This window comes from Rutidosis leptorrhynchoides, chromosome 1 (assembly GCF_046630445.1).
Source record: "Rutidosis leptorrhynchoides isolate AG116_Rl617_1_P2 chromosome 1, CSIRO_AGI_Rlap_v1, whole genome shotgun sequence".
Classification (NCBI taxonomy): domain Eukaryota; kingdom Viridiplantae; phylum Streptophyta; class Magnoliopsida; order Asterales; family Asteraceae; genus Rutidosis; species Rutidosis leptorrhynchoides.
In genome coordinates, this window is record NC_092333.1 from 629,345,940 (window position 1) to 629,418,028 (window position 72,089).

The 72,089-nt window shown below is 34.8% G+C and overlaps 1 protein-coding gene across 1 annotated transcript; it reads right to left on the bottom strand.

Annotated features, from left to right (window-relative positions):
- Positions 1 to 7,367: 7,367 nt before the first annotated feature.
- LOC139848826 (glutathione S-transferase zeta class-like) lies at positions 7,368 to 15,535 on the bottom strand. Its single transcript, XM_071838518.1, has 11 exons — positions 15,475 to 15,535; positions 14,905 to 15,041; positions 12,925 to 13,021; positions 12,763 to 12,819; positions 11,608 to 11,693; positions 11,431 to 11,502; positions 11,269 to 11,322; positions 11,092 to 11,167; positions 10,133 to 10,194; positions 9,830 to 9,889; positions 7,368 to 7,493 (listed from the first exon to the last, which is right to left on the bottom strand). Exons 1-11 carry the CDS (start codon positions 15,533 to 15,535, stop codon positions 7,368 to 7,370), a joined length of 888 nt encoding a protein of 295 aa, XP_071694619.1.
- Positions 15,536 to 72,089: the final 56,554 nt, after the last annotated feature.

Consider the following 72,089-nt stretch of genomic DNA (forward strand, 5'->3'; position numbering starts at 1 on the left):
TAAAACCCGATAGATCTACCTTTCGGATTCGCGCCTACCAGTTCATAAACCAATAGTTAAAGTTACCAAGCTAGGGGATTTATGATTCAAACTCACGTAGAATTAGTTTTAGTACTTGTGTCCATTTCATAAAACAGATGGGGCTATGAAATTCACCTTAAAGAGTGCACTGAAGATATAACAAGTACATGAATAAAGAAGATCAAAAGTGATCTAGACTCCAACCTAAATAATAAGATAGGTCAGGATATATCTAACTTATGTCAGGTCATTGTATGATAGCCCTAGTGCTTGATGTGAATTTAATAGTACGTGACAATATACTTGAATAAGTAAAAGTATTTTGTATTCTTTCTATTTTTAGTAAGTTTTCATTTTTAGAATATTCTATTTTAGGAAAGTTTCTATTTTTAGAAAGTTTCTTCATTTAGAAGGTTTCTTTATTTAGAAAGTCAACTCAAAAACAATTTTCAAAAGTCAACGGTTAAAGTTGAAAGTCATCAAAACTTACAAACAATCTTTAAATTATACTCATTTCAAAATCATATTATCATAATATTAGTCATGGTAGTTAAATGACTTAGAAAAATTACAAACTCAAAAATATTGTAAAAATGACTAAACTGTCTTCTTTGAGAATTTTTATAAAAATCAGTGGAACCTCACTTGAAAATCGGCCAATGCCAAGTGTTACTTTTTACCACAAAGAGACTACACAAAAATTTTCAGGATCCAACTCAATTTGAGTAACTCGTGGCAACCGACGCCGTTTTGACATTTTCAATGATTTTATTTCAGCTTTTCAGGAAAATGTACAAGTGCCCTCATGTGACCCACTTTGACAATTTTTAAAACGACGCTCGGGACTCGGTTTGACAAACGAGCATAACCAATAGCTTCTACTTGCTATCAAGATACTACATGATTTATTTGACTATTTTTACTGCATTTAAATGACCATGGTGGTCGACACGATTTTGATGTTTCAAAGAAATTTCTATCAGCTTTTCAGAAAATACCAATATGCGACTAAACAGCCACTTTTGGCGATTTTTAGAAAAATCCTAGAATCTCGGTTTGATAAACGGCCTGGGCCAAACTCTTAACATTACAACAAGGAACTAACATGATTTTTTTTCAAAGCTTGAATCGAAGTTAATCAACGGGAAATTTAGTTCCCGTTTCGATACTTATCAAAATTTCCATCCACACTTCTTATAAAAACTAATATTTTTATAAAACTTCAAAAAATCATATAAAATACAAAAAAAATGCAAACGACATGAATCAAGTGTCCAAACTTATTAATTTTTCGACACGCACGCAACCGTCAACCCAGCTTTCCGAGTTCGGATCACACGCATCCCGAGGCGACTGTTCTGTCCAAATATTTATTAACCGAAACGCAATTTAACAATTTTTAATTCATCCAAACATCACCACAATTAATTTCAAGCACTAGTACATAACATACATAGATAATAACATCATAAATATTAAGAATTGAAAAAGATAGGGTTCCATGACTACCTCAAATCAAGAACAAGAAAGATAGATTCGAAGATCGGATCGAGAGGAGCACGGATACGTAACCAACTTGAATGGAGATGATCAAACAAGGAGATGAAGAAAAAAAATGATGATGATGGTAATATGGTTGGGGTTCGGCCGATGCACACAAGAAAAGAGAGAAATTTGTTTTGTGATTATATTTTATGAGATATTATCTCAAAAATTCAAAATATATACCAAGTAAAATATCAAAAAAAGATTTTTGTTGGGATTTGGTGGGGGTATATGCCGATTTCAATGGGGAAGGGAGTTTTGATTATTATTATTTTTTTTTATCTTAATTTTATCCGTACATAATTTTGATAGAATCTTAAGTAAATTTTAAATAAAAGAATTTAATAAATTTTAAAATAAAAATATTAAAAGTTGTTAAAATGTTAAGGATCACCCCATGTGACCGTCTCATTTTTAATTATTTTGTTTTTTTTTACTTATGAATTTACCCGAACGATTAAACGGAAGGCAAAATACCATTACGCGATTAAATTACGCGAGAAGGATAAAAATTCACGAAATAAAATATATAAATATTTTATTATTTCAATCGACATAGGAATGTCATATAATAGAAATTAAATTTGGAAATCGCGATTATATAATCGTTGGTTTGGAACTTAGACGATTTACCGAAATAAAAACCGTTACACAAAGGAATGTACTAATACGTAGTCACACATTAATTTTAATACTTGTAATATTAACTAAAGTTAATTATATAAATAATATAAACTTTAATTAAGATAATGTATTGTCCACAAATTATTTAGTCAACGTTTAAGTATAGTAATAACTTAATAATTACTATATTAAATAAGCATGCAGAAACCCTAAGGGTAAAATAGTCATTTCAAGTATGAAAAAGTGAGGGTTGTCACACTAGAAGTCTTCCGCTGTTTGCTTATATGTTAGACAAGCTATGTGCATGGAGTCATACATGACATATTTTTCAAGAAAACGTTGCATTCACCAAATCATCACCATGTATCTTATTTTGACTGCATTGTCAACGGAAGTACTATTGTAAACTATTATATTACGGTGATTGTCTATATGTAAGAAATCATCAGATGTCGAAAACCTTTGATTTAAATATTCATTTATGGTGTGCCTTTTCAAAAAGAATGCAATGTTTACAAAACGTATCATATAGAGGTCAAATACCTCGCAATGAAATCGATGAATGACGTGTTCGTCCATATGGATTTGGAGCGATCGTCACAACATGGGTCGATATGATATGTTAAAACATTTGCATACGTGTCTATGGTATAACAAGATTACATAATATATTAGAATACATGTATAATACAATATAAGTTAGCTAGGATATGATTAATATAGATTTGTTACCAATTTTCACGTAGCTACAACAAGCAAAAATAACCAATCTTGTTTTACTCATAACTTCTTCGTTTTAAATCCGTTTTGAGTGAATCCAATTGCTATGGTTTCATATTGAACTTAAGTTTATGAATCTATACAGAAAAAGTATAAGTTTATAGTCGGAATTACAGGTTACAAGTCGTTTTTGTAAAGGTAGTCGTTTCAGTCGAAAGAACGACGTCTAGATGACCATTTTGGAAAACATACTTCCACTTTGAGTTTAACCATGATTTTTGGATATAATTTCATGTTCATAAGAAAAATCATTTTTTCAGAAGAACAACTTTTAAATCAAAGTTTATCATAGTTTTTAATTAACTAACCCAAAACAGCCCGCGGTGTTACTACAACGGCGTATATCCGGTTTTACGGTGTTTTTCGTGTTTTTCGGTTTAAATCATTAAGTTAGCATATAATATAGATATAGAACATGTGTTTAGTTGATTTTAAAAGTCAAGTTAGAAGGATTAACTTTTGTTTGCGAACAAGTTTAGAATTAACTAAACTATGTTCTAGTAATTTCAAGTTTAAACCTTCGAATAAGGTAGTTTTATATATATGAATCGAATGATGTTATGAACATAATTACTACCTCAGGTTTTGTGGATAAACCTACTGGAAATGAGAAAAAATAGATCTAACTTCAAAGGATCCTTGGATGGCTTGAAAGTTCTTGAAGCAGAATCATGACACGAAAACAAGTTCAAGTAAGATTTCCACTCGAAATAAGATTATTATAGTAATAGAAATTGAATCAAAGTTTGAATATGAGTATTACCTTTTATTAGAAAGATATCTTACTGTAAATAAGAAAGATTTCTTGAAGTTGGATGATCACTTTACAAGATTGGAAGTAAGCTAGCAAACTTGGAAGTATTCTTGATTTTATGAAACTAGAACTTATAGAATTTATGAAGAACACTTAGAACTTGAAGATAGAACTTGAGAGATCACTTAGATGAATATAATTGAAGAATGAAAGTGTTTGTAGGTGTTTTTGGTCGTTGGTGTATGGATTAGATATAAAGGATATGTAATTTTGTTTTCATGTAAATAAGTCATGAATGATTACTCATATTTTTGTAATTTTATGAGATATTTAATGCTAGTTGGCAAATGATGGTTCCCACATGTGTTAGGTGACTCACATGGGCTGCTAAGAGCTGATCATTGGAGTGTATATACCAATAGTACATACATCTAAAAGTTGTGTATTGTACGAGTACGAATACGGGTGCATACGAGTAGAATTGTTGATGAAACTGAACGAGGATGTAATTGTAAGCATTTTTGTTAAGTAGAAGTATTTTGATAAGTGTCTTGAAGTCTTTCAAAAGTGTATGAATACGTATTAAAACAATACATGTAAATACATTTTAACTGAGTCGTTAAGTCATCGTTAGTCGTTACATGTATATGTTGTTTTGAAACCTTTAGGTTAACGGTCTTGTTAAATGTTATTAACCCATTGTTTATTATATCTAAAGAGATGTTAAGTTGTTACATTATCATGATATTATGATATATAATATATCTTAGTATGATATATATACAGTTAAATGTCGTTACAACGATAATCGTTACATATATGTCTCGTTTCGAAATCATTAAGTTAGTAGTCTTATTTTTACATATGTAGTTCATTGTTAATACACTTAATGAAATATTTACTTATCATTTAACATAATTAACCAAGTGTAACAATATCTTAATATGATTCATATGTATTTAGTAAGACGTTGTTATAACGATAATCGTTATATATATCGTTTTTGTGTTTCTTAACTTAATAGTCTCATTTTTATGTATATAACTCATTGTTAAAATACCTAATGAGATACTTAATTATCATAAAATCATGTTAACTATATATATAACCATATATATGTCATCATATAGTTTTTTACAAGTTTTAACGTTCGTGAATCGCCGGTCGACTTGGGTGGTCAATTGTTTATATGAAACCTATTTCAATTAATCAAGTCTTAACAAGTTTGATTGCTTAACATGTTGAAAACACTTAATAATGTAAATATCAATTTCATTTAATATAAATAAACATGGAAAATTTCGGGTCACTACACACGAGAGGTTTGACGGCTAAACATTAATTAGAAATATGGATCCCTCCGGATCACCCAGTGAAAACCCCCTCAATATTATTCAATACTCATACATATTTATAGTACATAGAAACCCTAATAAATCTAAGTCCACAATCGGGTTGGGCCGCTAATCTATCATCTAACAGTATAAAGTACGAGTATGACCCCTTGTGAGGCCCGAGGTTTAAAAAAAAGTGTAGTATTATCTAAACAATATTCAGTAAAATATTTGAAGGAACACGGATATCTTAAACGAATATTCATTTGAATCCATAAATTAAGTTGAGATTCAAGAGATCAATAAGAGCGCAATATGTGGCGCGAAAATCACATGTGATTGGAAAAAAAAAAATTTAATTTTTTTCGATAAAAAAAATTTAATTTTTTTTCGATAAACAAAAAATTCCAAATTTTTTTTTTACAATCACATGTGATTTACCTGCACAATCACAAGTGATTGAATTGTATAATCACATGTGATTGAATTTGACATGCATAATCACATGTGATTGACATGTAGAATCACATGTGATTGTAAAAAAAAAATTCGAAAAAAACAAAATTTAAAAAAAAAATTTAGAAACTTTTTTTTCCGAAAAAAAATTTTTAAATTTTTTTTTCAATCACATGTGATTTTCGCGCCACATGTCGCGCCCTCATTGGTCCCTTGAATTTCAAGCAAATTTATGGGTGCAAGAGATTACAACTCGATATCTTATAAGTATTATATTACCGAGTATTATCTAAACATATAAATATAATTTTACTTTACAAATTAGTTGATCATGTAGGGGTTTCCATTTTAACATTTATATTTTTCCATTAAATTTGAAATCTTTTTATAGTATGGAATTTTCTAAATATAATTTAACTTAACGTTATCTTTTAACATATTAAGTCATCCATTATTTATTTGTAACTTGTAAATAAACACCTCTAGTAACCATTTTACTAAGTTTAGTGTACTATCATTTATAGAGGCAAAGTTATAATATCAAATATCGAGTCTCAAATATTTAACTAACCAACGATAATTCACAAATTTTCGTTGTAATGCTTAAGAGTTTGGGACATAAAATTAAGAATTAACAATAAATTAAAATGATAAACTCCAAAATTACAAAAATCTACTTTCTTAAAGTATGATTTATTAATCAATTATCATGTTATATAATATACCTACAAAAATATGAACAATATAACTAGTCGTTGATCTAGAAATAATATATACCGGTATTACTCGTCAAAAATCCAAAAAATCTTCTTCTAGTTAGTTTACTTTAATGGTGTAACTCAGAAAAATTACACTATTTACTAACATCACTAGTTAAAAACACAAAAAAAATAAAATAAATAAATAAATAATAAAAAATCTATAGATTGCGTATTTTACCACTAGCATGTGCTACTGGTGACGAAACTATAGGTCCGCCCCCGAATATAACAACCATAGGGGCATAGGGCACATTCTATAACATTACTAAACATTCCGATTTCTAAAGTGGTAGAAATAATATACTCCATTGTTTTGTTTTGTTTTGTTTAGGTAGTAAAAGTTATCAAATTTCAATACCAGATTTTATAAAAAGAAATTACAAAGCTAGTATGCCTTGCAAACTCTATATTACCAATAGCATTAAACTTAAAGTTAATAATCGTATGATAAAAATATCAGATAGTCTATATAATGATATATAAGAAATTTTGGAATTATTAATATGCAAACTTGAGAGATTAAAATTGATAAGCATAAAACTTTGAAAGGCGCATCGAAAATTTAAGATTGTTGATAAAAAAAATGAAATATAAAAGTCAAAATCAAAAACCACCGAGCGTTTGTTAATATATAATAGACAAAATTACACCGGTCGTCCTCAACTTGCACCTAAATTCCGCACGTCCTCCTTAATCTTTATCGATCCATTTTTAAGTTGATGGACGACCGGCCTAACTTGTCTATATTATATTGAATTGATGGCTTCTAGTTAATATCTCGACTTGGACATGGGCTAGTGTTACCTTGGGCTGGTTTCATTTTTAAAATCTGAAAATTTACATGGATGCTGGGTTACACATCGAGAATCTAACGAATTGAATATATGTTGGGAGTAATCAGTCTCGTATAACAAAACAATCAATACATTACAAATTTTTTTAACGTCAATCAATACAATACATGATAATGTAAACATATGAAATTTCAAATCTTGATATAAATTTATTAAAATCATACCTCAATTTTCAATGATTAGTTGAAAACCGAGTACTATGTAGGATAGGATAGTTGGTGCATAATACATAGAGTGTTCAATTGCTAACATCCATATAATAAAAACTTCGATCGAAATCGATCTGCTTCTCCGGTATAGCCCCTTGAATAGCTTCTATTTTCAAATATTCTTCACCCAACCTCGATAGAAGTGGAAATTCAGTCTACCACAAACAATCACTATAACAATTAGTACTTCATTATCTTACAAGTACAATATAAATAAATAAGGACTCATTATGTATGTTTTACAAAGCTGGAGGCTTAAATATGTAAATATTTTATATAAATCAATACGGAGGAATAATCTTGGAGCCGGCCACGTAAATGTCTAGTGTATATATATGTTGCAACCATTACTTGGTCGAATGATCTCTCACTTGTATAAAATTACAAACATAATGCATTAATTAGTTTATAATTTTTTTTATTGTTACTTGATAGAGTTATACTTAAAAAATATATATTTCAAGCTTTAATGGACGTACATTAAAAGTTGTGAGGTAACTATGTGATGTACGAGTAGTTTTTAATTATGTATAATTAATTTATGCATGTTTTAAACTTTTAAACAAATCCTAAGGAGAGTAAGAACTATGTTTAGAATAATCTATCAGTTTATAGAAATTGGAAATACTGTATAAGAAGAGAGTCACTACTGGAAAAACCCCAATTGGGGACAACAAAATTTTGTTTTTAGGGACGACATGTCGTCCTCAATAATCTTGCGGGACGACATGTCGTCCCCATAAAGTCGTCCCCAGTGTTCTGTCGCGAAAAGTTTTTCGGGACGACTGATTTTTTTTTAGGGACGACGGTGGGACCCACTTTGACTTTTCAATTGTTAATCTTGTCCATTTTTTGGGGACGACTTTTAGGGACGGCATGTCGTCCCTAAAGAAATAATATTAAAAAAATCATTTTTCCAACGAATTAATAATTATAATATTTTTAATCTAATTGGGACGACTCTTTAGGGACGACATGTCGTCTCTAAAAAAATAATATTAAAATATCCTATTTTCATTCTAAATAATAAAATAATAATAATATTAAAATGTAATTGGGGACGACAAAAGGGTACAACATGTCGTCCCCAATAAGCTGTTATCGTTTTTGGGCCGATTAAAAACTGCTTTTCCAGCCGTAAAAACGGCACATTTAAACCAAATCAAAACCTGTTGCACAAAACACAATATATTTCACAAACACAAGCTCAACATTAATTAAAACATGTCCGAAACATTATCCAACCGTTACAAACTTAATCCGAATACTAAAAGATTACAATCCGACACAAAGTTTACAACCTTAAAACATTATCCAAAGTTTACAAACTTAAACCAAATCCGAATAGCAAACAAACTTACAAACTTACCTTGCTTCATCTTCATTTTCTTCATCACTTTCGCTTTGAGACGCACCACTTTCTTCCATGTCTTCATCGTCATCACCTTCGTCTTCACCTTCGGTTTCTTGAGTTTGATTGGGGGTTGGGAAAAAAGATTGCCATTGGGGCGGGATTGCCATATTGTTAAAGGCAAAAGTATCGTATACCGCTTCCTTTAGCAATGGGTTTTCGGAACCCGGTGGTGGTGGTCGTCTTGTTTGACAAGTTGATGATGAAGATGATGTACTAGCCGATCCGGGTAACGTTTTACCCACTCCGCGACGGTACCCGCGACGTTTGCCTAAAACTTCCAACATAATGACTTCATCACTCCTTTCCGGATATTTTTCTTTTAATTTCAACATTTTTTCCTACATAGTTAACAAATATTATTATTAGTATTATCATATAACAATACGACAACCCATATTCACCATTTGACCCATATACACATATACATATACTTATATTGACCCATATTGACTAAATGACTCAATTGGGGACGATTTTAATCCACATTGACCCCAATTGACCATTTGACCCATATTGACCATTTGACGGATCGTTAATAAAAAAATAAATAAAAATGGACAACCATATAGTATGATAGTGTGTGACGCAATACTTATACTAGAAAATAATATTACTAGTTGAATTCAACCTTTTTTCGTTTGACCTTTAGTGGCGCTGGTGCGCCACAAAAGGCGCCACAAATGTCATCCCCAAAAGTTTTTAGAGACGACGTGTCGTCCCCAAAAAATAGCACGAAATTTTCCCACCTTTGGAGCCAAATATTTCTGCGCCAAAAAAACAATTAAATATAATTCTTTTTTTGGGGACGACATTTAGGGACGACATGTCGTCCCCAAAAGTTTGGCGGGATTTTTTTTGCTTTTTGGAGCCAGTTTTTTACCAAAAAAATAAATGAAAAATGGTAATTTCTTTGGGGACGACATGTCGTCCCTAAATGTCGTCCCCAAAAAACTGGTCAAACGTCTCAGAAAAAGCTGGCCCATTTTTTGTCGTTTTCCTTATTTTTGGGGACGACATTATGTCGTCCCGAAAAAGGTCGTCCCCAATTTATACTTTTCTAGTAGTGAGTGTACTTACCATATCGAAGTTGTATTTCTCTGGGTATCCAATAACATATGGAGCTAGAAAAACATCAGCCTACATATTTTAAAACAATTTCAAAGAGTATTTTTTTTTTATAATAATAATAGATAATAGATAATAGATGCTATATTGGAATATATACTTCATCTTGAACACAAAACCTCATAGTTAGAAGCTCAAGTCTATATCACTCCAGGTCAATGACCTTGTGGTATTCATGATCTTTTAGCAGTAAATAATTAATTAATTAAGACATACAAATGCAAACGAAAAAAAAAAAAAAAAAAAAAAAAGTACCAAAAACAATTCATCTCCTGTTGCGTACTTTCCAGCATGATCTTTTAGTAGTTCCTCCAGAGCTACATATACGAGTTTATAGAAATCAAGCAAGCAATTTTTATAATAAAAGTCAACGTACAACAGTGGTTACATGACTTTAAGTTAATCTAAGTACTAAAGTAATTCTTAATATGATAAGTAAAATATTATTCTGGATGTATAGTTGAATAGACCAAGTGTTGAAGTCTTGAATACTCGTCCCAACCTATAACCACTTCTTTACTTCTTCCTCCTTCTCACAATACCTCTACCTACTCACCTTTATGTTTAATAAACTCCATTTTTAAATTCAATCTTATCAAAATAATACAACAAAAAAAGAAAAAGGAAAAAAAAGATCTCGTCCTGCAAAATTCTATTCAAAGAAAGAAGATATCGTGAAGCTAGCGAGGGCGACCGAGGGCATGCCACTGCCATCAATGCCCTCGAGGGCGGAGCTGAGTACGAGGTTAGGGCGGAGCTCGTTAGAAATGGTCTTATGGAGCGTAACAAGTATTCAAATTGAATATTTGATTTTGATTCTATCTTTAATAAACACATGCATCAATGTAATTATTGAAATCGAGAGATTTGACGCGAGAAAGGAAGAGATCAAACATAGAATTATGATATTACACTAATTATAATCCAAGTTGACCTAAATATTGTAGTGTAAATAGTACTAGTAGAAGCTATTCACTTAGAATGTTGCATGTGCTATTAAACTTATTGTTTGTAATTGTGGATTTAAAGTATATGGAATATTAATTACGAGTACATCTTACAATTAAGTGGAAACTTCCGGTTTGTTCAACCTTATTATTCTGGGTACAATTTTATTGTTCAAACATTGTTACATTGCTATTAATCAATAATTAGAGTAATTCTTTGAATTGAAAATCAAATTCTGATCGGCCTATTATATGGAATATATATACCTGTAAAGCATTTTTCAAGATGCTTATGAATCCATGAAATCTGTTGTTCATGACCAACATGTTCTTTGATGTACATCTGCAAGTCATGTTGGTTAACGAAAATAAGAATACAATTGCAATTAATTGCATTATAGAGAGGTTTACTATACAAAATAAGTAGAAACTTTCGCTACTCACCAAAATAGGTACCCTTAATATAGGTTGTAAGCTTGAAGAAACAACATGAGAAGCCTACATAATAAATTTAAATTGTTGAAGATCACTTATAAAATGGTAAATATAACCAAGTTATACGTAAAGTATAAGATTTATCATCATATATATTGTACATGATTATACCTGATAATTTATCGCCTTTTTCTTGAAGTCGCTAGGTAACAAAGGATGTTGAGGATACTTCTCGTCAAGGTACTGAGTCATTATATACAGATCCAAACTTTAAGCATTTGTGTAATTAACAATTAATTAACGTAGAATTAAACAATATATTTGATGAGGCACTGATCATATACTGACCCACATAATTGCAGAAGAATCAGCTAGTATTATATCACCATCGACAATTGCGGGCACATACCCCATTGGATTGATCTTTAAGTACTCTACACTTACAAAAAAAAAGTAGAGCAGTGTGAAATACAATATACAAGTGATATAAGTTGTTAGCAGCTTGCTGAATCGCATTTATATATTCAATTGATTTTTGTTGTTGTTCTGTTTCTATATATGTTCATTTGATTTTTTTTTTTTTTTTTGAAGGCAAGCAGATTTTATTATTAAGAGTAAAACAATACACGAAAAAAGACTAGCAAGGAGCTAGACAATTACACGAACCAACACACAACCGCATAAAAAGGACGCACACACACAAAGGCACGAAACTAAAGAAGACACACAATCACGAGGACACGACACGACAACTAAAAAACTATGCTTCCGAGTCCGATGACGCGCAAGAAGAGCAACACGAACAACAACCAATATCCTCTTCAGAGTCATTCATCACATTCTCGATAAAATATCTATCGTGCCACCGAAAATTATCTCGACGTCGGTTACACTTCATATTATTCCTACCCCACACATGTTTAATAAAATGACTTTTGATCAAAGGAGGAGCTTTTTTCTTTTTAAAACGAAACCGAGCTACCGCGGTAAAAGCAGGACAGAGGGGTACGTCCTGCAACTCGGCATGAACATTTCCTATTGGGCTAGGGTCACCCACGTCAAGTTCATCTAAGCCTAGGTCCAGCCCGTTTATGGCCTGATTATCCATAGCAAATTCACTTGAAGAGTCTGGCCCAACATGAGGAACTGGCCCAGTATGAGGAACTGGCCCAGTTTGATGTTGATTTTGGGAACTGCACGAATGGGGAATCGGATAAACAGGCACACGCGTGCCCTTGCTTTCCTCGAACACAGCACCATCAACATTGGAAATTGCATCAGAAGAACAAATTTGATAGCTTGTTTTTGTATCTATTTCAGAAACAAATTTGTGGTGTTGTATGCTCAAGTTTATCATTTATGATGTGCAGTGCATCATCGTATCAAAGCAGGGCTGGATATTGGGGCGTGCGGCCACACAATAAGCTAATAAATGTTTAAAAAGGTTGATTTATGTAACATAAGTTTATTCGCACAATAACCATAGTGAAAGTTCAATATTACCTGGTTGGAACTGCTCTCCTTTAAAGAGATAAACTGGTTTGCACTCATAATCAACCCCTGTTAAAGATCAACAGCAAACAAATATTCAAAATTAATTATTGATCAGTATTAATTAATTACATGAAATAGTTAATTAACTAAAAAATTGTTAAGTAACAAAACCTTTTAAGTTGAGAGCAATTCGAACACTGAAGGAGGGAGGGCTTATGAACGACGAAAAGAGTTGCAACTTGCTTGCCGATTCGTGACCATTGATCGTCTACAAAACAGAAATATAAAAAGTCGTTATTGAATGTATGTGATTGTAACTATGTATTTTTCAACGCTTTGTTGAAGAGAGGTAGAGAAACGAACCATATTGATGAAAACGTGAATTGTATGTCAAATGCTAATAGTTGATACGAGAAACTAAACCCCATTCTATTGAATATTTATAAGCCAGTCTAGATCATATAAGATCTCATCTCAATTAACATTGAATTGCCAACTTTATATTATAATGTCACTAGACGTTGAATTGGCGAGTTTGAGTACAACAGTTAATAATAGAGATCGGCCTCGCTGTCGCTGGATACATATATTATCCACCCATTTATTTATTTTTTTAACAACAACCAGTAGTTATTGACAAGTTCAAACACGATGTCGAAACTCACTCACCCGATTATTTCCTTGGTCATACTGTTACAGTCATACCACCCCTCTCAAGTATGAAACCCCCCACTACGAATCCATACGGAGATCGCGTGTGGTAAAACTATCGGAGTGCGAATTCGAGTTAAACAAGCAGATTTGGGTGCAACTAGAAACTTGCGACCGCGACTTTAGAGGGTAGGGTCGCGAGAAGCAAGTCAGAGAAACAAGTTTGCTGAGATGATAACTTCACGACCGCGAGGATTTCTATCTGGTCGCGAGAATGGCGCTGACAGGAATGAATTGGTTTCGACTTAGGACTCCTCGTTGTGTCGCGATTCTAATTCGTTTTTCAACTATAAATACCCCTATATGTATAACCTTCAATGTATAACTACGATATTTATAATAAAGAATACTCTTTGGTTTGCTGAGGATTAAAATAATCACTTTAATTACATATACCATCGTTATATTCTCGTGTTTTTACGTTTTTACTATCGTTCTTCGTGTTCATCACATATAATTTGTTTATTGTCAGTCGGTTTAGTAACTTGAGCCTATCAAGTTTTGTTAGGGCTCACTAATCGTTCCTAACAAGTGGCATTAGAGCTGAGGCTCGCATGTTTGCGCGAACAATGGCGGATAAGAGTGATGTGAACCAGTGGCGAAGCTAGAAAATTTGACTAGTGGTGTCATAAATTAACAGGCAATTTTTCGTTACGACTTTTATATATACAGCAGCAACAACAATAATACTCAATCCCCATATGCGAAGTATGAGATGACTTTTATATAAAGTTTTATATTCATTTACACTGAAAATTCTAATAATCTATCTATTTACAAATTAATAAGACGGATTTGATATGGTATATATAAGAAGCATAACACAAATGTAATAGTCTACAGTTAATTCATACATATGACCTAGCAAAGTTAATAAAAAAGAAATAAAATAATGTTTTATATTTGTGTTGATTTTATATCCGACCAAAGTTGATAAGATCACTCCCAACCATGACATACTTTTTAAAAAAGACTGACTGCCACATCATCGCCATATCAACAGTTCTTTTAAAAGACTGAAAAAGATTGAGTGCTGTCAACCATAACATACTTCTAAAATCCACTTATTATTATTTAATTAAAATAAACTTTTTAAAATAATATATAATTGTTTGAAACGGTAAATTGAATGGAGGCTATAAAAGGATGGCCCACCCAATACCTATATCCATCGTCTTTTTTGTTTTATAGAAAGACCAAGTCTTTTTTTTTCTAGAAAATGACGAGAAAGACATGGCAGTACCTATGTTGTCTTTTTTGATTTAAAAATGACATCCTCAAATGACTAACCATTGGGTGTAGTCTAATGAGTTACCTGTTACAAAGACGAGGGACCTAAGTGTAATTCTTTCAAGGTTTTGCAACTATGTATCTATTTTGCTCAAGTGTGCAGAGATTAATAAAAGGAAATAATACTCCGTATCCTATATCTGTGTATACATGTAGAATAACCGACCAAAGTTCACTGGGATCAATTGACCCCATAAACCACAACGTGGCTCCACCACTGACGTGAACATCGATCGGTTTGATGGAACCGATTTTAGCTTTTGGAGGATGAAAATTGAAAACCTTCTCTATTAAAAGAAGCATTATGTATCGTTAACAGGTGTTAAATCGGAAGATATGGGGCAAGGCGAGTGGGACTTATTGGATAGGCAAGCCCTAGGGGTTGTTCGATAACTCTGGTCAAGAACGTTGCTTACAACATTATGGTGTAACCAACTGCAGTGCCGATTGCGGCGTTATCCAATATGTGTGAAAAGTCATCCGCTTTGAACAAAGTTTTGAATGACGCTCATAAAATACGCTAAAATATCGCGCAAGTTTATGATCACATAGCCTCGCTTGATCATCCTCAAAGGCCAATAGCGCACAATGTTTGGCGCGATTCAGCTATATAGCTACACGCATAGAGCATCGCGCTATCAATGGAATGCACGGTTGACGGGGATTGAATAAGACACAAAACAGTACAAGGTACTAAGAACGAAATCTCAGTAGCCGTACGAATGGCAGGACGTGGCGAAATAGCACGATATGGAGGGGACCACGTGAGTGCACGATCCATGCGACAAATAGTACTACTCTGTACTATTTTGTCCCCTCCTTCTTTTCTTGTCGCCTACGTGGCAGAGAAAAGGACATCCACTCTTGCCTATAAATACTCACGTCCAACTCCACATTATGGACATTCAAGATAGAGGGAGAAAAAGCTCATCTTTTACAACAACATTCTATCTGCGCAATTGTAATAACGGTTCTCAGGTAACGTTTCTTGAACAATAAGTCCTAACACCGTCAACCTTGCCATTGTTTTCGGTCAACCTGAATAATGGTGGGTTACGTTTAACCACCCTTTCTGAGATCATCATCTCGTTTGAAGGTTATTCACGGTACTCCATACCGGAAAGTTAAACTCAAAAAACCCTTAAATCCCCCTTTATCGTTGATCTTGCATGAACCGAACCCTTTGTACCATTCTATACTTGATCAAATGGCGCCATCCCTAGGACAAGAAAGTTAATAGGTTTAAATATATCTTTTTCCTTTATTGTTCTTAACATTCTCATTTTTTCTTCTCAGCTCTCGATGCGCTGTCCATAATTTAGCTCAAAGAAGAAAGGCATATGCAAGTATGACCACTATATCTTCGCGCAAAGATGGAAAGCGCAAAGCTGACCAGATAGGTGGAGAGATTACGAGAATCTTTTTTCCTGCTATCCGGTTGCATAATAGCTCGTGCGCACCTATCATGGTTCAAGGTTACTTGCCTGAATCCGGATACAGGATAAGGTGTCTACACATGGATACTAGTAGCAGCGTGGACATAATGTACGAACAATGTTTCCGACGATTGCCAGAGTCTGTGAAGCAAGGCATCCTGCCTTCAACTATGGCTCTCTCTGTGGTCTCAGGGGAATCGGCATGGCCTATAGGCACCCCAGACCTAAAACTAGAATTAAGGGACGATAATGATAAATCTAAGGCGCGCACTGAAAATGTGCAGTTCTGTGTAATGCGTGCACGCTCCAGATATAACGCCATACTAGGCAGAATATCCATTCAAAGGTTTGGAGCAATACCATCCATGGTTCATGGGTTGGTAAAATTTTCGACGAAGCAAGGAATTGCTACCCTCGAATCAAATCCACTTCAGGCACTATGCACTTCAGTCGCGGTGAAAGAGGATGAGAAATCAGCGAACGAGACATCGTTAGGGTGTTACATCATGATAAACTCCACTTACCCGGATAAGAAGGTATAAAGAGGGGCAGGCTTGATAAAAGAAACAAAATCCAAGCTGCGCAACATCCTTATGACCAACTTGGACGTATTCTGCTGGCTATTCGACGAATCCTGTATAAGCCAGAAACATCGGGGTGATTAATGAAATGGCGATCGAGTTGGGAGAACACGAAATCAACTTGTGCGCTAGAAGCGCCGTCAAAGGGCAGATACTAGCAGATTACCTCGCAGAAACTACGTATGACATGCCAATTGCGCCTGAGGGTGTGTTTGATTGCATCTGAATGGGACCATTCAGCACTGAGTGCTGAATCGGTCAGCATTCAAAGCGTTTGATTTGGGTCACTGAATGGATGGTGACATTGAACCAGGCTCTGAACCGTTCATATCTAATAACCTCTTTATACCATTCAGTGGCTACATATTTTGTAACAACCCGACTTTTTCCGTTTACTATCGTTAATTGTCCGTTAAGTATTTAACGGTGGTTACTTAGATTTGTGTGTTTAATAGAATTAAATACATATTTATTAGAGAAATGTTTGAATTAATATGCTATATTAATTTACGAACTTATTTCGGTTAGCGAAATAACTAGAAAACGTTACGATAAAGTTTATCGTCTAGAAAGCTTTTCATTTTACGGAACTCAGAAAAACGACACAATAATTATTTTCGATAATTTTTGACTTTATGAAAATTATTTTTAATTTATTATTTATTTAATGAATTAAACTCGGTGATTGCGTTTCAACGACTAGTTAACGTTCCGGAGACCCGGTACGGTTAACGGCACTCGGCCGAACCCCCCTAGTGGGCCCCTTGTGTTTGTATTTTGGACATTTACTTGCTAACGATGGACTCTAATTAGGCCCTAATGTATTTAAGGGAGAAACTAGACTAGAAACCCTCATAATACACACACATACAATCGACATTCTCTCCCTCTCCCTCCATCCTTTGGCCGTCGGCCTCCACACACACACACACATTCAAAACTCAAAATTTGAAGAAGGTTTGTACACGAACGTTGTTCCTTGTGTCGTTCTCTACGCGTTAGTGTGCTCAATTTAATCGTTTGAGGTATAACAAGTAATCCTAATTTCATTAATTCAGTTTTTTGTTCAATTACATAGTGTAATCAAGTCTAGTGCTCAATTAATGGTGATTGATGTTGTTAATTGTTGATTGATTGCGTAATTAACGTTGTATGTTTGAAAAATGAATTTGTTTCTTGTTGATCTGATTAAACTGGTATGATATCTGAACTTGTAATGTGTTTAAATAGAAAGATATCAAAAAGTTATTAATTTTAGACTCCGATTTTGCTTGATTTCGTTATCGTATGCTTAAGATGTGATTAATCGAAGATTTCACTATGTTTTATGCGTAATTCGAATTTTCTGTGTTGCATGCTTTGTGTTTTAGCTTATTAAAAATATGCTACTGTATTCCTTGTGAAAAGTTATGCAACTTGGACTAAAGATTTGCGTCGAAAGGTTATGTAATGCTCCCGATATGATAAAACGAAGATTTGATTAGTAAAGTATGCTGAATCAGTTTTTAAGTTCACATAAAAATTTCTAGAATGAACTAGGAATTGATTTAGACTTTTATTTTCTGGAATATGTTAGTCTAGGTGTTCCTTGACATGTTTGATTTGTATGCGAACTTGCGAGAATGTGAATTGCCATGAGATATATGCTCGTCTTTGTGATGTGTCCGATTGATGGTCAAAAACTGATGAGTCTGTAATATTTTGAGAAACTGTACAAATTGGCTAAAGAAATTCTTCTGATTATTTTATCACTAAAACTATGAGATGTTTTGAGATGACACCAATTGGCCGTTCATCAAAATCTATTTTCTATATTTTTTTAAAAATGTTTAAAAACTGACGCGCGAGCAGAAATTTCTGTAATGAACTCAGACTTGATCCTTTCTGATATTGGACTTTTAATTATCGTATGAGGCTTTGGCCGGACTTTTTGGAATTTATTTTAAGTTTAGTTATGATCTGGAGTTTTTCATGATTTAATGATTTATGTGCTATGAGCTATAGTTGGATCTTTCTACGACGTACGAATTTCTAAGGCATGCTTTAAGGTGCAAAAGTGCAATATGCTTAACTATGACTTGTAAAGTGATACTTGACCTAGGTTTGACTGGTTGACCATGTTTGCATGACCTGCTGAGATGTTTAACTTTAGTTGACCACTTTGACTGAGTTGACTTTTGGTTTGACTTTGGTTGACTTGCTTGGATTAGTTGACTTTATTTGTTCGTTGAGTCAGTCTGAGCACTAGGACTTTGCGTACACTATGGGTTGACAAATTTGACCTATTAGTGTATACTTAAGATGATTTACTTGATTAGGTTGCGTTGTTCAGTCGAGAGTTTCGACAACAGTACGATTTGCTAAGATCTTTACGAGTGCTTTTGCTAAGGTGAGTCTACAGTCCCTACTATGTTTTTACAGGGATGAGATGCATGCTTTTTACAAATGTTTTACGTGTTTGGCACAAGTAACTTATTAAGAATATACATATGAGTTCAGATCAAAAATCCCTTAGCTTGATTATATTAGTTACTTTGTAAGCTCGACTTATAGGGACGGTACCGTTAGGTTTGACAAACCTCACCGCAACATAAACATGTGCTTATGTAGTTGTTACTCGTACACTTGATCGGTGTATCGCCAGGATAGGGTAAACTAAGACGTGTGCTCGGCTCACACAAAGGTTAAAGCTTTGTAATCAAGTGCTCATGATAATGTATACTTTTCCTATGATGTTTTCTAAGAAAAATCTTGTGGCCTAACTTAAGAAATGATTTACTAAACCTGTAGATTCACTCAACATTTTTCGTTGACGTTTTGCATGTTTCATCTCAGGTACATAGAGCTAGTGCTTTCGCTTAATTGAAGTTATATGCTGTATGCTGCTAGAACTGGACGGCGTCCAGCATGTTTATCATGTTCATTTCAAGAATAAATATTCGCATTTAAACAGTTTTCTTTTAAGATGTTTGCATTCATTTACATTAGTCATTGACGTCAAATGTTTCCAGTTACATTTTCTTTAATAAATGACTTTGTTTTAATGATTAATGCGAATATTTTTCGGAAACGTCTCATATAGAGGGCGTGACCGCTAAACTATGGGACCAGGAGTTAATACTCCATTAGTGGATTCTGACGGGGTATTACATTTGGTATCAGAGCAGATTGGTTACCTAGGACTAGGCTGCATTAGAGAGTCGAACGTTAGGACAACTAGTGCGTCTAGACTGTAACCTTAGACTTGTTAAGTTACATGAACCCTAGTTAAATAAATTACTATGTTACTTGGTATCTGTAACAACCCGAGTTTTTCTGTTAAAACTTCCGTTAAATACTTGACGATCGTTAGTTAAATCATACAATTTTCATACGCCAATTTTTTTTCCAGAATAGTTAACAGTGGCTACGTGAAACTTTTTTGTATTTAAAGTAATTAAATGCGTACTTAATCCTTAGTGAATTACTTGAATTAATATGTTATATTAATTAGTGAACTTAATTCGGTTGACGAATTAAACTAGAAACGATACGATTAAAGTTAATCGCCTAGAAAACTTTTCAGTTAACGGAACTCAGAAAAACGATAGAATAATTATTCTTAATAATTATTGAACTTATGAAAGAAATTTAATTTATTATTTACTTAATGAATTAAACACGGTGATTTTGTTTCAACGACTAGTTAACGTTCCGGATATTCGGTACGGTTAATGGCACTCGAAACGAACCACGCGCGAACGAGCTTTTACACAAAACGAGCCCGAGACCCGAGCCCGAGGACACATGGACATGACCTCATACCTCATCATCCTTGGTCCCATGAGTGGCCAATGCATGTTGACTATTAGTTTAGGCCCATGTTTGTTGACTTTTGGTTGTTTAGGACACTAACTATATTCTCTTAATTTCTAAGTAACAAGAGAACATGTCCCATTCTTTTTCCTATCATTCTTGCTCCATGATTGCAGCCCCATACACACCAAATAATCCCATACCTTTATCCCTACAATTCTCCATCAAGTTTTGATCTCTTGTTTTTGCTTCTTTGATCAATGTTGTTGCTTGCATCGGTCTCTACGCGTTTGTATAAACGATTTTGTGATCAAAGGTATAAACACATAAACTCTAATCTCTAAAATTAGATTGTTATTAAGGTTTCATGGATTAGGTTGTCTATTGCTCAAGTCTTGATGTTTGATGAATACTAGATGCGATAAATTGCTCGTCTTGATTGTTTTATGCGAAAACCGAATTTGTATTTGATGTGTACAGTAATTTTAATTTTTCAATTGTATAATATTATATTATAATTAGATTCCTTGCGAAAAACTATTGATTTTAGGCTTTGGATTCGCTGGATTTCATTTCCGGATGATCAAGTTATGGCCAATTGAAATTAACGTTGTGTTTTTGTGATTGATCAGAAATATGGGTTTGATAGACCACGAATTGGATTTTGAAATTTATACCATTGGATAGGTAATTTAAAAACACTCAGTTTACACTAGGATATCATGTCGTTTGCTTATGTAAAACCCGAGATATGCTTGAATTAGTGTAAAAGTAGTTTTATACAGCACTTGCATGAAAACGACCTTGTATGATAAAATGTGTTAGCTTCTGTGATTAAAGATTTGCATATTAGAAATCTACACAAAAAGTACTTCATCTTTCATGTAGATATCATAGGCTAATTGTATCTATATCTTCGGCTAATCGCGTGCGAATGTGACTAGCGAAACTAGAATCGAATCTGTAATTTGCTCTCTGTTTTATACTCTGTGGATTGTGTTTATTGAATGAGAATGTAAGCTTCTGGAATATGAATTTTAACCTGATATGTGACTTATTGTTAGTTTATATTAATCTCTGAAACCTTATACATTGGGTACAATAGGGCCATACTTTATGTAAATTCTGATTTGAGCTGAAAAACTGAATGTTCAATTTGCATGAATAAAATGTACAAATTGGCTAAACCAAAATTGTTCGATTTTTGATATGTGTTAGTTTAACTTGTTTGTGAACTATGGACACTGGTCTTGTATCGATTTCATATTCCTAACTCCGGTTATAGCTAAAACCAAATCAGTGCGCGGTCAGAAACTGACTTGGTGAACCCCAAATGTACCCCTTCTGATTCCTGACTTTTAATTATTGTATGAGACCCTGGCCGGACTTTTTGGAATATATTTTGAGTATAATTATGATCTGGAGTTTTCCATGTTTACTTGAATTTTGTACTATGAGATAATATGCTAAGTTTGCTACATGTACATGAACTTTGTGCACAACGATAAACTGAAATTGTGAAATTGACCAATTATGATCTAAAACGTGTTGTTTGACTTAGGTTTGATATGTTGACCAACATTTGACATGAACCTACTGATGTTGACTTTAGTTGACAACTTTGACCAATTTTGACTTTCGGTTTGACTTCGATTGACTTTGTTTGACTTGCATGAATTAGTTGACTGTATGTTGACTTCTACTTTGAAACGCGTCGATTCGAGCAATAAGACAACTTATACTATGAAACCACACTTGTTTAAGATATATTTATTGACCAACATAAATACATATACTTAGGTTGCATTACTCGGCTATAAACCGTACAAGTAAATTGTCCACTTTTCAATCCGAGCTTTATTCAAAGGTGAGTCTACAGTCCCGCTTTTTACATATTTTCAGGGATGAGAATACACGCTGTTATACTTATATTATCAAATGATTTTTGTATTGACACGAGTACTATATCTGCATATTGAGTTTGTACACAAAGCCTCTAGCTTGAATACTTTAAATACCATCGGTGTAGGCACAATTTAGATGGACGGATCCATTAGGTTGACAACCTCACCCGCTATAAAAACTGTGGTGCATTTACTTTGAACGTAATACATTCGTACAAGTGTATAACATTTTTATGAGGTAAAGGCAGGTATAGTGTATTCTATACTTGGGTCATTGCTAGTATTCAGGTGCTCATAGATTATGCAAACGTTTCGCAACTTGGAGTTGTACTTGTAAAATCTCGTGGTCAAGGAAACTAAACTATATTTCTGATAACTGTTTTTCAGATACTATACAACATTATTTAAAACTGTGGTTTAAGAACAAATGAAATAAAACTTGACATGGTATTGTCTACGAATATTTGAAACTTGACATGGTATTGTCTACAAATGATTGAAACTTGACATGGTAGTGTCAACAAACTTTTGAAATGGGACACGGAGTTGTCTAACTTTTAACATTGAACCTTGGTGGTCTTTCACTAATAACCGTTTTTGAAATGTATTTCTTAAACATACTGTATTGTTTACCTAAAACTTGTAGATTCACTCAACATTGTTGTTGATCTTTTTTGCGTGTTTTATTCTCAGGTATTAATTGCTCCCGCTGTAGAATATTGCTGTTACGTAGAAGTCAAGCCAAGCACTGGGACCAGAGTTAACATTCCGTTAAAGGGATTTTTGACGGGGTGTTAAAGTATCTATTATGGCATGATTACTAAGTGACTAACTTTGTGTTTTTCTTTGAGTGCTAGATGACTTCTTCTAATCCTATCATTCTTACCGACTCTGACACGAAATTCGAGAAAATCGTGCAAGCGCAAGGGAATACGATACTCTAGTTTGTGGATGATGCTGAATCGGAACCCGAGATGGAAACCGAGCATGAGAATGAGCCTAAAGGAAAGGAACCGGCAGAGGATTCCGAGGAAGAATCGGAACCCGAATCCGAATCCGAACCTGATATACCCGATTCACCCCAATCGCCTTTTGTTAAACCCGATTATGTTAACCCCTACGGACCGAGAGGCCACCGTAGGATACCAAAAGGACCTGCTCGACTCAATAACCCCTTTTGTAAGAGTTTTCGCTATGATAACCAGTCACTTGAGATGTGTCGCTGTTTTCATCCCTATGACGCTTCTACGTCTACTTCTAAACCTAGTACCTCCACTGCTGCTGCTAATGACAACAACCCTAGTGACCTCACGTTGCGAGTCGAAAATTTGGAGAAAATGGTCGAGTACTTGTTGAAGGAACTCCAGAAACGCAAATAGAGATCGCTCGACTAGACTTGTTCCACGCTATTAAACATTATTTGATTATTATTGTTTATTATATGATGTTCGCACATACATTGTTAGATGTGGCTTTACTTATGTGGTTTTACTTATGACATGAGGAATATGTTACTTTCGTTGGTTATGCATGATTATTGAACGAAAAGCTTATTTCTTTAAGTGTTGGTTTATTAATGACGATTTATGCTTGGTGTTGCTACTACTATTGCTAATTAGTGATGATGTTACTAGTGTACATTGTTCTTACTACTGCTACTACTAAACGCTATGTATCGCTATTACATATCACTAGTGCTACTAAAATCTCTATGATTTAATATTAGTTACTATGCATCGTTCCGTTGCTAGTATATTTTATATGTCGATTTAATTGACACTAACCGAATGTGTTATCTTGACCAGAAAGATAATGCCGCCCAAGCTAATTTCCCAAGCTGATGTTTGTCGGTGGATTTCCGAAGGATTAACCGAGGCTGTGGCAGAACTCCGAAACGGAACCAATAGTAACAATGTGAACGCTACGAATCAGCGAAACCAAGATGCGACTAATACTCAAAACAAAGGACAAGTAGGGTGTACGTACAAGACTTTCTTGAGTTGTGAACCACACTCGTTTAATGGCACCGAAGGTCCAGTTGGTTTGACTCGTTGGTTTGAGAAGCTTGAGTCAGTTTTCCATATCAGTGGTTGTAGAGATGCGGATAGAACAAAGTTTGCATCTTGTAAGTTATCTGATGGTGCTTTGACATGTTGGAATACCTATGCCAAATCAGTAGGTATGGATCAAGCATTTGAGACTCCATGAGAGGATTTGAAATGACGGATGATCGGAGAGTATTGTCCATACACTGAAACTGTTAAGATGGAGCGAGAACTCCAAAACTTGAAGCTAGTGGGTACTGATTTGACTAGCTACAACAAGAGATTCTTTGAGTTGGCTCTCATGTGTCCGCATATGGTTACTCCCGAACGCCGCAAGATCGCTCTGTATGCGAAAGGTTTGACCGAGAATATTCAAAGTGGTGTAACTACTTCGAAGCTGAGAACTATACAAGAAGTTGTCAAGATGGCTAGTGAGCTAATCGATCAAGTTGAACAGCGAGGAAAAGCTCCTGCCTCAATTGAGTCAAAAACTCATGATAATAAGAGGAAATGGAACAATAACAATAACTCAGGGAAGAATTACAGTCAGCAGCCCTTTAAGAAACAAGATACTACTAAAAGTAATGCTGCAACCTCAAATGCTAAATCTGGTTATAAGGGAAAGTTACCGTTGTGTGCTAAGTGTAATAGGCATCATCCGGGGGATTGTTTGTGTGATGACCCGGGAATTTCCGACTAAATTTAAACTTAATTTTATTATGATTTCGACACGATAAGCAAAGTCTGTAATGTTAAAATCTCAAAAACTGTGAACTGTGTTTATGTATTCATTTGACCTTTGACTACTCCCGATGATTCACGAACAATTAATTGTAGATATATATATATATATATATATATATATATATATATATATATATATATATATATATATATAATTATATGTATATATATATTAATTGGAAATATTGATATACCACTTATTTGTTAGAATTAATAATGTAAAATAAAATAATATATAATAATTATTATTTGAAACATAACTATATATATATATATATATATATATATATATATATATATATATATATATATATATATATATATATATATATATATATAAAGTATATTGAATGTATATATATATTGGTTTCGAATTCATCTAATAATCGATTGCAACGCTTGATGGTTATTTAAACAAGTCAAGATACAGTTATTATACTAATATTACCTCGGTATAATTAATATTAATCTTAATATCAGTATTATTAGTATTACCAAATGTAATGTATATAGATATGAAAGTTTATACATTTAAGTTGCTATAATATTATTGTTACTAAAAATTATTGTTATCATCATATATATCATTATTATTATACTTAGTAATAAAATTATGATTTAGTCATTATCATAATAATTATTATTTTCAAAATTATTATTACCAAAAATCATTATAGTTATCATTATTATTATAAATAGAATAAAATATTTTTTATTATCATAAATAATATTATTATTATTATCATATTTATAACAATTATTATCTATATTATTATTTGTTATTATTATTATTATTATTATTAATAGTAATAGTATTACTATTATAGTTATATTTATTAAACAATGAGATTAATCATATACACAAATAATATACATATAAATATATGAATCTGTTTTCTTTCAAACATTGATTTTTTTTTATTTGATTGTGTCTCTAAAATTGGTTACAAGAATCAATTCAATTTCAATTAAAAATCCAAATTCCATTACACATCTTTATCTATTTTGATTTTTTTTCTTTCCTGTCACTGATTGAGCTTATTGTCAATCACTAGCCTAAGACAAACATGTTGATCAATTATATAATATTAAATTTATGCTTTACGTGATTAACATCTATAACAAGACCACATACATTTCCTTTAGTAGGTGAATTAGAATATTATTGTGGCTGTACTATTTTGTTTACCAAACAATTAAATCAACTCTCTATATTAAATATCCATACACAATTACATATTTGAGAAATCAATTGTATTTATCACTTCAAGGAAAAACATTCTTCATCACGTAAATCACCATCGGCTAGCCATCTTCATTGATCACCAATCACCACTATCTGAGAACCATAACAACCCCATTTATTCCTTCCTTCTACTATCCGATCACCATAAATCACATATCCCTCCTACAACCCATTAACCACCGGTTATCAACCATTGACCATCACCTCAAACCATTAAACACCACCACTTCGATCATCATCTTCCTCATGCTGCTGCTACTAGTCTCCCGTTCGAAACCACCACCAAAACAACCACTTGTTTCTGTGTAAACTGTCGTAAACTATCATCACTACTACACTACTACTGCAACTGCAGTCCTTCTTTCTGTTTCTATTCTATTCGAACCCCACACACTACCTATAATTACTTAACATTATCTTCACTTTGTATCTACGGCTGCTATTTATTATTGTCAATCGAGAACAAACTCAGGATAATTAACACTATCGTCTCTTTTATAAACCTATTATCAAAACCACACTTAAACATATTATATTCTGCTGCAAATCAATTTATTGCTATACTTCTTACTCAAACAATACCAAAACCAAAACCAACTCAGTTGACTGTTTATTACCTGCTACTGCCGTTATCATTTACGCTTCTGTGTAACCTGCAAACATAACTGAAACCATTTCAAACGATTGGGGTACGTATTCTGTTTATAATTAGAACAAAACATCAAGCCATTCTTAAACACCATCATCTATATTTATCATTATTAACAAGAACTATAACAAAAATCCATACCTGATCAATATTCTGTTTCGATTTTCAACTAAAACTGATCACCATTCCTAATTGAAGCAAGTCACCACCTATGTTGATACCTACTGATGCTTCTGTTTTCTTTAGACCAAAACAAACATCATCATAATCAAACCTCACAAATACTAATCGTGGTAAACCAAATTGAAATTGCTCGATACATGTATCACTTCCAGTTACATGTTGAAGCAAAGAACCAAACTATAACAGTCATCTCCAAAAATTGTAATTAATTGTTGCTGTTTGTCCTTGCTTCTGAACGAATGAGGAGCAAATGAGATCATTATTGTTGTTACACTAAATCAACAACCACCAAGAACACCATGTATTACTATTTAGGTTTGATCCAAATAAAAAAAAAGAAAAAAAAATACAGATATATATATATATATATATATATATATATATAGAGAGAGAGAGAGATGAAGGATTTAAGAGAATGTCAATGAACTGAATTACTTACTCGATTAATTGATGAATTGATTTCTTAATCGATTGAGGATGATGACGATTAACGGATTAGGGCAGATGAGAATGATTGAACGATGATGGTGATGAATAGAAGATCTGTTATACTCCGATGATTAATCGATTGATCGATTGAAGAACCGAAAACCCTGAACCATGATTCTTTCTGCGTTGTTACTCTTGCCATCTCGATCTGTTTCTGGGAGATACAAAAAAAACGTGTGATCTTGTATATATTAGGTATAATTATAAGTATTATTAATAATAATAATAATAATAATAATTATTATTATTATTATTATTATTATTATTTAATATTATTATTGTCATTATTATTATTATTGTTATTATTAATTATTATTATAGTTATTATCAAAATTTACATATAAAAATTTTACAAAATACATTACATATTATTATATTTCAATATGTTAATATTATATAAATGTATAAATAATATTATCAATATTATGTATATAAATATTTATATAATACATAAATACGTTTATATAAGATATATTATAAATACATTATAAAACATTGATATAATATTAATTAAAGTATATTATAAATATTAATACATATATAACATTAAAATATTTTTATAAAAGATATATTTGTTATATATAAATTATTTATCAAAATATTCTAATAAGCAATTACTATATCATAATATTAAAAACTTATTATGATAAGTTAATAATAAATATTAATTATTTAAAATATATAATATAACTACATTATTAATATAATCTATAATTAATATAACAATTATATCACTACTAAAAATACATATATTTATTCGACTACTATTATAATGTGTTAATATATATACATGATATAGGTTCGTGAATCCGAGGTCAACCCTACACTTGTTCAATGTCGTCATATGTATTTTTACTACAAAAATACAGTAAGATGAGTTTCATTTGCTCCCCTTTTAAATGATTTTGCAATATATATTTTTGGGACTGAGAATACATGCGCTGCTTTTATAAATGTTTTACAAAATAGACACAAGTACATGAAACTACATTCTATGGTTGAATTATCGAAATCGAATATGCCCATTTTTATTAAGTCTGGTAATCTAAGAATTAGGGAACAGACACCCTAATTGATGCGAACTCTAAAGATAGATCTATCGGGCCCAACAAGCCCCATCCAAAGTACCGGATGCTTTAGTACTTCGAAATTTATATCATGTCCGAAGGAGGATCCCGGAATGATGGGGATATTCTTATATGCATATTGTGAATGTCGGTTACCAGGTGTTCAATCCATATGAATGATATTTTTGTCTCTATGCATGGGACGTATGTTTATGAGAAATGGAAATATGAAAATCTTGTGCTCTATTAAAATAATGGAAATGATTATTTTTGTTAAACTAATGAACTCACCAACCTTTTGGTTGACACTTTAAAGCATGTTTATTCTCAGGTACGAAAGAAATCTTCCGCTGTGCATTTGCTCGTTTTAGGAATGTTACTTGGAGTCATTCATGGCATATTTCAAAAGACGTTGCATTCGAGTCATTGAGTTCATGAAGATTATCATTAAGTCATTTATAGTTAGACATATTATGAAATGGTATGCATGCCGTCAACTTTCGATGTAATGAAAGATTGTCTTTTCAAAAAACGAATGCAATATTTGTAAAATGTATCATATAGAGGTCAAGTACCTCGCGATGTAATCAACTGTTGTGAATCGTTTATAATCGATATGGACTTCGTCCGGATGGATTAGGACGGGTCTTCACAGTTTGAAAAGGTGTGATAAGTGCAATAAGAGTGGACATTTGGCTACCGAGTGTAAATCTGGTACGAATGTGTGCTATGAGTGTGGAAAAGAAGGTCATTTCCGGAAGGATTGCCCAACTGCTAGTAAGACTAATGAACCTGCAAGAGGAAGGGCTTTCAACATTAACTCCAGCGAAGCTTGTGATGATCCTAAGCTAGTCACGGGTATGTTTCTTCTCAGTAATCAACATGTTTATGTACTTTTCGATTCCGGAGCTGATAGAAGCTTTGTGTCTAGAGTTTTTTGCCATAATCTTAAGAATGCTGTATCGTCATTAGAAAACTTATATTCTATAGAGCTAGGAAATGGTAATCTAATGAGTGCTGATAAGGTTTACCGTGATTGTACTTTGACTTTGGCTGGAATGTCGTTTAAGATAGATGTGATACCGATTAAACTAGGAAGTTTTGACCTTGTGGTTGGAATGGACTGGTTAGCCGAGAATAGAGCCGACATTGTTTGTCATCAGAAAGCGATTCGTATTCCTGTTATTGAAGGTGAACCTTTAATGGTGTATGGGGAGCGAAGAAATACGCCGTTACATTTCATCAACTGTTTGAAGATGCAGAAATACGTGAGAAAGGGTTGTCTTGCTATGATGGTTTACGTAACCAAAACTGAATCTGAAGGCAAGAAACTCGAAGATGTGCCCATTGTTAGAGAATTTCCAGATGTGTTTCCAGATGAGTTACCCAGATTACCTGCGCCTAGAGATGTAGAGTTCCAGATTGATTTAGTTCCTGGAGCGGCACCAGTAGTGCGTGCACCGTATAGACTTGCACCACCCGAACTACAAGAGTTATCTAGTCAACTGCAAGAGCTTTTAGATAAAGGATTCATTCGACTGAGCTCGTCACCATGGGGAGCTCCAGTACTGTTTGTGAAGAAGAAGGATGGATCTATGAGACTCTGTATTGATTATAAGGAGTTGAATAAGTTGACTATCAAGAATAGATATCCGTTGCCGAGGATTGATGACTTGTTTGATCAATTGCAAGGATCGGCATGCTATTCTAAGATCGATCTAAGGTCAGGTTATCATCAAATGAGAGTGAAGGAAGCATATATATCGAAGACAGCGTTCAGGACACGCTATCGTCATCATGAATTTCTCGTAATGCCGTTTGGATTGACGAACGCACTGGCTGTGTTCATGGATCTCATGAACCGTGTGTGTAAGCCATATCTGAACAAGTTTCTTATAGTATTTATCAATGATATATTGGTATATTCTAAAAATGAGAAAGAACATGAGCAACATCTCTGTTTGTTACTAGAGATGCTCAAGAAAGAGCAGTTGCACGCGAAATTTTTGAAATGTGACTTTTGGTTGCGAGAAGTGCAATTTTTGGGTCATATCGTAAGAGTCAATGGTATCCAAGTTGATCCTGCAAAGATAGAGACACTAAAGAAATGGGAGACTCCTAAGTCGCCAATGCAGATACGACAATTTTTAGGTCTTGCTGGTTACTATAGAAGATTCATTGAGGGATTTTCTACTATTGCCCGACCGTTAACAGCATTGACTTACAAGGGTAAGAAGTATGAATGGACAGAGTTGCATGAAGCTGCATTTCAGTTGTTAAAAGAGAAGTTAATGACTGCACTGATTTTGTCTTTAACCTAAGGAACCGAGGATTTCATAGTTTACTGCGATGCTTCACGGCAAGGTTTTGATTGCGTGTTGATACAACGTAAGAAAGTGATTGCATATGCATCCCGACAATTGAAGATACATGAGTTGAACTATACGACTCACGATCTAGAACTTGATGTTGTAGTTTTTGCACTGAAGATGTAGAGACACTATTTGTATGGTACTAAGTTCACTATATTCACTGATCACAAGAGTTTGCAGCATATTTTCGATCAGAAACAGCTTAATATGAGACAGAAACGTTGGATCGAATTATTGAACGATTACGATTGCGACATTAGCTACCATCCCGGTAAGGCTAATGTAGTGGCAGATGCTTTGAGTAGGAAGGAGAGAGTTAAGCCTATTCGAGTTAGAGCATTGAACTTGAATATTCAAAGGAACCTTACTTCTCAGATATGTGACACACAGCTAGAGGCATTGAAAGAAGAGAACGTTGCTACCAAATCACTTCGAGGAATTGATAAGAAGTTTGTTACTCGAGACGATGGAACCCGGTATTTTATCGACAGAATATGGGTACCGAAGTTTGGCGGATTAAGGGAACTAGTGCTAGAAGAGGCACACAAGACAAGATATTCTATTAACCCTGGATCCGACAAGATGTACCAAGATCTTAAGGCACTGTATTGGTGGCCTAATATGAAAGCTGAAATCGCTACCTATGTTGGTAAGTGCTTGACTTGTGCTAAAGTTAAGGCAGAGCATCAGAAACCGTCAGGTTTGTTGACACAACCAGAGATTCCCCAATGGAAGTGGGAGAATATTACAATGGATTTTATCACTAAGTTGCCTAAAACGGTAGGAGGTTATGATACGATTTGGGTTATCGTTGATCGTCTTATGAAGTCTGCTCATTTTCTACCGATTAAAGAAACGGATAAGATGGAGAGGTTGGCACAGATCTACATAAAGGAAGTAGTTTCACGACATGGAGTGCCGCTATGTATTATTTCTGACAGAGATAGTAGATTTACATCTAGATTTTGGCAAGCTTTGCAAGATGCCATGGGAACTCGTTTAGACATGAGTACAGCCTATTATCCACAGACTGATGGGCAAAGTGAGAGGATGATTCAGACACTAGAAGACATGTTAAGAGCGTGTGTGATTGATTTTGGAATTGGATGGGATAGACATCTACCGTTAGTAGAGTTTTCCTATAACAATAGTTACCACGTGAGTATAAAGGCAGCGCCTTTTGAAGCACTGTATGGCAGAAAGTACAGATCACCTATATGTTGGACTGAGTTAGGAGATAGTCAGTTAACTGGTCCTGAGATTGTACATGAAACGACTGAGAAAATCGTGCAGATTCGAGAAAGAATGAAAATAGCACGAGATCGTCAAAAGAGCTATGCAGATCTTAAAAGGAAAGATTTGGAATTTCAGGTTGGAGACAAGGTTATGCTCAAAGTGTCACCCTGGAAGGGTGTAGTGCGCTTTGGTAAGAGAGGAAAGTTAAGTCCGAGGTATATTGGACCGTTTGAGATTACCGAACGAATTGGACCGGTAGAGTATAGATTGAAATTACCGCAGGAACTTAGCGAGATTCACGATACTTTTCATGTTTCCAATTTGAAGAGGTGCTTATCAGATGAAAGTTTGGTGATTCCTTTAGACGAAGTGCAAGTTGATCCTAAGCTTAATTTCATTGAATAGCCTGCTGAGATTATGGGTCACGAAGTTAAGCAACTAAAGCAAAGCAGAATTCCACTGGTTAAGGTTAGATGGAATGCCCGTAGAGGACCAGAATTCACGTGGGAGCGTGAAGATCAGATGAGACTTAAGTATCCACAACTGTTTTTCGAGGAGACAACTACGGCGGATGACCACTAAAATTTTGGGACGAAATTTTTCATAACAGGTTGGTAATGTAACAACCCGACTTTTTCCGTTTACTATCATTAATTGTCCGTTAAGTATTTAACGGTGGTTACTTAGATTTGTGTGTTTAATAGAATTAAATACATACTTATTAGAGAAATGTTTGAATTAATATGCTATATTAATTTACGAACTTATTTAGGTTAGCAAAATAACTAGAAAACGTTACGATTAAGTTTATCTTCTAGAAAGCTTTTCAGTTTACGGAACTCAGAAAAACGACACAATAATTATTTTCGATAATTATTGACTTTAAGAAAATTATTTTTAATTTATTATTTATTTAATGAATTAAACTCGGTGATTGCGTTTCAACGACTAGTTAACGTTCCGAAGACCCGGTACGGTTAACGGCACTCGAAACGGACCATGCGCGTACGAGTAATGAAGCAAAATTGAGCCCGAGCCCCCATAAGAAGGCCAATCAGCCGAACCCCCCCTAGTGGGCCCCTTGTGTTTGTATTTTGGACCTTTACTTGCTAATGATGGACTCTAATTAGGCCCTAATGTATTTAAGGGAGAAACTAGACTAGAAACCCTCATAATACACACACATACAATCGGCATTCTCTCCCTCTCCCTCCCTCCTTTAGCCGTCAGCCTCCACACACACACACACACACACATTCAAAACTCAAAATTTGAAGAAGGTTTGAACACGAACGTTGTTACTTGTGTCGTTCTCTACGCGTTAGTGTGCTCAATTTAATCGTTTGAGGTATAACTAGTAACCCTTATTTCATTAATTCAGTTTTTTGTTCAATTACATAGTGTAATCAATGCTCAATTAATGGTGATTGATGTAGTTAATTGTTGATTGATTGCGTAATTAACGTTGTATGTTCGAAAAACGAATTTGTTTCTTGTTGATATAATTAAATTAGTATGAGATCTGATATTGTAATGTGTTTAAATAGAAAGATATCGAAAAGTTATTAATTTTAGACTCCGATTTTGCTTGATTTCGTTATCGTATGCTTAAGATGTGATTAATCGAAGATTTCACTATGTTTTATGCGTAATCCGAATTTTATGAGTTGCATGCTTTGTGTTTTAGCTTATGAAAAGTATGCTACTGTATTCCTTGTGAAAATTTATGCAATTTGGACTAAAGATTTGCGTCAAAAGGTTATGTAATGCTCCCGATATGATAAAACGAAGATTTGATTAGTAAAGTATGCTGAATCAGTTCTTAAGTTCACATAAAAATTTCTAGAATGAACTAGGAATTGATTTAGACTTTGATCTTCTGGAATATGTTATTCTAGGAGTTCCTTGACATATTTCATTTGTATACGAACTTACGAGAACGTGAATTGCCATGAGATATATGCTCGTCTTTGTGATGTGTCCGATTGATGGTCAAAAACTGATGAGTCTGTAATGTTTTGAGAAACTGTAAAAATTGGCTAAAGCAATACTTCTGATTATTTTATCACTAAAACTTTGGGATGTTTTAAGATGACACCAATTTTCCGTTCGTAAAAATCTATTTTCTATATTTTTTGAAAAATGTTTAAAAATTGACGCGCGAGCAGAAATTTCTGTAATGAACTCACACTTGATCCTTTCTGATATTGGACTTTTAATTATCGTATGAGGCTTTGGCCGGACTTTTTGGAATCGATTTTAAGTGTAGTTATGATCTGGAGTTGTTCATGATTTAATTATTTATGTGCTATGAGCTATAGTTGGATCTTTCTACGACGTACGAATTTCTAAGGCTTGCTTTAAGGTGCAAAAGTGCAATATGCTTAACTATGACTTGTAAAGTGATACTTGACCTAGGTTTGACTTGTTGACCATGTTTTCATGACCTACTGAGATGTTTGACTTTAGTTGATGACTTTGACTGAGTTGACTTTTGGTTTGACTTTGGTTGACTTTGGTTGACTTGCTTATTAGTTGACTTTTACTTGTTCGTTGAGTCAGTCTGAGCACTAGGACTTTGCGTACACTATGGGTTGATGAAGTTTGAACTATTAGTGTATACTTAAGATGATTTACTTGATTAGGTTGCGTTGTTCAGTCGAGAGTTTCGACAACAGTACGATTTGCTAAGATCTTTACGAGTGCTTTTGCTAAGGTGAGTCTACAGTCCCTACTATGTTTTTACAGGGATGAGATGCATGCTTTTTACAAATGTTTTACATGTTTGGCACAAGTAACTTATTAAGAATATACATTTGAGTTCAGATCAAAAATCTCTTAGCTTGATTATATTAGTTACTTTGTAAGCTCGACTTATAGGGAAGGTACCGTTAGGTTTGACAAACCTTATCGCAACATAAACAGGTGCTTATGTAGTTGTTACTCGTACACTTGATCGGTGTATCGCCAGGATAGGGTAAACTAAGACGTGTGCTCAGCTCACGCAAAGGTTAAAGCTTTATAATCAAGTGCTCATGATAATGTATACTTTTCCTATGATGTTTTCTAAGAAAAATCTTGTGGCCTAACTTAAGAAATGATTTACTAAACCTGTAGATTCACTCAACATTTTTCGTTGACGTTTTGCATGTTTCATCTCAGGTACATAGAGCTAGTGCTTCCGCGTAATTGAAGTTATATGTTGTATGCTGCTAGAACTGGACGGCGTCCAGCATGTTTATCATGTTCATTTCAAGAATAAATATTCGCATTTAAACAGTTTTTTATTTTAAGATGTTTGGGTTCATTTACATTAGTCATTGACTTCAAATGTTTCCAGTTACATTTTCTTTAATAAATGACTTTGTTTTAATGATTAATGCGAATACTTTTCGGAAACGTCTCATATAGATGGCGTGACCGCTAAACTGTGGGACCAGGAGTTAATACTCCGTTAGTGGATTCTGACGGGGTATTACATATTTCCCTCACTACCCTTTTATTTTTCATTGTCTTCCCACCTCTTCAACCATCTGCAGCTCTATTCCACCAGGTAATATCATCTTTATCATCAATAAACTTCAACTTTAAAATCCTTTTTTTATCATCTTCCTCACCAATAAAACTTCAACCACGTTTGATTTTTTTTTTTATATTATAAAATCCTTGTTTATCTTCATTATCAATATATCTTGTTTCTACCAAAATTAACCAAACGTAAACATACCAACAATCCATACAAAGCTATATCTTTATTACATGATTTTAGGGATTTCTTATAACAATAAAATTTACGGTTTAAACTCTGTTCTTATGTCTTTTTTATTTATAATTATAATTCCAGCGACTTCAAATAGGGCTCTCCAGAGTATTTTATTTCCTGTTTGCCTAACTAGTTACAGCAAGATTGCAATTTGGTGGAGATTTGATGTTAAAGTGCTTTAATTTTAATTTTTGGTTGATAGCAAAGTGTTCACTAATGAACCTACTCTTCAAGCTCATATAAAATTACACATAAATTATAAGGTAATTAAAGTTTTGGAAATTTTAATGGGTATTGCTGTTGTTTTTTTTTTACTAGTGTGTTATGAATGTTTAGATATTATTGTTGTTTAAGGAGTATTGCCTTATGTTTTCTTTTAATATCATTTTATGAATTACGAATGTATTTATAGATAAGGTTAATGTGGTAATTTTGTGTCATCCAGAGTGTTGATTCAGAACTTTTATCAAATAGTGAATTTTCATTCAGAACGATACTCATTCAGAGCATTTGAATGATTCAGAATTCTGAATTATTCAGTGCTAAATCATTCAGTTTTATCAAACACACTCTGACTTGGAAAACGTTACAACACAAAAGACCGAGCTTTGGGAGTTGTACACTGACGGTGCGAGTGGTTCGGAAGGAGCAGGAGCGGGTTTGTTGCTCACAGGGCCCGACAAGGAGGAACACACTTATGCACTAAGATTTAACTTTAAAGCTACGAACAATGAAGCAGAGTATGAAGCCCTGCTAGCAGGATTTAGATTGGCCAAAGAGATTGGAGTCAACGGATTCCAGACATGCGTTGATTCACAATTAGTTGCCAACCAGATTAATGGCACCTTCGATGTGCACGATGAAGGGATGCGTGCATACTTGGCTTTGGCACGATCATTGGTCAGCGAGTTTGACGAGTTTCATATAAGCCAGATACCTCGAAGCCAAAACAATCAAGCGGATGTGCTAAGTAAACTGGCTGTACTGACATTCAATCATCTTGAGAAGAAAATTTTGGTTGAGAAAATCTTCAAGAAATCCATTGAACCCAATCAACTAGATGCCGTTGTGGAAGAGGATGAGCATTGCTGGATGACCAACATAATTGGATTCCGGAAAACATGTACACTGCCCTAAGATGATAAGGAAGCCAAAAAGATAAGAGTCAAAACGCCAATGTATGAGTTGCACGATGATGTGCTCTACAAGAAATCATACTTTGGACCAAGTTTCCATTGTGTTGGCCCCAAGCAAGCCGAAAGGATCATATATGAAGTTCACTCAGGAGCTTGCGCTTTGCACTCTGGTTTCCGAACGGTGTCAAAGAAAATTAAAAGGTTGGGTTATTACTGGCCTTTCATGTACAACGATGCGGCAGAAAGGATACGGGTATGCCAAGAATGTCAATTGCATGCTCTAATTAGTAAAGCTCCGCGCCACCCAATGATCCCCATAACATCACCATGACCCTTCTGCAAATGGGCTATCGATATAGTGGGACTGTTCCCCGCTGGGTCTGGTAGCGCTGATTACTTAGTTGTTGCAATAGACTTTTTCACTAAGTGGGTCGAAGCAAAGCCACTAAACAAAATCACGATCAAGAAGATAAGAGATTTCTTCTGGGAAAGTATTGTTTGCCAGTTTGGCATCCTAAATGAAATAGTAAGCAATAATGGGACACAATTCGAAGGAGAACCTTTTCGCGGTTGGTGTCGAGGGCTGAACATAAAACAAAGCTTCACGTCGATCACGCACCCGTAAGCCAATGGACAATGCGAAGTCACCAATAGGGATATAGCCCTTGCGATCAAGGCGAGGTTATGAAAGCAACGAAGAGGATGTGTGGATTAACTTCCTAAGGTCCTTTAAGTGCACCGCATGACACCAAAGAATAGCACTGGAGAGACACCATCAGTCTGGTATATGGTTCAAAAGCAGTCTTGCCTGCAGAAATAGCTGTACCCACTCAGCGAACACATAAGACCCGATTATTTGTAGTGTACATAAGTGTAATTAAGATACTTGAAGTGGGGTTTTGTTGTAGATATTCAAAAGGAAAAAGATTCTGATCTGGGGGATCTGCGCGCCACGCAGATATATGGCGCGCCGCGCCATTTGCTGTGACAGCTCACCCTTCTCTTTTTAAATTAGATATTTTGAGGGCTTTTTGGTAATTACACATGGGGGCCCGAATTTAAGGCCCTAGATCAGTAGTGGAGCCTCATTTACTCCATTTTCCATCTACCTTATCTTCTTCCATTAAATCTTAGTAAGAGAAAGGGTTTCTAGTGTGAGAGAGCTCAAAACAAAGAAGAAGGAGGTTGAATCGGGTCTAAGTGTAAGCATTAAAGTTGTTCATCTATCCTCTAGCTACGTTTTGATCATAGTGGTATGCTCTAATCTTGATTTCCTAATTTAATTTTGTGAAAGGGTTAGTGTTAGGGTTAATGGTGAACTTAAAACCCACTTTGTTAGTAAATTGGGTGTTTTGGGTAAAATTGGTCATGTAGACTCAAAGATGACTAACTAGGGTTTTCAAAGTGTTAGTTTGATGTTTATGAACTTAAATTAGTTAGTAAATTGCTAGCACACCTATATATATGTAAGTGGGCGTTGTATGGGTTAGTAGATGACCCGAAATGGGTGTGTTGACCTTAAATTGGTCAAACGGGTCAAAATGGACCTAGGTTAGTTAATGTTTGTGTTTAATGCATAAACCTTGTGTTGAAATATGTTTTTAAACCTATCTTGGCTAATGTTAGGGTTTCGGTGTGAGTTGACCCAATTTTAGGGTTAAGTGTCCAAATGGGTCAAAATGACCTAGTAACGGTGAGTGTTGTGAGTTTGACCAACTTGAACAAATGATTGATTATATATACTTTGTAATAGGTGCGTTACCTTGAAGTTTCAAGCTTGGTTTATTGATTCACCGAAGGCGTAAGGTGAGTGGAATAATTATATGCGTAGATATATAATGTGTTTATTTGTGTAGCGTGAGATGTGAAGTGTCGATGTGCTAAGACACCACGTTCACGTAACGAGTGAAGTGTCGATGTGTTAAGACGCCACTCGGGAGTGAAGCATCGACGTGCTAAGATGCCACTCCATGAGATTAACGGGTGAAGTGCCGTTGTGTTAAGGCGCCACTCGAGGTGAAGTATCGACGTGTTAAGATGCCACCTCAAGTAATGAAGAGTGAAGTGTCGAAGTGTTAAGACACCACTCGGGGTGAAGTGTCGAAGTGTTAAGATGCCACCCAGGGTGAAGTGTCGACGTGTTAAGATGCCACCAGTGGGGTTAGTGTACGAAGTGTTAAGTGCAATAATGGTTGTTGTGAACTCCGACGGTCTTTAAACACCATTCCCTCGTTTGATTGGTTAACCATGGTTATTGTGTTGTAGTGTAAGCATATTATATTTGTTCAAGTTAAAAATGCTATTGTTATGCTAGCTTGGTTATTGGAGGTTATAGCTTGTATTTGTGACGATAAGCTAATTGTGTTTGCTAGCATGGATACGGTATGCGTGTTCGGTTGTGGACAAGGGTAAGGGCATTATCTTGGATTAGAGATCCCGCTTGTTGTTGGGGGACGCTTTTTGGATGGGTTAGCTTTTGGAGTTTGACCGAGGCTTGGGTAGTTTAACCCCAAACACTATGCTCGTAGTGTCGTTTGGTATTTAAACTTAATGTGGTCGAAACTCAAACTTTTGTATGAAACTCGTAAAACGGTCGATGTGGGCCCCGCTTTGTAAAACTTATTTTATGATTGAATCGTGTTAGTTTTACATATTGGAACTTGTTGTTAAAAGCGTTTCGTCTAATTATGTCGGGAAGTGGGCGATCTTTTTCGCAAAAAGGAAAAAGTTGGACAGGCTGATTTGGCGCGCCGCGCAGGCTTATGGCGCGCCGCGCCACTATGCTGTACAAAAATATTTTTTTTAATTATTTCGCTTATTTCGATAGTGTATGGGTTGGGTTGTTACAAGTGGTATCAGAGCATGGTCTAAGGGATTTAGGTGACTTGAGATAGGCGCCTAGACTTAGACTTTTTGTGTGCGCGTTATGTGGGACTTGTAGGACTTTGGGTCGGATCGGGTTTTGGTTAGTGCATAGGTTTATGTGAACTAATCATGCGCTATTATTTTGTGTGGTATTTTAAATCGCCAAGCGAGATAGACGTGGTACTAGTGAGTTAATGCGATGTGCTCGCGTAACAATGATTAGCTACCATTGTTACGGGTTTAAATCGTGTCAAACAAGCGATGTACGACGATTGTTGAGCGAGATGGGGTAGTGTGGTGTATATGTATATACATATGTGTTAAGTCCTTTCGTTTCGTTGCTTATTTTACTTCGTTTTATAGAATGAAGATGAGAAATGGACACGACACCAATGATGGAAGTACGAGTGAGGACGTTGAGTTCACGGCCAAAGTTGAGGCCATCTTTAAACGTCAAAAGGCGGAGTTTCTCGAGGATGTTAAGAAAATGTTTCTAGATACGATTGATGAGCAATTAGTCAATGTAGTCAAGGAGCAAGTGAAGGCCGTTCTTCACGAAGATAATGTGGGAAGACGGGACTTTCTCTATAAGAACTTCAAGGATTCTCAACCTCCCACCTTTGAAGGTGAACGAGACCCTCTAAAGAGTGCCCGTTGGATCTCCGATATGGAGGGGGCCTTCCGTACTTGTGAATGTCCTCCCGATAAGAAGACAAGGTACGGGTGTGGTATGTTGAGGGGTGATGCTAAGTTGTGGTGGGACGCAAAACTCCAAGTTTATGGTGAAGAGCAATGCATGGAATTCACGTAGGATGAATTCAAGTCCGAATTTTTCAAGGAATACCGAACTTCGGCCGATCTTACTAGGCTTAAGGACGAGTTACGTTCCTTGAGGCAAGGGTCGATGGATTTGAACACTCTCAAATCCGTGTTTTTGTCCAAGACCCAATTTTGCCCGGAGTACGTCGGGAATGATAAGATGTTGAAGGAAGACTTTTACCGAACGTTGAATGATTGTTATCAAGATAAGATTAGTGTAACGGTAGTGAAAACTTTTGATGAATTATTTGATATGGCCAAGGGTTTTGATGCGCTCGTGTTGAGGAAGAGCGGCTTTACTTTTGGCAAGAGAAAGAGTGAAGGTTCGAACCATTCGAACTTTTCGAACAAAAAGAACAAAAAGGGTTCCGGTAATGTTGGTGGAGGGAAGAAGGGTGCTTCCGGGGATTTTTCTTATTCGTGCTATAATTGTGGACAAAAGGGCCACATGGCTCGTGAATGTCCGAGTCTATCCTCCGCAAACAAAATCACTTGTTTTAATTGTGGTAAAGAGGGGCACAAAAGGCCGGAATGTCCCGATTTGCGCAATGATAATGTTAAGCGGCTAGAGAGGGCGGTGGGTACGGCTAGGGGTCGCAATTATTTGATGACCAATGAGGAATCCAAGCAATCTAACGAAGTCGTCTCAGGTACTTTCATGGTTAATTCTAATCCGGCAAGGATACTCTTTGATAGTGGTGCTAACTTGTCGTTCGTGTCACCAAAATTTGTTCTGAAACTTAATAAACCGTTAGCTAAGTTGAGTCGTCGGGTAGAAGTTGAAATAGCGGATGGCAAGATGGTGCTAGTGGTGGATGTGTGTAAAAATTGTAATGTTGTGTTTGGTGCCGAAAACTTTAAAATTGATCTCATCCCGATGACTTTGGGTGATTTTGATATCGTTGTTGGTATGGATTGGCTCGATCATAATAGATCCGATATCGCACGCCATGAAAAATTTATTCGTGTGAAGACCCCAAGTGGGGGAGAGTTGATTATTCATGGCGATAAGCGAAGAAGACTCGTGTCGATATGTTCTTTTGCACTGGCACGTCGTTTCCTTGTTAGTGGTGGCATGGCTTTTCTTGCCCATGTTGTTGATACTCGAGATGAGCCACCACCCATCCGTAAAATTCCGGTGGTTAATGAATTCGAAGACGTTTTTCCGAACGAGTTACCGGGTATTTTGGCGGAAAGACAAGTTGAATATCGCATTGAGTTGGTTCCGGGAGCTGCTCCCATTGCTAAAACTCCTTATCGTTTAGCGCCAATGGAAATGCAAGAGTTGTTAAATCAAAACCAAGAGTTACTTGAAAAGGGTTTTATTCGACCGAGTGCTTCGCCATGGGGCGCTCCGGTTTTATTCGTAAAGAAGAAGGATGGTAGCATGCGGATGTGCATCGATTATTGGGAGTTGAATAAAGGGACGATCAAGAATCGTTATCCATTGCCTCGGATTGACGATTTGTTTGACCAACTCCAAGGTGCGACGTATTTCTCAAAGATTGACCTACGGTTCGGCTATCACCAAATGCGGGTCCGTGAGGGAGATATCGAGAAAATGGCTTTTCAAACGCGTTATGGGCATTTTGAATTCGTAGTTATGCCTTTTGGTCTTACGAATGCACCGGCGGCATTCATGGACCTTATGAACCGAGCGTGCCAACCTATGTTGGACAAGTCGGTGATTGTGTTCATTGACGACATATTAGTCTACTCGAAAAGTATGAACGAACATGAACGTCATTTGCGTGAAATATTGAAGACGTTACGAAAGGAGAAGTTGTATGCTAAGTTCTCCAAATGTGAATTTTGGCTAAGGGAGGTTCAATTCCTTGGCCACATTGTGAACAAAAACAGTATTCAAGTAGGTCCAGGGAAGATAGAGACAGTGAAGAGTTGGAGACAACCGACTACGCCTACGGAGGTCCGAAGTTTTCTCGGATTGGCCGGTTATTATCGTCGGTTTATCCAAGACTTTTCTAAGATCGCTTCTTCATTGACGAAATTGACGAGGAAGAACGCAAGATTTAATTGGGAGAACGAACAAGAAATTGCTTTCCAATTGTTAAAAGAGAAGTTGTGTCAAGCTCCGGTGTTAGTGTTGCCGGAAGGAGTGGAAGACATGACGGTTTATTATGATGCTTCGTTAAATGGACTCGGGTGTGTTCTAATGCAAAGAGGTAAAGTCATTGCTTACGCCTCTCGACAATTAAAGGAACACGAAACGAGATATCCGACTCACGATCTTGAGTTGGCGGCGGTGGTACATGCATTGAAAATTTGGCGCCACTACTTGTATGGTGTCAAGAGTACGATTTATTCGGATCATAAGAGTTTGAAACATCTCTTAAACCAACGAGATTTGAATTATCGTCAACGTAGGTGGATGGACATGGTAAAAGACTATGATTGTGAAATACTTTATCATCCGGGCAAGGCAAATGTGGTCGCGGATGCGTTAAGTCGAAAGAGTCATCACCCGGCTTTACGATTGGGATTGTTACGTATGATTATTACTAACGATTTTCTTGAAAGACTTGGTGTGACTCAAATAGAGGCTTATGTTCACAACAAGCATGCGGAACGAATTGTGGGACAATCAGAATTCATTACCATGGGTTCGCATGGTTTGTTGTCTTTTCAAGAAAGGGTGTGGGTGCCTAAGATGGGTGATTACCGGCGGGTGCTACTTGATGAAGCACATAAGTCAAAGTATTCCATTCATCCGGGTGCGACGAAAATGTATCATGATTTGAGAAAGGATTATTCGTGGCCGGGCATGAAACGTGATGTTGTGAAGTAAGTTGAGCAATGCGTCACGTGTTTGCAAGTAAAAGCCGAACACCAAAAGCGGTATGGTAAGTTACAACCGTTAGAAATTCCGAAGTGGAAATGGGAGCACATTACCATGGATTTCATTACAAAGTTGCCTAAAATGGTGAGAACCCAATTTGATTCGATTTGGGTGATAGTTGATAGATTGACGAAAAGTGCTTTGTTTCTTCCCATTAAGGAGGCAATCTCATCGGAGGCCTTGGCTAAGTTGTTCATCAAGGAAGTTGTCATAACCCATCCTAAACCATAAGGACAAATATAATAACATATGATTTCATCGCGAGGTATTGACCTCTATATGCGACATTTTTCAAAGAAAACTGCATTCGTTTTTACAATACAAACCATAACTTTTATTAAAAATACAAAGTTTAAACAACATAATAATGATTATCGTTTAGCGATAATCTTAGCCTTACAAACTTTACATGTGATGATAACAACACGATTTCCAACGTATTTTATATTACAACTTCTCCGATATGCAGTTTTATTTTTGACACAAATATGCATACTCAAGATCTTGCTTAAATTCAAAATGTTGCAGCGGAAGCTTTTAGTTATCACCAGAGAATAAACATGCATAAAACGTCAACATAAAGTTGGTGAGATATAGGTTTAATGCCGGCAGCGTTATAAATATAGACCACAATATTTCATATATAAACGTTTTAATAAAAATATTCTAAGTTGTTGAGCACTTGATAACCATACTTAACATTTAATCAACGTCGCATATTCCCTTTATTATGAAATCTCACTACACCGTACCAAGTGTAGTCACCGAAACGAAGTACTGTGCAACCGTTGAATACTGGTCGTCCAGTCCGGTTGGGGTTGTCAGGCCCGATAGATCTATCAACAGGATTCGCGTTTACAATACCTCATGTAAATAGTAGTTACCAAGTTACAGGGAAGTATGCCAGTGGTACAACTCAACGTAGAATATATATTTTTAATCACTTGTGTCCATAACGTAAATCATAAAATGCATGTATTCTCATCCCGAAATATTTAGAGTTTAAAAGTGGGACTATATACTCACTTTTGCCTTAAAGGTATTTAACTCGACTTGGTCTCCGATAGATATCACGAACCTAACCATATATATAATATATCAACATATTTTCTTTTCAAGTAATCGTTACATATATATATATATACATATATATATATATATATATATATATATATATATATATATATATATATATATATATATATATATATATATATATATATATATATATGTACTTATAATACTTTTAATGTTTTCTTAGTCCGTAGTTAGCAGTCCGATGTTAGTGGTCCACAATTAGTTGCTCAATAAAATAAATAAAGACCCCATCGTATTCGTATTGATCAGAATTAATCTCGACCCATGGTACCATGTTGTCAAATGACGTGTTTGTTAGGACCCCGAAGTTGTATAGTGTTAATGTAAAATAAGCTTAAATGAAGGTTCCTTAGAAGAGGGCTATATAAGGAACCTAAGTAGTCTTAATTAGATAGCCATTGCATTGTAACTGAGTTCTAGAAGCTGTGGAATGTAATTTTACCGATTCTCTCTAATACCGAGTCTCATTCTTACATACCGAATCTATCTTTATCTTATCATTTCTCTCAATCTCAACATGATCTGACCTATCATTTGGTATCAGAGCTTCCAGGAAGTGATTCTACATCACCATATCGATCCAGAGATTGTAGATTACAGAATCTGAATACTCTCAGTATTTTGAATCACATTCGGTATTATCAAATTTGATAATCTGACGTTCAGATTCTTGTGATAAGTTCAGCGAAGGTGCATTAGGTCTTTTAGAAAGAGTTTCGATCATCATTACAGCTTTTTAACTTCAACTATGGAGAATCAAGTTGATTTTTAGAGTTTGTGGCTAAAACTCTCGGTATTGCTTAATTCAAGCTTGATTCTGGATTTTTGTAAAGATTTAAGGATTCAGTTGTGTTTGTGAGGTGTTAAATCACATTTCTGACGGTTCAATTTCTTCAATTCATCAAGTTTTGAAGATTTGATCAACACTCGTTATCGTAACTGTCATACCGAGTCTGCTTCATTACTTAAATTCATCTTAAGTGTTGCAGATTGCGGTGTGATTGTGATTCTATCACATTCGGTTTGATTATACGCAGCTAATTGGTGTGGTTTAAGAAAGGATTCTGTCATATTTCTAAGTTTTAAACTTAGACTCGGTATTGTCAACTGCTACAGTTGACATTCGGTATCCTATACTTTCGGTATCTTTGATATTTTGTGTGATACTAACTTGTTTCCTTGTGCAGTAAGGTTACAGAATCTAATTTAAAAGGACTGAATTGAGTTTGAACTTCAAATTCATACAGAATCTGACTACCGAGTCAGATACAGAATCTGAGTTTCTGTATCACTTAATCCATTGTTTTAAGTGGTTACAGGCTACAATTCTTGTGATTACCGAATCTATACTCAATCTGGGTGTGTCACTTGTATTTCTGATCAGTTTCTTATACAGAATCTGATATACAGAATCTTTACCTAATCTGCTACAGTACCGAATCTGATACAGAATCTGACATTCTGATCAGATTGTTGTGATTTTTCATCTTAGATTTGTGTAATATAGAATCTTTACCGAATCTACCTCATTTTCAAGATGTCTACTCAAGATACTTTGATCATTGGATCAGATTCCCGTCCTCCAGTGTTGTTTGATGGCAAGTACACTCAGTGGCTTCACCGTATCACTCAATACATAGACTATAAGGGTGAGAAAGCAAAGTACATTTGGGCTTCACTGAGAGATGGTCCAGTTGTTGATTATCATCCGGATACTGGTATGCCAATTCCAGTCTATGAACTTTCTGGTGATAAGCGTGAGAGAGCTCAGGGTGACATAGAGGCAAAGAATATTGTTATGCAAGCTATCCCGTATGAATTGTTTGAAAATGTTGATTGCAACACAACAGCAAAAGATATATGGGATGAGATCAAACGACAGCAAGAAGGTTATGACATGTCAGACGTTACTAAATTGAATAAGGCTCTGGGATTCTATGAAGATTTCAAGCAGGAAACTGATGAACCACTCAAGGATACCTATCGTCATTTCAATGGTGTTCTTAATGAGTTGAAAAGGTGCAAGATCATAAAAGTAAATGCTGAAGTCAACATGAAGTTTCTCAAAAAGCTCAATGCTGATTGGTTTCCTTATGGAACCATTGTTCGATCTACTAAAGAGATTGACAAGTTGACTATACATGAGCTTGTTGGAGTTCTTATGCATTACCAACCTGAAGTGTCTAAACTTCAAGAAGGAAGGAAAGAGTCTTCTCGGGCGATCCACTTACCCTAATTACCAAAAAGAGGAGCAAATCGTTTACGTCTTCCAAAAGCTTGTCCAAGAAAATGCTTGTTGAAGAATCAACTGATTCAGAAGATTTGAATCTTTCTGATGTTGATGATTCTCACCTTGAATTAGTCAAGATGGCAGCCATGTTCACAAAAGCCTTGAACAAACACAAGTTTAAAGGCAAATCAAGAAATCAACGCAAAAACTCGTCATCTTCCTCGTACTACAAGAAAGCTGATCAATCTAAACAACAACGTGCTGATGATTCCAAGAAGGAAGATTCAATTTGTTTCAATAGTGGCAAAGCTGGTCATTACTCTCGTGAGTGCAAGATGCCTAAGAAGAAGGACGCAGCTTACTACAAGAAGAAAATGTTGATGGCTAAGATTGTGGAAACTGGGGGAGAGCTAAAACCGGTTGATGATACTTGGTTTAACTGGACTGACGATTCAGATTCAGAGGTGGAACATGCAAATGTTTGCAAGGTGACAAAGCTCATTAAAGTTAAGGAAGCAATGGAGAATTATGACTCAACATCCGATGATGATGAGGTACAATCAACTGAAATCTCACCTGATTTTATAAAAATGCAAAATGACTTGATGAAGAATCTGGTCTCAATGTCAAAAGAAGTCAAAGGCTTAAAATCTGAAAACAAGGTTTTAAAAGATAAAATCAAAATGAATGAGACCAGACCTTCCTCATCCAAATTGCAAATGGATGTGCAATGATTGACTCTCCAGCTCAACTCTACGGAAACTGAGTTGGAAGATCTGAAAAAGACAATTCATCTGATTAAAGTTGAAAGAACTGATTGTCGTTTAAAATCGGAACGACTTGCAGAAAAAGTTCAATTTTTAGAAAAAGATCTTTCTGATTTGAAAAACCAACATGAACCCACACTTTCAAAACTAAATAAGAAAATCGTTCAATTGGAAAACACCATAATTGAAAAGAACACTGAAATTTCTTTATTGTCAAAAGAATCTTTTCAAATGAAAGCACAACTTGCTCGATATGAGGAAAAACTCTATCGAACAGAGCAATCCAAAGCTATCATGGATATGGAACTTTCAAAACAACCGATTTTCATGACTAGACCAAAAACGATTCATGGTGAAAAGTGGGGGTTGGGTTATGAAGATCCGAAAATTTTGGAAGATGCTTCCAAAAAGATTCCAGGATTATATCATTCTGATTATATTCAAGCCGGTTTACCATCGCATTTTGTACATGCTTCTGATGCTGATTTTGATGATATTATTGTGAATCGTAAATCTAGGAAATACCATCAAATTAGCTTAATATATGAAAAAATCAATGCTAAGATAGGTAAATCGAATCCTGATTTCTTGAAAAATCTTGTTGAAACTGAAAAGAACATGCAACGTGAAGATTATGTGCCTAAGCGTAGACTGGTTTATATCCTAACACTCATGCTAGAGAAATACATTTTAATGCTTGAGAATGAATGTGTTTAACAAACCTAGTTCTAGCATTACTGCAATAGATGAGGTGTTTGATGAACCAATTTTTGATGTGAAACCAATTCTACCAACTTTACCTGCATGTCCAGATGATGTTTTCCGTGAAGACCTAGCACATGAACTAACTGTCTTCTTTGAGACAGATTCTCTAGGTCAAAATTCTTTAGATGAAAAAGTAGAACCTCAGGATGAACCGAACATTGAACCTTTGATAGATTTTGAAAGTCAACTTGATCCTTTGCATGATTATTACTTGCATTTGCCTACTGTACGTGATTTGAATCGTATAGTAGCTCAACTTGAACAGGAGAATATTGACTTGCAACTTAAGTGCCAATCATTAGAACAAATGCTTGCTTTGTGTGATAAATTGCCTTCACTGCCTAAGAAAGAATGTACTTATGCTTTTAAGGAGGGTGAAGTGATAGTTTCTGCTGAAGAATTATGTCTTGAGATTAAAAGCTTAAAACAAAAGATAATTCAACTGAAACAGGCTAACACACTTAAGCAAACGTCTAATGTTGCAACCAATGTGCTTGAATGTACTGGTGGGATTACTAAGAAGGGGAAGGGAACAACAACATCTAAGGATGTAAAACCCATTACTATTCTTAAAAATCCTCTACGTTCTCAATTTGGCAATCATGGTTCGAAAGTTGTTTCTACAACTCAGTATATTGTTAAAAAGGTTCATTCTCCAAATGGTTATGTGTTAACTGAAAAAGATTCCTATGATTCCTATGACAAAAACTTCAAAAGCGAGTCTTTTAAAGAAATCAGTTAAGTCCACAACACACACAAGTTCTAAACCTGATTTAAGTGAGTATGATGCAAAAGAACGTACAATCAAATTGAAAATTCTGCAAAATCAGTCATCTCATGTGTCAACTGAAAAGTTTGGACGTCTAACTAACAAAGGTGTTTTTCGTGTCACAGGTCATAATCCAAACTTGAATTACAAATCTGTATGGGTTCCTAAGTCCACGACTAAGAAAGTAGCAACCAAACCAAAGCAATCTGCTAGTCGGCCTAGGAAATCATCTCATGTTTTTCAATTTTCGTCTGTGAACAAAACATCTACTTGGAATAAATTGTGTGTTAAGACTTCTGATAAAGATGTAAAGATTGATATTGAAAGGACCCGTTCATATACATTATAAACGATTCACAATAGTTGATTACATTACGAGGTATTTGACCTCTATATGATACATTTTACAAACATTGCATTCATTTTTAAAAGACAAACGTTCTTTACATCGAAAATTGACAGGCATGCATACCATTTCATAATATCCACTATCTAACTATAAATTGATTTAATAATAATATTTGATGAACTCAATGACTCGAATGCAACGTTCTTCGAAATATGCTATGAAAGACTCCAAGTAATGTCTTTAAAATGAGCAAATGCACAGCGGAAGATTTCTTTAACACCTGAGAATAAACATGCTTTAAAGTGTCAACCAAAAGGTTGGTGAGTTCATTAGTTTATCATAATCATTTATTTCCATCATTTTAATATACCACAAGAATTTCATTTCCAGTTCTCATAAATATACGTCCCATGCATAGAGACAAAAAATAATCATTCATATGGTGAACACCTGGTAACCGACATTAACTAGATACATATAAGAATATCCCCTATCATTCCGGGATCCTCCTTCGGACATGATATAAATTTCGAAGTACTAAAGCATCCGGTACTTTGGATGGGGTTTGTTAGGCCCAATAGATCTATCTTTAGGATTCGCGTCAATTAGGGTGTCTGTTCCCTAATTCTTAGATTACCAGACTTTAATAAAAAGGGGCATATTTGATTTCGATAATTCAACCATAGAATGTAGTTTCAATTACTTGTGTCTATTTCGTCAAACATTTATAAAAGCGCATGTATTCTCAGTCCCAAAAATATAAAGGGTAAAAACCCAAATGAAACTCACCATACTGTATTTCGTAGTAAAAATACATATAACGTCATTGAACAAGTGCAAAGTTGGCCTCGAATTCACGAACCTAAATTAATTATATATATTTATGTGTTGGTCAATATTTGTCTAACAAATTAGGTCAAGTCATAGTGTACCACAATCCTAATGCTCGAGACTAATATGCAAAAGTCAACAAAAGTAAATTTGACTCAAAATAATTTCTAAAAATCTATACATGATTAATATATAGTTTAAATATCGTCGTTTTATATTTTTAAATATTTTTTAAAAGATTTATTAGTGTAAATAATATAATTTATTTATTAATAAATAAAATTTTATATTAAATTTATATAATAAAATATACTTTTATATATATTAAGTAATAAAATTTATAGGGTTCATTTAATATCATAAAGATAATATTATAGGTATTATTAAAGTAAGTTATTACACGTAGTAAAATATGTTTGTATCACATATTTATTTGATAAAATAATATCTATAATGATAGTAAGTAAAAGTTGTATTATTTTGTAATAATAATTATTATTATAAAAATATCAATATTTATAATTACTAAGATGACATTATGATAAAACGATAATTCTAATTATGATAACTTTAATATTTACGATAATTTTTAATATTATCTTTAAAATAATAATTCTATTTAAAATAATAATAATTATGATATTTTATAGTAACAATGACATTTCTATTAAAATGATAATTTTTATTAAAATGATAGTTTTAATACTAACGATACTTTTAATAATAATAGTAATGATAAAAATAATAAGAACGATAATTTTATCAAAATCAATATCTTATAATATTTTAATTTCATCATGATACTCTTACTCATTATTTCCTAATCGTTTCGTTTAATAGCTTTTAATCGTCTTTTATATCGTGTTCATAATAATGATAATAATAGTAATCAAAATAATTAGGTGTTACAAATATTTATTTTAATTACACTAATATTAATAATGATAGTTACTATAACATTATTAACGATAATACTAATAATTATCTTAATGATAATATAGTAATAATAATAATAACAATAACAATAACCAATTTTAAATAATGATATATATATTAATAATGATAATAATAATAATAATAATACTAATAATAATAATAATAATAATAATAATAATAATAATAATAATAATAATAATAATAATAATAATAATAATAATAATTGGATAATAATAATAATACTAATTATAACTTTAACGATAATAACGATAGTAATAATAAAAAAATAACAATTTTTAATGATAAATCCCTTTTATTGATAAAGATAATAATAATCATAATAATAAGATAAAACTAGAACGACCATAAAAACGACGATAATAATAATCATTTTTAATAAAAATATCGAAAATTCAATTGATTATAACTTCTAATCCGTTCATCGAAACCATTCAATATCTAAAGGAAAAGTTCTTAATTTTTCGCTAGCTTTCCAAGGACATGCATATCTTATACCTTATCTCAACCGCAAGTGTAACTAATTCAAGATTCAACCTAACCTGTCTAAGGGCAATATCAAAAATACAAGCATGCATAATCCTAAATACTCGAGCACTAGTCGGGGATACACTATTAGTATGTAAAAGTTAAATTATGAGTACTCACGTATCAATATTGAGATTCAATATTGCAGGAAAGGTACGTAGACGCAACGGAAATGATAAACACTATATTGACCTCAAGAGCATACCCATGAACCATACTCAATCACCTCCATAGCTATAACCCATAATTTCCTTAATCCTATCCTACTCGAAAAACAATTTCGAAACCACTCGGACAGCACTTCGTCGTAATATTTTATGTATACTAATAATATCTTGAAATAATACGGAGTAAATATATATATGTAAATCGATTGAGAGAGCTTAGAGAAAAATATTTTCAAGTTTCTATGAAATAATGAAACCTATTGAATTCTATTTATAATATATTTTTGAATTATTAAAGTGAATTATTAAAGTATGAATTATTAAAGTGAATTATTAAAGTATGAATTATTAAAGTGAATTATTAAAGTATGAATTATTAAAGTGAATTATTAAAGTTAAAGTAAAGTAAAAATAAAGTAAAGTAAAAATAAAGTAAAGGTAAAGTTTAAGTATAGTAAAAGTATAAAACTATGTACGTATAATACGCGTATAAATATATATAATATTAATTTAAATTGTTATATATATTTAATAAAATAAAATATAAATATCGTTATCTTTATCATACTAGTTAAGTAATGAGTTGTCAAAAGTGGTTCTAGATATTTATAAAAGTTATATACGTTTTAATAATAAAGTTCTTTTTAAACTGAAAACGTTTTTGTACGTTTGAAACTAAATAGATCAATCGAGTCTTTATAAGATTCAATCTTCCACTATCCTTTGTCTAGTTCTCAATGATTGACAATTTGTTCTTATTTATAAATCACTTTACCATTTTCCGAATATTGTTAAAATGGAAAGATTTCTCAAATCAACGTGGGCCTTTCAACAGAGACTTGTAATCATAATTCAATATATCTGATAATTCAATCATTTGATCTTATCTTCTAATTCCATTGATAAACATTTTGAAACAGATACAATCATATAAAGTATTTAATCTAATATTTTTTTTACGTTTCAAGTTATAATATATATACACATATACATATGTAATCATATTCGTTTAATGGTTCGTGAATCGTTGGAACTTGGTCGAGGTTAAATGAATGTATGAACATAGTTTAAAATTCTTGAAATTTAACTTAACAAATATTGCTTATCGTGTCGGAAACATATAAAGATTAAAGTTTAAATTTGGTTGGAAATTTTTGGGTTGTCACAGATATTGCGTATGATGCTTCATGTAATGTGGTTTTAAATGATGCTTTATTGTCTAAACTGCATGATGCTTTACGTGATTATTTCATCATTGATCCAAAGTTTGTTGTTAATCCAAAGTTTATTGCTGGTACTAACCGAAAAGGACCCAAGAAACTTTGGGTACCTAAACTCTAGGAAATTCACATTTACAGGGTTTCGACATCTGTGTTTGGTATATCGATTCCGGTTGTTCTCGACACATGATGGGCGATAAATCCTTGCTTGTCAACTTCATTGACAAATTTCTAGGAACGGTTACATTCGGAAACGATGAGATTGCAGCAGTAACGGGTTACGGAGATTTTGTGCAAAATGGCATAACAATCAAACGGGTTTCATATGTTGAGGGTTTGGGGTGCAGTTTATTTAGTGTGAGCCAATTCTGCGATGGAGATCTCAAAGTTTTGTTTGAACGTCGACAATGCTCGGTGCAATCCACCAAAGGGAATGATCTTCTTGTTGGTAAACGTTGTGCTTCACTATATACTATTGACCTCAATGATGCACCATCACATGCAACCATGTGTTTGGCCACTCGTTCTACCAAAGAAAATTCATGGTTATGGCATCATCGGATGTCACACCTGAATTACAAGGGTATCAATCGACTAGTCTCTAAAGATTTAGTTGATGGTATTCCAACCTTTCAATATGATAAGCATCATGTGTGTCCATCATGTGCGATGGGTAAGCTGAAACGGACTAATCATCCGCTTAAGCAAAACCCCAGTACTTCATCGTCTTTGCAATTATTGCATATGGACTTATGTGGACCCATGCGTATTTCTAGCCTCGATGGAAAGAAACATGTGCTTGTCATTGTTGATGACTATACCCGGTTTACATGGATTTTTCTTTTGCGAACTAAGTCAGAAACCCCCGCCATTATCATTGAGTTCATTAAAAAGATTCAACGCTCTTTTAACAAACATGTTAAGAGCATCAGAACTGATAATGGGACGGAATTTAAGAATGACCTGCTTGATAGTTATTTGAAAGACCAAGGCATTGAACATCAGTTCTCTGCTGCTCGGACCCCCCAACAAAATGGAGTAGTCGAACGACGTAATCGTACGTTGTGCGAAGCAGCACGAACGATGCTTGCCTACTCCAAATTACCTCCAAAAATGTGGGGGGAGGCCATTTCAATTGCATGCTATACCCAAAATCGTTGTATTGTAAACAAACGTTTTGATAAAACTCCATATGAGTTATTATATGGTAGACGCCCGAATGTCAAATATTTCCGTGTTTTTGGTTGTATATGCTATGTGCTTAATGATTTTGACAGCCTCGGAAAGTTTGATCCTCATGGCGATCAGGCCATATTTCTTGGTTATTCCTCGAACAAAGTTTCTTATCGTGTTTATCATAAGCGGACAAAGATGATTAAAGAGAGCATTAACATCAAGTTCGATGAATTTTCGGGAATGGCTTTTGAACAACTCAGTTCAAAACCCGATCCTAACCCGGCTACTACTTCTTTCGCACAAAACTCAATTTTCTCGAAGAAGGGTGTTCCTATGGTTACATCAGAGGAACTGGATATCTTGTTTGATAGTCTTTATACTCCTCAACGGGATTCAAATGTTCAAGCCGTACCAGTTACACCATCACAGTCAACTACTGTGGAGACTCTTCAAAGTCTTTTAGATGAAGATTCAACACCAACTGATTCACCTGTTGCTTCTTCATCCTCCCTCCAACCTCTTGTTACTGATAATCTTGAACAAGATCAAGATTCATCATTTGATACAACTCCAGCTGTTTCTCCAGATACTCTATTGAATCCATTAGATAATGTTACATCAGATTAAGCAGATCAACGCTCAACGTCAACAACAGTTGATGTTCCGATGGATACAATTGATGTACAACCTCTTCCACACACCCGATGGACTAAAAGTCATCCAATAGATCTTATTATTGGTGACGCATCTGCTCCAGTTTCAACTCGAAGGGCTACTCAGAATATGTGTCTATTCACAGCCTTTCTTAGTAAGATTGAACCAACAACGGTTGCTCAAGCATTACTAGATCCATACTGGGTAGTTGCAATGCAAGACGAGATCAATCAATTTGAACGATTGAAAGTATGGCGATTAGTTCCAAGACCAACGGGTCAACGACCAATAGGGGTTAAGTGGATTTTCAAGAACAAGAAGGATTCTGATGGAATTGTGGTTCGAAATAAGGCACGTCTTGTGGCCAAAGGATATCGACAACAAGAGGGCATTGATTATGACGAAACGTTTGCTCCGGTTGCTAGGATTGAGGCAATTCGTCTTTTCCTTGCATTTGCTTCTCATATGAAGTTCACGGTGTTTCAAATGGATGTCAAAACTGCTTTTCTGAATGGTCATCTTCAAGAGGAAGTCTATGTTAATTAACCAGAAGGCTTTATCGATCCCATTCATCCAAACCACGTTTACTACTTGGAGAAAGCTTTATACGGTCTGAAGCAAGCACCGCGTGCATGGTACGAGACCTTAACAAAGTATTTGCTGGACAATGGCTTCTCTCGTGGAACGATTGATACAATGCTATTCATTCGTAAAAACCACGATCACATTCTCTTGGTTCAAATTTACGTTGATGACATTATTTTTGGTTCCACGTCCCCAGCCTTATGCAAAGAATTTGGTGACCTTATGGCCAACAAATTCGAAATGAGCATGCTTGACCAGTTAACTTTCTTCTTGGGGTTACAAGTAAAACAATTACCAAATGGGATTTTTATCAGTCAAACAAAGTATATCAATGATATGCTAAAACGTTTTAAAATGACTGCTTTAAAACCAATGACAACCCCAATGAGGACTTTACTGGATGCTGATACTAATGGGGAACCCTTTGATATTACGCTTTATCGAAGCATGGTTGGTTCTTTAATGTATCTGACTGCAAGTCGACCAGACATTACACTTGCCGTAAATGTCTGTGCCCTCTTTCAGTCCAACCCTAAGAAATCTCACTCCAAAGCGGTTGTTAGGATTTTTCAATACCTTAAAGGTACACCTAACCTTGGGATCTGGTATCCTCATGGATCTGATTTCAATCTCACTGCTTATACTGATGCGGATCATGGTGGTTGCCATGTTGATAGAAAGAGCACATCTGGATCAATTCAGATGTTGGGGAATAGGCTAGTTGGTTGGTCATCTAAAAAGCAAAACTGTGTGTCTTTATCAACAGCTGAGTCTGAGTACATTGCTGCAGCTCACTGTTGTTCACAAGTTTTGTAGATGCAAACTCAACTCTTGGACTATGGCTTTAAGATTTCTAAGACCCCGATCTATTGTGATTCACAAAGTACTATTGCAATAACAAGCAACCCGGTTCAGCATTCTAAAACTAAATACATAGATATTCGTTATCATTTCATTAAGGACCATGTAGAGAAAGGGGATGTAGAGTTATACTTTGTGCCTACTAAAGTGTAATTAGCTGACATGTTCACTAAACCTTTAGATGAACTTAGGCTAAAATTCTTGATCAAAGAGATTGGCATGGTACAGTATAGTGCTTGATATTCCTTAGATCTGTTGGGACTTATTTTTTGGATCTTGTGTTTAGGGGGAGTAGATACTTTCTAGGGGGAGCAACTAAGTTTCAGTGCTTTAGATAATTTTTCTTTAAGGGACTGCCATTAGATTAATGATAACTTCCTAGATATATTTGTTCAATGGTTACGCAAGGGGGAGGTAACTCATTGATATCCTATTTCAAGGGGGAGTTAATTCATTTTCTTGGGAACATAATCAAAATGCTGATTTACTTTCTTGTATATCACATTTTGAGGGGGAGAAAAAGGGAGAAAATGAGAAAATTATTCAAAAATATTGTTTTTCAAAAGTGAATTCAAAATTTCTTTGTTTTTATCTGAAATAATTCACTACGGCTTGTATACATCTCAGTATGCAACCCGTGTCAACAATTGGTATCACTGAAGATTTGTACTTTGTATAAAATTCAAAGTTCTTTTAAGTACAAATCTTATTTTGAAAAATTCATAAAAAATTGGAAAAGATAAAATCCAAAAATATTTAAATTTTACTGAATAAATGCTATTTTTAGCATTATACCGAGTCTGACAACCAACAGTACAGATTCAGTAAGTTCAAAGTTTTCAAAAATTGTCTCAGAATTGTTTTTCATGAAAAGATTGAAATGGATTTCAAGAGGAAAAATCAATTTGTCAAGATTTGGAGTTAAATTGTTAAAGTTTTGAAAAATTGGACTGTATTCGGTATATTAGGCCCATTCTGTAAAGCCCATTCGGTATTTTACCTTCGGTATCTATAAAAGGAGAGTCAAAGTCAAACATTACTCTCTTACTGTTATTAATTACCTACCGAGTCTGTTGATTATACCGAATCTGCCTAACTCTACCGAGTCCGTCATTCTATTTCTTTAAATTCTTGGTAAATGTTCATTTAATCAATGTTTAAGATATATAATTGTAGATCTGAGATAATTAAGTTTTTATCAACCAGAAAAGATCAAAAATAACTGGATTATGACCTTTAATTTTTGAAATCTTGTTGATTATACAGAGTCTGAGTCGATTTCAATTAATCTTTGATTAAACTCAATTGATTTGGAAAATCAACATGAAATCTTGTCTAATCTGAGTTAAATTGACTGATCTATCATTTGACCGAGTCTGATTACATGTTTAATTGCTTATTTGATGAATTCTGTATCTACCGAATGTGTTCTTATCCTGATACCGAGTTTGTTCATACAATTAACATGTTAATATGCTTGTAATTGAATGGTTAATTGATCATGGTTGTGAAATTACATGATATGTGATAGAATATGCATGTTTGAGTGGCTTTCTGTTAATATTTGAAGATACCGAATCTGGTTTTCTTTCTTGATACCGAGTCTGAAATTTGGTACCTTGAAATTTTCTGATTTTTATCTTCAAACACTTAACATATTTATTCTATATCTTTCTGATATGAAAACTCAAGCTTATTTGGTTACAGAATCTAAAGTTTTCATAAATACTGAATCTGCTTAAATTGTGCTGAAATTGACTAAGTGTTGTTCTGATTCCTTGTGTTATATAATTGACTTTGCATGATGATTTTGTACTAAGATGAATATCATATGAATGTCATGGTTGTCAATTATTTGTTCATATTTGGAATAAATGATTTTTATATCTTAGAAAAGTCATAAAAATTATAAAATTTGAAAAATATAAAAAGGATTTCAAAGGAAATAAGAATAGAGAAATGTGCTTTATGATAACATTTTGTGGTCTTCTATTTCTTATGTATACAGCTAAATGGCGAATAATCACTTTATCAATTCTGAAACCAATATTCCCTGCAATTATTGGACTGCAATTCTAGAGAGGCATACTTTATGGCTTGCTCTGAGCTCCACAGTTAGTGTGCCAGATACAGACTTGGATATTCTTAACAGATCAATCAGATTTGTGGAGGCCACACAACCAAATGCTACTAATCCACAGGGTGAACCAGCCAGATTTGAATTTAGGCTGAGGGGAGTACAAGGATTCATGAGTATCACAAAAGCAGACTTCAGGAGGATATTCAGACTTCCTCTTGTACAGAATGCTCCTGCTTTTCCTGCCACACAGCAGATTATGTCTTCAATCTTTGCTCTTGGATATGTTGGAGCAACTAATGTTCCACCTGCTAAGTTTCAAAAGAAGTATCTGCACTCCAGGTGGTATGTGATATTCTCAATCATCAACAGATGCTTGTTGATGACAAGAAGTGGATCTGATAGCTTAATTGTGCCGATGCTCAAACTTTTCTACTCATTCACAAGAGTAGAGAATCCTGATTATGCAGAACTTATATGGGATTTGGTTCAGACACAGGTTGAAAAGCCAAGGGGTGCTTATATCCCTTGCGAATGGTTTTTCTGTATCTTTATCCATGATGCTATAAATGCTTGCAGAAATGCAAATATCTTTGTACCAGGTACACATGGATTACAGATGAAAAGGTTTGGAGAGCTGAAGATGAACACCCCTATGGTGTCTGATAATCAATTCACTAAGCCGATTCCAAATTGGCTAGTGGGGCTAGCTACTCCCCAGGACGTAAGAATGCGTTCTTATTTTCAGGTTGTAGGAATACCTCTTCCAAACCCGGTACAACAAGAACAAGTTGAACCTGCCGTGGTTCCAGCCCCAGAGGTTGTAGAGGAACCTGTAGTTCAACCACCCGGGCCAGCTAATCCTCCACTTAGGGTGAACCTCAAACGATCTAGGGTAGCATACCAAGCTCAACCCGTGAGGATCAGGGAACCTAGTTCAACTAGGATTGAACCAACCCTTTCCACAACACCCGAAGTAAGCAGTGACACTTCAGCAACAGCATCTGAATCATCTCCTGAACATTCTCCTAAGAGAACTCGATACATACCTGATGAGATGATTCAGACTCCGCCAACCCAACGAGTAACTAGATCTAGGACTTCGACACCCATCGTCTGCCAAACAGTTACTCCAACCATTGGTGATACGGACCAAGACCTAGAGCCAATTAGGTCACCCTCACCCATCTCCATATCACATCCAAGAATAACAGTAAGCCCTACGCTAAATGAAGCGCAAGCTTCGGTAGGCAAGAGATCTAAACGCACGGATGGTAAAAAGACCACTAAGCCCATCCAATCTAAACAGGACTTAAGAATTAATCCCACAAAGCAAGATGCTTCGGCATCTAAGGAAGTAAAGTCTTCCTCTGTAGTAAAGTCTGTGTTGACTCAATCGATTGAGGACACTCAATCATTGAAGTCCAGAACGGCCGAAGGGGAGCCGAAAAATCTTGAAAAGGCACCCTGCGTATCGGCTGAAAATCCTCCTGTGCCTCAACGTACAACAGGGTCTCGAGGTCCAGCTTATCTTGATGAGGAAGATCTGCCGCGTCCCATGGAAACGAGTCAACATGACAATCCTTCGGGATATTTATCATACTTCCAGAAGACTGTTCCCTTGGTTCATGAAAGTGATCCATTGGTTCAAACCACTTCTCTTCCGGATTCTGAATCTCAGGGTCTGGAGGAAGAGTCTTTAACTGAAAGAGATGTGCCACCTCAAGGTATATCAATGATTTCAGGAGTCGGGGATAGCAATATCTCTGCGAGAACTAAACAGACGGGTAGTTCTACTACTCTGTCAGAGTCCCATGAGACCAAAGTCATGGAGGCGGATGCTTCAAAAGAATCTTCGTCGGTGACAACTCCGGTTGTTACCCAACCTCCATCAGAAGGGGATATCATGAATCTGACTAGTAGTATGTATAGCCCTACATATAAGAATAATACAGCACAATCATCCTTACCTGCCCTCACGGCAACTCAAACACTTTCACCGACATCGCCTTCAACAGTTGCTGCTGATGCTGCTTTTGTTCATGGTTACACTGTTGTTTCACCAACTGGGTCACCTTCTCGAAGTTCAAATAGATATGGATTACAGTATCTCTCTGACAATGAGGTGGAGGAGCTCTATCTTGCTGAGTTTGCTAAACGAACTGATCTTGATGAAGTTCGCGAAACTATGATGATTTATCTTGAGCAAGCAAGGATAGTGTATCCTTTATCTCCATGCAAGTCACCTGGACCAATTCACATGCCTGATCATGATGATTTCGATCCCGACAATCTTCATGAGGGGGAGAATAGACAAGATGGTTATCGTTCCAGTGTTTTTCAAAGATCAACTTATGAAGCTGGTACATCTAGTTAACAGAAGGATAAAGATGTTATTGATATATCTGATTCCAGTGATGAAATTGAAGAAATTCAGTGTGAAAGTTTTCTATATGAATTGGAAAGTCATAGAGAGGGTGACTCAGGGATGTTAATGATTATGGATTCAGCTGATCAATCAGAGAAAAAGTTAACTCAAGAGGACAATCAAAACTTTGACAACATTGAAGATATTTTGAAGGGGTCATCGAGTGTCGCCAATGAATTCAATGATCATTAATTTGTTAATTTGACATCTCCAACTGACGAATTTGGAATACACTTCGAAAAGGAGATTTTCTCTAATGGCAAAGAAGATACCACGACTCCTCCCTATTTGAATGTTCCTTTTCAAATTGCAGAGATTGTTCTTGAACGTGATGCTAATTACCAACTGAGTGAGGATGAAGAGAAAGATATTCTTCGTTCACCATTCACTGAACAACAAGCATATAGAATTTATGGTGATTCTGATCTCGTCCTTTCTGCATCAATGAGTGTTCTGGGTGCATGGAAATATCATAAGAAACCAGAATATCTCAAAGCTTATCTGAGTGTTTGTGACAAATTCAAATTGAAGAATGAAGAGAAACTTCAAATTCAACGGAGTTCAGAGATTAAAAGCATAAATAAGGTTTTGATGATTAATAAGGATGGAGTGAAGATGCCATTGTTTCAAGTTACAAGAATGGATGATGAGGATTACCAATTCTCAGAAGCGGATTTTGATAAACTGAAGATGGATGACATTATTTTCATTTACAACTATCTGATTAACTTGAATGAATCTGCAACAATTTATCATGCTACTGCAATGAAGGCAGTCTACAGGTTTATTCTTGATTCGATGAGATGGAAGTCAGTTCATGATTTTCAGTTGGGATTGGAATCTGGACACAAAAAGCTCGGAATCAAACCACCAAATCAAGTGATTGAAGAGCTAAGATACATGTCCTTACTTGAAGTGAGCGACTGTCCATATGGGTTTGCAATTGTCAATTCTCACTATACAAAGATCTTCATCAGAGTCTCAGATTTTAGAAGATACTCAGACGGAACGTTGATGTATGCTTTCAAGTACATGAGATGGAGATTGATCAATAACTGCTATTCAACTGAAGATATTGAGATTGTCAAATACATTCTCACAAGATTAAAAAGTCATCTCAAAACAAGAGTGAACATACGAAGATATGAGAATCTCAAGGGATTCAAATCCAAAGTTCACTTCAGAGGAACAAAGTTCCTTTAGATGTTTTAAATAGGATTATGTTGTAAAGTTCACATTTAACACTAAGGGGGATATTGTTAGAACCCCAAAGTTGTATAGTGTTAATGTGAAATAAGCTTAAATGAAGGTTCCTTAGAAGAGGGCTATATAAGGAACCTAAGTAGTCCTAATTAGATAGCCATTGCATTGTAACCGAGTTCTAGAAGCTGTGGAATGTAATTTTACCGATTCTCTCTAATACCGAGTCTCATTCTTACATACCGAATCTCTCTTTATCTTATCATTTCTTTCAATCTCAACATGATCTGACCTATCAGTGTTGCGTACATAAAGTACCGTGTTGTCAAATGACGTGTTGCGTACAATCATGAGGTCTTATGATTAATCTTCTCGTGTTGTTTACGGGTGGTACTAAAATATATAAAATCAAATCATAAGTAATTATATATAAAATATCATATTAATTAGAAAAGATATGATTAATTTACTTTTTCTCCAAATATTGTCGTAGCTAAACTAGCTTCGGATACCCAATCTTGTTTTAGTCGTAGTTTCTTCATTACAACTCCGTTTTTGTTGGTTCAACTTGCCACTTCCTTGGATCGAGTCAAATTTTAAGAATACGAACTAAAAATACCTTAGTTTGTATTCGAAATCACAGGTTATAGGTCAAACTTAGGTGAAACTTATGAAAGTAATCATTTTCCATCATAAAAACAACATTTAATGATCATTTTTCTAAAAATACTTACACTTTGAGTTAAACCATGAAATTTTTATGTGTTAACATATTCATAAGAAATATCATTTTTCCAGAACATGAACTTCCAATTCAAAGTTCAAGATGGTTTTTAATTATCCAACCCAAAACAGCCCCCGGTTGCACTTCGACTACGTAGATTCAGTTTTTAAGATGTTCTTTGTAAAACCAAGTTATATCTTGTTAAGTTAGCATATCATTATGATATATTACAGGTCTTGAAGTGTTTTAAAAGTTAAGTTAGAAGGATCTATTTAGTTTGCGAATAAGTTTGAAATCATTCAAACTATGTTCTTGTTGTTAAAATTTTACAACACAAAATAAGATAGCTATATAAATATGAATCGATTAAGATTATGAACAAGGTTACTACCTCAAGTTACTTGGACAAAGTTACTGTAAGAGATAAGAAATAATCTTGGAACCAAAAGAGTGGTGGAGTTGGATTGAAAAGTTGGAAGTAAACTTGTATTCTTGGAAGGATTATTGAAGTGTTCTTGAAAGGTTTTTCTTATGATGATTATAGATTGGTTTTTGATCTAGTTTTTGATTTAAGTGTTGAAGGTTTGCTGAATGGTTTGAGTATATAATTAGAGAGTGTTTTAGAGATATAAAATTTGAGTTAGAAATCAAAAACATGGAATGATATATAAATAAATATGGAATGTGATATATGTATGTAAAAACAAAATCCTAATTTGTAATTTTGTATAATTATTGTATGCTAGAGGTCAAAAAGTGTTTCCCTCTCATTTAGGGCAGTACTTTTGGTGATTAAGATTTTGATTTGAAGTGTATATACTAATAGTAAATACGTAAAGAAGCTGGGTATGATACGGGTACATATACCCTAGATGTACGTATAAAAATCTTGAGAAAATGGAACGAGAATTCAAATATAGCTATCTTTTGTGAATATACTTTTATTGTTTTATGTATATAAACCTTTAAAAGTGATTAAATACATATCTATACGATACTTGTATAAGTATTATAAGTTTTAAGTATTTATGTCAAAGAACGGTACGTATAGTTATCGTTTTGAAAACTTAAGTTAGTAGTTTCAAAATATACTTATAACTCATTGTTATTAGTACACAATGAGATGTTAAACCATCCTTAGATCATGTTAAATATATATAAATACGTATATATACCTAAACGTATAATTATCGTATGTTATATAGTTCGTGATATCATCGGTCAAATTGGACGGTCAAACGTTGTGTAAAATTCTTTTCAAAAACATAAGTCTCAACAATTTAGATTGCTTATCATGTTAGTAAGGTTTAATTTATGTAAATATTAATCTCATAAGTATAAAACGATCGGAAAAATCCGGGTCGTTACAGAAGTGGTGTCGAGACACGGGGTTCCTATATCTATTGTTTCGGATCGAGATACTCGTTTTAGATCTCGGTTTTGGGAAAAGTTTCATGAAGATATGGGTACGCAATTAAAATTAAGCACGGCATATCATCCTCAAACGGACGGTCAAACCGAACGTACGAATCAAACTTTGGAGGATATGTTACGGGCGTGTATTATTGATTTCGGTGGTAGTTGGGATGAGCACTTGCCTTAGGTGGAATTCTCGTACAATAATAGTTATCACACTAGTATCGGGATGCCACCTTATGAGATGCTATATGGGCGAAGATGTCGAACTCCAATTTGTTGGGGTGAAATAGGTCAAAGAGAAATCGGGAGTACCGATTTAGTTTTGGAGACGAATAACAAGATTGATAGTATTCGGGATCATTTGAAGAAGGCTCAAGATAGACAAAAGTCGTATGCTGATAAACGTAGATGAATGATCGAATTTCAAGAAGGTCACATGGTGATGCTTAAGGTTTCACCATGGAAAGGTATTATTCGATTTCAAAAACGGGGAAAGTTAGCTCCTCGGTTTATTGGGCCATTTAAGGTTTTAGCCCGTGTTGGTGAAGTCGCGTATCATTTGGAATTACTCGAAGAGCTTGCGCCCCATCTCCGTAAGTGTCTTGCGGATGATTCATCTTGGGTGCCATTAGACGAGATTGAGCTAAATAATAAGTTAGAGTATATTGAGGAGCTGGTTGATATACTCGATGAGAAAGTCAAAAGGTTGAGACATAAGGAGGTTAGGACTTTTAAAGTTCAATGGCGTCGTAGTAAGGGTTCCGAGTTTACTTGGGATCCCGAAGAATTCGTGTTGGTTTATCTTCCCTCTTGTCATGCGGCATGGATCGCGAGGACGCGCTCCAATTCAAGTGGGGGAGAGTTGTAAGACCCGATTATTTGTAGTGTACATAAGTGTAATTAAGATACTTGAAGTGGGGTTTTGTTGTACATATTCAAAAGGAAACAGATTCTGATCTGGGGGATCTGCGCGCCGCGCAGATATATGGCGCGCCGCGCCATTTGCTGTGACAGCTCACCCTTCTCTTTTTAAATTAGATATTTTGAGGGCTTTTTGGTAATTACACATGGGAGCCCGAATTTAAGGCCCTAGATCAGTAGTGGAGCCTCATTTACTCCATTTTCCATCTACCTTATCTTCTTCCATTAAATCTTAGTGAGAGAAAGGGTTTCTAGTGTGAGAGAGCTCAAAACAAAGAAGAATGAGGTTGAATCGGGTCTAAGTGCAAGCATTAAAGTTGTTCATCTATCCTCTAGCTACGTTTTGATCATAGTGGTATGCTCTAATCTTGATTTCCTAATTTAATTTTATGAAAGGGTTAGTGTTAGGGTTAATGGTGAACTTAAAACCCACTTTGTTAGTAAATTGGGTGTTTTGGGTGAAATTGGGTCATGTAGACTCAAAGATGACTAACTAGGGTTTTCAAAGTGTTAGTTTGATGTTTATGAACTTAAATTAGTTAGTAAATTGCTAGCACACCTATATATATGTAAGTGGGCGTTGTGTGGTTTAGTGGATGACCCGAAATGGGTGTGTTGACCTTAAATTGGTTAAACGGGTCAAAATGGACCTAGGTTAGTTAATGTTTGTGTTTAATGCATAAACCTTGTGTTGAAATATGTTTTTAAACCTATCTTGGCTAATGTTAGGGTTTCGGTGTGAGTTGACCCAATTTTAGGGTTAAGTGTCCAAATGGGTCAAAATGACCTAGTAATGGTGAGTGTTGTGAGTTTGACCAACTTGAACGAATGATTGATTATATATACTTTGTAATAGGTGCGTTACCTTAAAGTTTCAAGCTTGGTTTATTGATTCACCGAAGGCGTAAGGTGAGTGGAATAATTATATGCGTAGATATATAATGTGTTTATTTGTGTAGCGTGAGATGTGAAGTGTCGATGTGATAAGACACCACGTTCACGTAACGAGTGAAGTGTCGATGTGTTAAGACGCCACTCGGGAGTGAAGCATCGACGTGCTAAGATGCCACTCCAAGAGATTAACGGGTGAAGTGCCGATGTGTTAAGGCGCCACTCGAGGTGAAGTATCGACGTGTTAAGATGCCACCTCAAGTAATGAAGAGTGAAGTGTCGAAGTGTTAAGACACCACTCGGGGTGAAGTGTCGAAGTGTTAAGATGCCACCCAGGGTGAAGTATCGACGTGTTAAGATGCCACTTGTGGGGTTAGTGTACGAAGTGTTAAGTTCACTAATGGTTGTTGTGAACTCCAACGGTCTTTAAACACCGTTCCCTCGTTCGATTGGTTAACCATGGTTATTGTGTTGTAGTGTAAGCATATTATATTTGTTCAAGTAAAAAATGCTATTGTTATGCTAGCTTGGTTATTGGAGGTTATAGCTTGTATTTATGACGATAAGATAATTGTGTTTGCTAGCATGTATACGGTATGCGTGTTCGGTTGTGGACAAGGGTAAGGGCATTATCTTGGATTAGAGATCCCGCTTGTTGTTAGGGGACGCTTTTTGGATGGGTTAGCTTTTGGAGTTTGACCGAGGCTTGGGTAGTTTAACCCCAAACACCATGCTCGTAGTGTCGTTTGGTATTTAAACTTAATGTGCTCGAAACTCAAACTTTTGTATGAAACTCGTAAAACGGCCGATGTGGGCCCCGCTTTGTAAAACTTATTTTATGATTGAATCGTGTTAGTTTTACATATTGGAACTTGTTGTTAAAAGCGTTTCGTCTAATTATGTCGGGAAGTGGGCGATCTTTTTCGCAAAAAGGAAAAAGTTGGACAGGCCGATTTGGCGCGCCGCACAGGCTTATGGCGCGCCGCGCCACTATGCTGTACAAATATTTTTTTTTTATTATTTCGCATATTTCGATTGCGTATGGGTTGGGTTGTTACAGAACATCATCGTTTAATCAAGACAAGAATGCTCGGGACCTGCGCACTAATCTGGATTTGCTTGAAGAGTGCAGTGAAATGGCAGCCGCGCATGAAGCTATCAACAAACAACGAATCGCAAGGTATTACGATAAGAGGGTTAGACTTATCACATATGCAGTTGGTGATCTTGTTTGGTGCAACAATCAGGCAAGCAGAATCGAAGATACCGGGAAGCTAGGACCCAACTGGGAGGGTCCCTACAAGGTCATTGAAATTAGAAAGACTGGAACCTACAAACTGGCGGAGCCCAATGGTAAGGCAATTAAACACACATGGCACGCTACCGCGCTGAAATGATGTTATATGTAATGAAGAAAGTAGAGGAACTGATCATTCCCCTAATTTGCCTTAGTGTGCATATAGCGATACTGTTATTACACACAAAGATAGTTGCCTAGCTAATTTCACTATTAAACAATGTCTTTACTATTGTACTTTTTATACATCAAATCATTTTCAGTCTACAATTTCTAGTACCTGTATCAAGCAGAATAGCTATTTGACTTAAACTGTCCGTGCACAGAAGTTGTTTGCGCTGGTCTTGCCTACGTAAGGGATGTCTTCTTTAGCTCCCGAGTGGCAGAAGCCTGTTTGGAGACAGGTTAGCTTTACTTACCGGAGGGTGATGGACATTGGTTTGTACTAGCCCCACCCGCATAGAACTAGAGATCTGTAAGTCATGACTATAAACGAAAGGGTTGGTCGCCCTTGACCTCAATCCTAGGTGTTGGCGCACTTAGAAGAATCTTGAATACGTGCGACGAAGTATTGTGTCAATAGGTATATTGTGTGCACAACAATATACGTATAGATCAATACTAATAAGCCTTGAGTATAAAATCGGGTGTAATCACAAGCCCACAACCCTACGCGTGAAACGCACATAAACTTCATATCATGAAGCAAGCAAAACAATCTACACAACTTTACGTGCATTAAGCAATGAAAATAATATGAAAGATGGTAAAAGGCTTATAAATGAAATGTCCCGTTCTTATTGATTAAAAACGTTCCATATTAATTGATTTCGTTGCGAGGTTTTGACCTCTATATGAGACGTTTTTCAAAGACTGCATTCATTTTTAAAACAAACCATAACCTTTATTTCATAAATAAAGGTTTAAAAAGCTTTACGTAGATTATCAAATAATGATAATCTAAAATATCCTGTTTACACACGACCATTACATAATGGTTTACAATACAAATATGTTACATCGAAATCAGTTTCTTGAATGCAGTTTTTACACAATATCATACAAACATGGACTCCAAATCTTGTCCTTATTTTAGTATGCAACAGCGGAAGCTCTTAATATTCACCTGAGAATAAACATGCTTTAAACGTCAACAAAAATGTTGGTGAGTTATAGGTTTAACCTATATATATCAAATCGTAACAATAGACCACAAGATTTCATATTTCAATACACATCCCACACATAGAGATAAAAATCATTCATATGGTGAACACCTGGTAACCGACATTAACAAGATGCATATATAAGAATATCCCCATCATTTCGGGACACCCTTCGGATATGATATAAATTTCGAAGTACTAAAGCATCCGGTACTTTGGATGGGGTTTGTTAGGCCCAATAGATCTATCTTTAGGATTCGCGTCAATTAGGGTGTCTGTTCCCTAATTCTTAGATTACCAGACTTAATAAAAAGGGGCATATTCGATTTCGATAATTCAACCATAGAATGTAGTTTCACGTACTTGTGTCTATTTTGTAAATCATTTATAAAACCTGCATGTATTCTCATCCCAAAAATATTAGATTTTAAAAGTGGGACTATAACTCACTTTCACAGATTTTTACTTCGTCGGGAAGTAAGACTTGGCCACTGGTTGATTCACGAACCTATAACAATATATACATATATATCAAAGTATGTTCAAAATATATTTACAACACTTTTAATATATTTTGATGTTTTAAGTTTATTAAGTCAGCTGTCCTCGTTAGCAACCTACAACTAGTTGTCCACAGTTAGATGTACAGAAATAAATCGATAAATATTATCTTGAATCAATCCATGACCCAGTGTATACATATCTCAGTATTGATCACAACTCAAACTATATATATTTTGGAATCAACCTCAACCCTGTATATCTAACTCCAACATTCACATATAGAGTGTCTATGGTTGTTCCGAAATATATATAGATGTGTCGACATGATAGGTCGAAACATTGTATACGTGTCTATGGTATCTCAAGATTACATAATATACAATACAAGTTGATTAAGTTATGGTTGGAATAGATTTGTTACCAATTTTCACGTAGCTAAAATGAGAAAAATTATCCAATCTTGTTTTACCCATAACTTCTTCATTTTAAATCCGTTTTGAGTGAATCAAATTGCTATGGTTTCATATTGAACTCTATTTTATGAATCTAAACAGAAAAAGTATAGGTTTATAGTCGAAAAAATAAGTTACAAGTCGTTTTTGTAAAGGTAGTCATTTCAGTCGAAAGAACGACGTCTAGATGACCATTTTAGAAAACATACTTCCACTTTGAGTTTAACCATAATTTTTGGATATAGTTTCATGTTCATAATAAAAATCATTTTCTCAGAATAACAACTTTTAAATCAAAGTTTATCATAGTTTTTAACTAACTAACCCAAAACAGCCCGCGGTGATGTTATGAACATCATTACTACCTTAAGTTCCTTGGATAAACCTACTGGAAAAGAGAAAAATGGATCTAGCTTCAATGGATCCTTGGATGGCTTGAAGTTCTTGAAGCAGAATCATGACACGAAAACAAGTTCAAGTAAGATCATCACTTGAAATAAGATTGTTATAGTTATAGAAATTGAACCAAAGTTTGAATATGATTATTACCTTATATTAGAATGATAACCTACTGTAAGAAACAAAGATTTCTTGAGGTTGGATGATCACCTTACAAGATTGGAAGTGAGCTAGCAAACTTGAAAGTATTCTTGATTTTATGAAACTAGAACTTTTGGAATTTATGAAGAACACTTAGAACTTGAAGATAGAACTTGAGAGAGATCAATTAGATGAAGAAAATTGAAGAATGAAAGTATTTGTAGGTGTTTTTGGTCGTTGGTGTATGGATTAGATATAAAGGATATGTAATTTTGTTTTCATGTAAATAAGTCATGAATGATTACTCATATTTTTGTAATTTTATGAGATATTTCATGTTAGTTGCCAAATGATGGTTCCCACATGTGTTAGGTGACTCACATGGGCTGCTAATAGCTGATCATTGGAGTGTATATACTAATAGTACATACATCTAAAAGCTGTGTATTGTACGAGTACGAATACGGGTGCATACGAGTAGAATTGTTGATGAAACTGAACGAGGATGTAATTGTAAGCATTTGTGTTAAGTAGAAGTATCTTGATAAGTGTATTGAAGTCTTTCAAAAGTGTAAAAATACATATTAAAACACTACATGTATATACATTTTAACTGAGTCGTTAAGTCATCGTTAGTCGTTACATGTAAGTGTTGTTTTGAAACCTTTAGGTTAACGATCTTGTTAAATGTTGTTAACCCAATGTTTATAATATCAAATGAGATTTTAAATTATTATATTATCATGATATTATCATGTATGAATATCTCTTAATATGATATATATACATTAAATGTCTTTACAACGATAATCGTTACATATATGTCTCGTTTAAAAATCATTAAGTTAGTAGTCTTGTTTTTACATATGTAGTTCATTGTTAATATACTTAATGATATGTTTACTTATCATAGTATCATGTTAACTATATATATATCCATATATATGTCATCATATAGTTTTTACAAGTTTTAACGTTCGTGAATCACCGGTCAACTTGGGTGGTCAATTGTCTATATGAAACATATTTCAATTAATCAAGTCTTAACAAGTTTGATTGCTTAACATGTTGGAAACATTTAATCATGTAAATATCAATCTCAATTAATATATATAAACATGGAAAAGTTCGGGTCACTACAGTACCTACCCGTTAAATAAATTTCGTCCCGAAATTTTAAGCTGTTGAAGGTGTTGACGAATCTTCTGGAAATAGATGCGGGTATTTCTTCTTCATCTGATCTTCACGCTCCCAGGTGAACTCGGGTCCTCTACGAGCATTCCATCGAACCTTAACAATTGGTATCTTGTTTTGCTTAAGTCTTTTAACCTCACGATCCATTATTTTGACGGGTTCTTCGATGAATTGAAGTTTTTCGTTGATTTGGATTTCATCTAACGGAATAGTGAGATCTTCTTTAGCAAAACATTTCTTCAAATTCGAGACGTGGAAAGTGTTATGTACAGCTGCGAGTTGTTGAGGTAACTCTAGTCGGTAAGCTACTGGTCCGACACGATCAATAATCTTGAATGGTCCAATATACCTTGGATTTAATTTCCCTCGTTTACCAAATCG

Excerpts from the sequence above, each read along its gene's own strand:
- LOC139848826 (XM_071838518.1), bottom strand. The coding sequence starts at position 15,535 with ATGGATCGTGCACTCACGTGGTCCCCTCCATATCGTGCTATTTCGCCA. Across the intron at positions 13,022-14,904 it reads TTTGGTCGGTTATTCTACAT|ACGATCAATGGTCACGAATC; the intron begins GTATACACAGAT and ends TCTGTTTTGTAG. Across the intron at positions 10,195-11,091 it reads TCTTGAAAAATGCTTTACAG|CTCTGGAGGAACTACTAAAA; the intron begins GTATATATATTC and ends TCGTATATGTAG.